Consider the following 72,089-nt stretch of genomic DNA (forward strand, 5'->3'; position numbering starts at 1 on the left):
GACCCCACATCTAATATTGGAAATTTATTTATTTTTCCCAATATTAAAATATTACATGAAATATTATCACAATGCTACAATACAACTCATCAAGTATATCCCATGGGAATATTTACATGTTGCACGTCCATCTAGGTGCAACATTACATAATAAAATCAAATAATACAATATAAAAATATTATGCAATGTGTGCAACACCAAATATCTCAACAATCTCCCACTTGTTGTATACGTTGCATAGGCTCAATCTATAGCCACATAAGTGAACAATCCCTCCCAGCACATCCACCATCATGGATCAAAGTACACCATGTGCTCCATCCTACTACTTGCAACAAAATAAGAGTATTCGGTATCTCAAACATGAATGATCTCACCTCCCACTATGCCACTGCAACCAAACATACATAGAAGTCATCCAAAGAGAAAGCCATCCAACCTGTCACATTATAAGATCATAAAATCCTATACCAACTAAAATGTCAAGCACAAAAAACCTAATCCAAAGGTAATCACATGTATCTGAAGTTGTCAAAATATCCATAGCTGAAATAGCACCCACAGCAAGTGCCAAACCCATCTAACTATCCATACCTCTAAAGTTATACCAAGTGAATCTCCAATCATCAATATATCTAATCAATAACCTGCAATCACAAGCCTTAAGAGAAATACCTTCCACATATCCCACTAAAAAAGATAATGTCAAATCTATAACCAATCCACTCACAACATCTCAAAGAAATGAATCCATGTAGTCTCTAAGACATCCACAATACATAAATTGATATCTTATAAGAACAACTCTCATAACAAGTCTCCAATAGTCTCCCAAGCTCTCCACAACCAACAGAGGAAAGAGATAAATAAATAACCATGTCATCTCTTACATAACATACATGAGCACAAACCAATGATCACAATCTCCAACCAATCTCAAATCCAAAGTAAGAAAATATTAAACATCTAGGAAGATAACAAGATCAAAGAGAAACCATGCAAATCATAACTTGTATCATGTCCTTCTATACACACCTCTAGATGTAGATTGTGCAAGTATGATCTCCACCATAAAACCTCAACCAAGAAGCTACAACAACACCCAAACCATAACATATAACTAATTATGGATGTAAGCCTCTCACATGAAGATCAAACTCATAAACCATTCCTAATCCAAGGAGTATGTCCAATATAAAACCATTTCCCAAACTCAACCAGCATAACAACATATGAAAATTAAGATAACCAATGCTAAACCATCTCTCAAATGAACCCTCTAGAACTAACTCATGTACCGTAGCTCAAGATACATATCCATGAAAGATAAGCATAAATAAAATGCACCTGAGAGAAACAATGGGCTATACCTCTCAAGTAGTAAACCGCCAAGTAGACCAAGAGTGGGGAATGAGAATGCTCATCAAGATATTCAAGTCTCCAACCAAGACTTATCTAAGAATAATCTCCTCTCAAGTCCATATCATGTGAATGCCCCTCAGACTTTCTATTGAAACTATCAACCGTCCTAATAAATACTTATCTAATCCAAGAGAAATTAGCATCACCACTATCTCTAAGTATCCATGAGCACTTGTAACCAATCAATCCATGCCAACTCCAAATGCAACATAGCAATATCATGAATTATCTAGCTTATGATCAATGTACTCAATATCAAGAAACTAAACTAAGATCAATGTCAAAGTTCCAACCATGGCCTTAGGAACATAAACATGACAACGTGATCTAACCATATCAACCAAAGAGATAGCATGCTCCATATGAACATACTCTAATATGTCAAAACTCTAAATGCATATCAAGAGTATACTATGACATAATAATGAAACCATCTTCACACCAATGATAACATGCCAAATGAAAGCATAAACCACACCTTTACCAAGAACCCCATTAGTCCTTAAGATGTAACCATCTCCACACACCATGAACAAAACCATCTCCACATACATGAAGAATCATCTCCACATGCCATGAAGATAACTAAGAACTCCATGAGTCCTCAAGATCTAACCATCTTCACGCACCATAAAGATAACCAAGTGCATCATGCAAATGTCAAAGACACTTCTACAGCAATAGGATTTAAGACAAATCTCCAACATCTACAAACACTCAATAAATATATCAATGTGAAGCACTCCCACTCAACCATGGTACCAAGTCACATATGGCATCATAAAATCTATCTCCTCCATGAAGATCCTCCAAGTCTACACTCACACAACCAAAGTGTCAATACCAAGAAAAACCAAGATCTTCAAACCAAGAAGATACAAACTAAACCAAGAACTAATCATGCACTATCACCTCATCACTATCATAAGCTCCCACTAAATCATGTATCCAAGATATCCATGACATCATGATGAAAAACAATCCTCTAACCATGAGAATCAACCAAGGCATCGAACCATCAAAGAACTCAAAGTGCACATCATGTGATCCTCAAAAGAAACTAAATATCCATGATCCTCAACCAAGAAGATATACCACAATAACCAAATCAGGAATCTAAACCAATGATTATCAAAGATGTACCTATGTATCCAATCATGTCATGCTAAAATATATGGCACCATGATCAGATCCCTAAACTGAGCATCTAACTCTCAATGTGTCCAACCTATCAACATAAAATAGTCAACCACAATCCTCTACCATAACTATACCTAGTAGAAACATCTCATCCTTTCTACATGAAAAAAAAATCAGAAAATCATGTGACTCAAGGCATAGACAACCCAAATACAAGCCACCAATCTGAATATGCATCAATAACAAAAGATCAATGGGCAAAGACAACCATATCCAAGCCATAAATGCAACCTATAAGTATAGACCACTTACAACACTACACAACTTGTAGATTCAACAAGACATCATACATATACAAACCAAAATACTAATAACCATATCATTATGACACCAATCTAAAATGTGAACTGAGTATACAATGAGATCAAATCTTAAATCTCCAAACATACAATGTCATAAACTCACAATGTTACCATAGTCAATATATATCATAAACTGTTTAGATCAATATATCACCAAACAAATCATGTCAAACTTGCACCAAATGTGAACAAATGTGTAGAGCTTGTTGTTGACTACTTGAAGTCTGAAATCTAACTCTGCATGCCCAAGTTATGCCCTAATTTATGCTCAAAAATAAATAACATCTTACTTTTGGGCTCTTAAAACTTGAAAATTGTCAAAATCATACAACCAAACCTACCCCAAGTTGTAGTGCTCTAAATTAGTTTTCCAACACCTATAAGAAGTCTAAAATCTAATATCCTAAGAGAAAGTTATGGTCATTTTACTAAGACAGTCTTTTTAACATTTTCCTTGCGATTTTTTTTTATTTTTTTTGTGATGAAAATTCTAATGGGATTAAATGGGTAAAAGTGCAAAGTTGTGTCACCTTTCAGGCTAACTTATCAGAATGACTGAATTTGTGTATTTCTATTCAAAAATCATTTTTTCTCAAACATATGATCTAGATAAATTAATTCTAGCTAAGTTATAAATGGTCTCACGCTTTTCCAATTGGAAATGTCTATTAAATGCATGGTTCATACTAGTTTGTATCCAATTAATAAAGAAAAGAAATTATTTTAGAAAATTGGTGTTTCAAAAACTCTTACTATTTTTAATGATGTTTTTTTAGTAAAATATAAAAACCATTTAATAAATCTCAAAGTCAAGAATATTTTCATATATAGTTTAGAGTGTTTTAATTAGATATAGTATATTGTAATTAAAAAATTCTACAAGCACATATTTTAATACTCGAAAAGATGTCAATTTTGAAAAAAAAAAAAAATTTAAGTTAAATCATATCAAAAATAAATAAAAAATTATATGACGTTCTAGAGGAGAGATTCCTCTTTTGTAAGTATAATTTTTCTTCATGTTAGAATAGATTTGTTTTGAAAAATGTGGTGGAAGATGAAAACTATCGATTTCAAGTGAGTTGAAATTTGAATCACTATAAAAGAGAAAATATAGGTCTAAAGTCAAAAAAAATTGATTGTTCTAGCTATATGTGTTATTTATAACATAGTCTGAGTTCAAATGAAAATAAGTTTATTTCCATATAGTTTTCTGGTGGGAACTAAACCCCTAATTTTTAGTGTTTTTCAACAACTAAAAAATTGTCTATACAAATTAGGAAAATATATCATTTCTTATTCTAAATAATTATTTAAAAAATTATAATCTTAAACTTTAACCATTTCTACACATTTCATTAGTTTACTTCATTTTTAAATTCTAAATAATATCACTAGTTTTATGTCATTAAAGATGAACAATTATACTTTTGTTAGCCTTTTTCTTTACACAAGGGTGACATGAGTTTATTCTTTTATCCTAAATTTGACGGCCATCACAGGCTAAAACTAAAAGACTTTTTCATTTCCTCTGAACATGGCCAAACTATGGCAAATTATGTATCAAAATCTATAGAAATATCGACTCAGATCCAATGGTGAGGTCTATTTTTACCCAGGAGGTCATTTATGCAAGCTTCCTCTAAAATCCTCATTTAAATGAAACATCTGAAAAGTTCATTTGTCCAACAATTTCACATACCCAAAATATAACAATATCTCATCATAACAGCAAACCCAAAACCCTCAGATCTACAATAAATTACTTATATATCTTGCCCTTTTCTTTTATCCTCTCATGCATTCCCATGGATTCAATCTAGGGTTACAACAACACAACCATAGCTCTGATGCCACTTGTAAGGAAACTTGCAACAAATAATATAATCGTTTCCACATAACCCACAATAGATCTAAAATAAATATGCAATTAAAATCTACATGCAAGAGAATAGACAACATACCCACAAAAATTGTGACACAAGATATACCCTGGGAAACCCTCATTGAAAGAAAAACCTAGCCTCCAAAAGCATCCATCACCATGTATTATTTAGCAAAAACATCATTGCAATGCAACTATGGAAGCCTTTAAAGCCATAGCCACAAATGAGCAATCCATGTGAACAAACATAAATCCACACATCCCATGTCATGCTTCCAACTTTTACAAATGCTCCCTTAGCTAACCTCTCAAGCCTTGTCCCGCTCGACTCTTATTTTTTCTTTTTGACCGTCTATCTTCTCACTCATACCAACAACTACCCTTGTGGCTGCTTATATAGTAGTAAGTCCCACAAAACCACTAAGTGGTATTACATAAATCATGTGCTACCTAACCCACTAACCCCACATTTAATATTGGAAATTTAATTCTTTTCCCCAGTATTAAATAATTACATGAAATATTATCATAATGTTACAATACAACTCATCAAGTATATCCCATGAGAGTCTTTACATGTTGCACGTCCATCTAAGTGCAACATTACATAATAAAATATAATAATACAATATAATAATATTATGCAATGTGTGCAACACTCATTATCTCAACAGTTAAATCTCCTTTATTTTTCAAAACAAGTATGGAGGATCTTAGCATCAAAATTGTAGAAACTTGTAAAAACATTGTAGAGAAATTAATAAAGGAGAGTGAGAATTTTGAACACATAGAAGAACATGAGTTGTTACTATTCTAGGATACAAAGGACATGTGTCACCTGACCACCACTGTAATGAATCTATTTTGTGTTAGCACTAAAAAGGTGTACTATCCAAAACTCTATATAGTAGATGAGCTAGGATATCTAAGAAGGTCATTCCTTGTCTACTTGAATGAAGTATGGAAACCATAATCATTGCATACTTGTTCCTCCAAGTGTTACTCCAAGTGTTAACTTTACTATATTATGAATGTGTCTATAGTTTTACTCCACATTGTATAGACATGATGTTAATCACACAATCTTATATACAAGTTTCCACTTGTGCTATGATATAAACTTTCTGAACTATACATAGTGTCCTTATGTTGAATTATTATTACAAAAGCTAATGTTAATCAGATGATCTTATATACAAGTTTCCACGTATGCTTTCTCAACTATATATAGTGTCCCTATGTTAAATTTTTATTATATTGGTCAAATTTTAAAATAGTCATGGTTTGATAATCTATTTACACACTATACAACTCTTTATCCAATCTTAGATTGACTAAAGCCTTAAAAAATATTGAAAACATTAATTACACACAAGTACTATACAGTTTGATCTATAATAATGTTTTTGATTAGATAAATAGGTTTTACAAGGGTCCTGAAACCCAATAGTTAATACATAAAAGGCTGATAATAAGCATGAAAGCCTAGCCAAAAAAGTTTAAGTTCATAGGCTGATAATAAGCATAAATCCTAGCCAAAAAGTAGAGTTCTGAGAAAAGACCAGGAAAAAAGACAAGCAAAACCATGGCCTAAAACCAAAACAAAAATCAAAAAGACAACGAGAAACAAAAGAATAGGTGAGAGTTATTCCTCGTTCTTTTTCTCTAGCTCTTGCATAACCTGAGCAGCCTCGAAGGCTAGTTGATTCTCCTCTACTTCCAGCTATTGCGCCCTTTGGTTCCCCTGGTCCTAATCAAGAATGGTGTTGTCCTTTGCAGAGTCATCCTCCATTCTGGCTTCATCCCTGTCTTTTCCTTCCTCATCATCCTGCATTTCTCTGTCTTTGATCCAACCCATAAGAGAGATGATGTTGTTGTTGATGGAGCTTAACAAAGAGAACATCTGATTCACTAGGTTGTGATTGTAGTTCTCCAGGTTATGTATCCTTTTTTTTGCCAGACTGAGCCTATCAGTTGAATCCATCCTCCTATTAGTATCCATCCCTTTCCTTGTTGCCTCAATATATTTCACCTGATCTTTGACCTCCTCCATCTCGTGGAAAATCCATTTGATTGATCTAAAATTGTCAATCATACTGTTTTGAGCATTATTCAGGAGGTTCATCCATGTCTCCCTAGCTCTGTCTGAAATAACCACAATCGTCGGGTCAATGAGTTCTTCCAGCCGCTGTTCTTCTTGATTTTCCACGAGGATTTAGGGATTCATGGCCTCCCTGAAGATGCCCATCTTCAAAGTTTTGACATTGAAGTTTATCCAAGCTTTCCTCCTATCATTGGTCTAGACTTCCCCTTCCACATACCCAGCTTTCTCCTCTCTTTTTTCCTCAGGTTGGAGATGGATAGGAGAAAGAGGTAGCACAGATGCTTCCTCAAACTGAGAGTGCACTTCCTCCAAACTCTCCTTCTTGTGTTTCTTCCTTCCACTTTCCTCCTTAATTTCCTCCTGCATCTGCTTAACCACCTCCTCAGACTTCGGCTCCTCCTCTTCATCACTGTCTCCCTCCTCAGCCTTCTCAAGAGGCTTCTGCCCGAGATCCCTAGGGCTTTTTATGCTAGGGGTTATGGGAGAGGGCAATTTTTTAGCTTGGTAAGTCGTTGTTTTCCCCGAAAAAGAGATCCCTCCTTTCTTAGAGCTGAGGCTCTGTATTTCATTCGAGTTAGAGGAGTAAGTAAAACTACCAGACTCCACATTCTCTACTCGAGGGAGAGTGATGCTTATATTCTGAGCCTTGAAGTGCTCGTGGATAAGCAGTAGCAACTCCTCGTGCAGAGCCAGGTTTGTGGTGGGCTTCTTTTTGAAGTTGTCCACCGCCTTGCTCATAGAGGTTAACAAATAATATGGAAAGGAAATTTTGGCATTATGCTAGAAATGATTCAATATAACAAAGTAGTGGGTACAAGCTCTATCAAACCTAGGGTCCAAAGTAATGTACTCAATAACAGCTTTCAGAACATACCTCCATTGCTTCTTCATGGAGTCGGGGACATAGTAGGTGTCAATCTTTTTCAGGGCCTTCAATTCCTTCTCACTCTCCACAAAGTCCTTAACTGCATTGGCTGAGAGCTTCTTATCCCTAAAGAATTTAAAACCCTCGATGGGGATTTTGGTGATAGTCACAATCACCTCCTCCGTTATCCGGAAGTGGACACCATTCACCTTCACCCTGCCATCCTTCCAGGACCCCACCATACTTTTGGTCACCTCTTGATCGAATCCATGCATCTTCATGATATAATTGGTAACCCCACCCTCTTCGAGCTTTTCCCACACTTTTGGCCTACTTCTCCATTTCTCAAAATGTCCCACTGGCTCCTTTCTACATCTCTTGCCTACCATTTCCGCACATTGCACACCCTCTTTACTCATGTGCTCTTCACTCTGTGACTGAAATGGACCTCCAAGAGTTAGCAATGAACAAAGAAAAATAACCCTACTATTGCCCCAGAAGCGATTGCGAAAAATATAATAATGTTATCAATATATGTCATTTATAGTAAATCACAACTATATACATTATCTGTAGAGTACCATTTGTCATGTGAAATATTGTTAGATCATATATAAAAAATTGTAGTAAGATGTATAATTGGAGAATAAATTGTTAACAATGTTCAATCTTTGGCTTCAAGATGACTTGCATTTCTAGAAAATACAATGTGTTTCTAGTGCTATCTTCCTAAAGTATAGTCCATGACATTCAATTTTTCAAATATATTAAAGTGCTCATCATAATGGAACCATTAACAGTAGATGTTGTGAAACTCTGTACAATGGTAATAGAGCTCTAGCACCAATAGTAAAAATACTCTCAATAGATAAAATTGGATATGATTGTGAAGATACCTTGAATTATAGGCTATACATATCTGATGACATTCACAAACATTGTGCAACACTACTAGAGAAACATTACAATTATGTATTATCTAAAGACATAAAAAATGGAACTATTGTATGCTTAACAAAATATTGTTGCTCCAAATCAAACAAAATATGGTAAAGTGCAAAATTGTAGCCATCTTTTAAAAACAACTTACTCTTGTGTTTACACCTCTACAACTTACAAAAGCTTTTATATTGAAATATGTAGGTGGATTATAATAATGCACCTTGAGATTATTCACAAAGAACATGCTATTATTGGAAGTCCAACTACTATGGATGCAAAATGTGACAACAAGAAAGATCCAAATGTATCAGATGCTTCAACCTCACAATCAAAGATGGGGATCCCTCCCACAACTAGTATTATACCTAAGCAAAGAATACTATATGGTATAGAGAGACCTAGGTTAAACAAAGAAATTGATACCATATTGATGACTATCAAGAATTTAAAACCATATCAAACAAGGTGGATATAAAGGCCCAAGTAATTACAAAAAAATAAATGCACCGATATATCAAAAACAACAAGTCTAGTTAGGTGTTTAGTTTTGATATTGTAGATGTTGAAAGAATAGAAACCCAAATCACTTGCTTCAATGACATAGCAAGAAACCATTATGGAAATATAGAAGTTGGGGTTGTCTACGCAATAGCTCATGGCATCGTGAACAGTGCTAATAAATTTTCCAATAAGCTCAATAGTGGGATAGAGATAACCTTGATAACTAATTCAAAGGTTATCTTATGTGAAGATGATCTAACCATTCCTAAGAACCAATTCAATTTCAGATCAATTAATGCAATTATCAAAATGCCAAATAATATAGATGTCGATCTTTTTGGAGTTTTGTTTTCATGTGCAAGAGACCTCAACAATTAAAAGAAAAGATGGTATCGAAGTTCCTAGACGTACCATTACTCTGTTAGACCTGTCTTGTGCTACAGTAGATGTCACATTATGGGGTTCAGCTGCTGAGCAAGAGGGTGCAAATCTTCAACAAAAATATTACCTTCAAGAAATAGTGGTTCTTGCTATCAAGAATGGAAGGACATCTTAATTTAATGGAAGGATCATAACTACTTTAAGCAATACATCTTTGTTGATAAACCTCACGATATAGGAAAGTGAATAATTAAAGAATTGGTATAAGAAAAATGTTACCAACCTCCACATGCCCTCAGGACAACTTATTCCTACATCTTTTCCAACCATGCAAATGACAATTAGTGCATAGCTCAGCTAAAGGTATAGGATCACGCAGGTGAAATATGGGTTACTACATTTGATGAGGTTGCACTAAAATTGATGGGAATGTTACCAGAGGTCTTATATAACCTTCAATTTGATGACAGCATTGAAAAGAGTATGGAAGAATACATTAGAGATGTTCAACATAAGAAATATGTGCTTGCAGTAACATGTACATGTGAAATATATAATGATGAAGAGCACACAAAGGAAATTATTACAAAGCTATCCCCAATAAATTTCACTTTACAGAGAAACACATTCATTGAAAATATTAAAGATATGTGTACCACTTAGCTAGCCAACCAAGAAATCCAATATATCATAGTAACTCGAAGAAGAAGAAAGAGAGGACAAAGTTTAGAATGGAAAAGTGTATACAATGTTTCCATATGTATATTAATCAAATGACATCAAATATAGGATGAAAACTATACATGTTATTTCTATGAGGTGAATATAAATAGAATATTTTCTATAGATACATATATTGTATTATGTATATAAAATGGGAAATGTATATAGTAATTTGGTTCGAAATTAATCTAAGCACAATGTTCTTAAAAGACATTAAAACTCAAGTACATTATTCATACAATAGCCAATGATATGCTCATGGTGTTCTGTACAGTGTATATTTTTAGATTTATGCACTAGTTTATCTTCTACTATGACTTAATAAACATTAAACACATAATGTTATGTATAATTATATGCTAACTAACAAGATGGAAAGGCTTCTAAAGATGGAAGATAATGTTGTTGAAGAGAATGAAGCAACATCAAATCAACCACCACTTAGTGTACAAAAAGGCTATAAAAGGAATCGAGCTTATTATGCTCAACACAAAGAAGAGATATCAACACATAGAAAACAGAAAAAAAATGCAATAACAACAAATCAATCTAGAACATGGAGATAAGTTGTCTTCTTCAAAAAATGATCAAAAATTCAAAAAATGGCAAAAGCTGTCAAGCAAGACAACACTCAAAGGTTATGACATTGTGAACATAGTCATAACTAAGTTACATTCATCATAGAGAGGAAGTGATTGCAAGAAAGCACACAAGGTACCAAGAGGACCAACCAATAGAACCTAAACATCAAACATTTGATGTTGTAGGTTCATCTATATTGTTCAGTAGTAAAACTACACTTACATTATCAATGAAAAAGTTTCGATGTCAATTAGATACACTTGCTCAACATCGGGCATGTATCATATTTAAGGAACAATACCTAGGCATGCATGTACAACTATCAAGTAGTATTATTACATGTAAAAGGTTTCATAATGAGAAGGGTCTCAATAGGTTTTCAGTTCTCAACATGGATCTAGGTGAACAACCCGTTGTACTCAGAAGATTAACCCAAGTAGAAGAAATGTTAATCACTAAGGTGACTCCAATATTGCAAGTCAAACATGCTATTGGTGGCCAATATAAGTATAGTGGACATACAATTAGCTTCCCACAAGACATACAAACTATTACAAAGATATTACCATGCAAGTTAGAAGAGATGGATATTTAATAATACCGAGAGAACATATAGAAGGACACACTTATGATTGTTATGTCAAATGAAGTCATGTTAGAGATGCACTACAATAAAAAATCAAGCATGATTCATATTGCCATGATGTCATTATAGATTCAAAAAAATTGGCCCAACTCCCTGAAGAGAATACATATATTTCAAGTATGTTACACATAGTTAACATAGAAAATGAAATGATGAAAGGAAGTGATGAGTTAGCTTCAAATGATGTTGAGGATGATCTAATTGCAATATAGACCTCTTCACTTATACCTAAGATATCAAGCAAGCAACAAGAACTTGATACAATTAAAAGAGGGGTAAAAGCATAAACTCATGCCACCCTTTTGTAAAGGAAAAGGCTAACAAAAGTATAATTGTTCACCTTCAATGACATAAAACTAGTATTATTATGTAAGAACCCCAAATAGGCTCTACGTTGATCACTGTTTTTTTCCCTGGGTGTAATGATTGTTTTTGGTTTGTTTTTGAATGTTTTAAGTTGTTTTTGGGTTTTGAGTTGATGAAAAGAAAATACAAATATTGAAAACTAATCTTACATAAAATTATAACTCAAATCTGGTTATAATGCTAATCAAATTCATTTATTCGGATGGCTCCTAATGTATGTACAATACTTATTGCTGGAAGAATCCATTAAAAACATCATCATTAATAGTTGAAAAAAAACCTGATTTTTGTCTCCAATATGCAACCACGCTGCTGGTTGCTTCCTCCTTGGGCAGTGCCTATCAAAATCCGCAATATTAAATTTCTGATTTTTAATTCACTGTAGCATTGTACTGTTCACAGCACTGTAGCTGCTGTTATAACCCCTTCCAACCTGAAAATAGATTCATCCACTTTTTCCCTACTGAAACACAATATTGACTCCATAATGAAGTCAACTCACAGGAAAAATTCAAGTGATATTTCACACCCTCAAATTTCATCAACTCTGAAGATACTACGTTCTCCACAGTCTGAATTCTTCTCAAACTTGTAGAAACCCTTGTTGCCACAACTTCAATAAATTTCACAAGGCAAAGTTTTTAAGCAACTCTCATAACTTGGTCTTGAAGGAAGACAAGGTTTGTTTATAAGGACTCCTCAACTCCAGAATGAGTCTCCACGCTCAATGTGGGATAAAAGATATAATAATAACATAAAAAATGTTATTACATTAAAACTTAGAAAATCCCTTTTAATTTTTCCATAAGCTTGGACCCACAATTAATTGAAACAATGGCCCCTTTTATGATATCATGACCCTCACTTAAGTTATATATTATAACTTAACAATATAGGCTCAAAACCAATAATGTTTATTTTTAACTAAATAAACATTAATATCTCCATACTCAACATTTTTGAATGTCGTTTGGACTGGGAGCTAACATGATAGAACTGCATATGACCATACCCCTTTTCTAAAAATAGCAGGGGTCTATCTTTATAACTCAAAACTGCTAAAAATAGCCTGACCAAGCCAAACTCAAAGGAAAAATCATCATAAACAAACTCTGGCAACCCAGAAGAGTACTCTGCTTTGGTCCTTGGAGGATCTCCACACCAAGGTGACCCTCTATCCAATCTTATTAGCCTACGAGGGTCTCTGATAGGCTAATCACCAGCTAAAGTGATGTCTCTAGCTAGAAGGGGACATCACAGTCCGCCCTCCCTAAAATTGCTTGTCCTCAAGAAATCTCAACTCTGGATCCTGTAAAATCTCCTCGCTCTCCCAAGTAGCATCCTCTACTGGCAAATCCTTCCACTTCACCAAATATTCTTGGACGGTACGTTTCCTCAAGTTCCTCTCTCTAAAATCAATGATAGCCTCCGGTATCAAAACAAGTTTTCCCTCATCATCCAGGGGTGGTAGTACTGTAGAAGGCACAATATGATGCCCTAGCACCTTTTTGAGGCTTGACACATGAAAAACATTGTGCACCTTGCTCTCCGCCGGCAAGTCTAACTCATAAGCCACCTCTCCCACTTTCCTGATAATCCTAAATGGACCATAGTATCATGGCTTGAGTTTCTCGGCACCACTCTTCTTGAGAGTGGATTGACGGTAAGGTTGCAACATAAGATACACCATGTCTCCAACCTCAAAAGTCCGCTCAGTCCTCTTCTGATTTGCATACTTCTTTTGCTGATTTTGTGCCTTAGTTAGATTATCCTTGAGAGTCTTAACAAGTTCTTGATTCTCCTGTACCAAATCACCTGCACTGGGCACTCTACTGTCACTCAAAAGTAGATCCATAAAATTGGGTGCCTCGTACCCATACAGGGCCATAAAGGGTGACATCTGAATAGACATGTGATAAGTGGTATTGTAGCAATACTCACAAAGATAAATCCACTTTACCCATGCCCTCTGTAGCCCTGCTATATAATTTCTGAGATATCCCTCCACCCATTTGTTTACTATCTCTGTTTGACCATCTGTCTGAGGGTGGTAGCTAGTACTCGGAGTGAGCTCTGTCGCACACAACCTGAATAGCTCCTGCCAAAAGTGACTCATAAACCTGTTGTCTCTATCACTTACAATGCTCCGAGGTAAACCATGTAATCTGAATATCTCTTTGAAGAACAACTCTGCCACCTGTGTAGCAGTGTATGTAGCAGTGATCGGAAAGAAGTGTGCAAACTTCGTAAGGCGATCCACAACCACATATATGCAGTCCCTGCCTTGGGCTCTAGGCAGTCCTGTGATGAAGTCCATAGACAAACACTCCCACTTCCTATCAGGAATCGGAAGTGGCTGCAGTAAACCGGCTGGATAGGAGTGTTCTTGCTTATTCTGCTAGCAAGTGGGACACTCCCTAACATACTGAAGTACCTTTGCTTTGAGCCCTTTCCATGTGAATCGCTCTCTAATCTGTCGGTATGTCTTGTAGAAACCAGGATGTCCTGCCATAGGTGAATCATGAAAAGATTTCAAAACCACCCTCCTCACTACTGATCCTAGGAACAAAAATATTCATCCTTTGTAAATGATGAGCTCAATGACAAGGGTGTATCTACTGTCCTGAATAGTCCCATCTATGAATCCAGCTGCCCAAGTGTCCTTTGCATACTCTGCAAGGATCAAGTGTCTCCAATCCTCCGATATGTCTATCAGTAAGCTCAAATATGTAATGTCAAAGTCATAGGACTGTAACTTGCTCACCCACTTTTGCTGCCTATCATTGAGATCTCGCTGCCCCAAACAGTGTCTTAGGCTATTATGGTCGGTTTTGATACAAAATTTGCTACCTACCAAATATTGCCTGAATTTTTCCAAAGCATGCATAATGGCTAACATCTCCTTATCATATATGCTGAAGCTCCACTCTGGCCCTCTCAATTTCTTGCTCTCATAAGCAATAGGGTGCTTCTCCTGCATAAGCACCGCTCCAATGCCCTCTCCAGAAGCATCACAATGTAGCTCAAAAGGTTTGCTGAAATCTGGTAATGCTAACACTGGACAAGAAGTCATCAACCCCGTAAATTTCTCAAAACACTCCTGTGCCTCAAGAGTCCACAAGAAAGCTCCCTTTCTCATCAAATCTGTCAAGGGTGCCGCATGCCTGGAATATCCATCTACAAACCTTCTGTAGAAACCACATAGTCCTAGAAAGCCCCTCAACTGTGTAAGGTTCACCGGTGAAGGCCACTCCACAATGGCACAAATCTTTTCAGGATCCATGTACACGCCCTCTGCACTGATGATGTGACCCAAGTACAACAACTCTGTCATGCCCAAATCACACTTCGACTCCTTTGCATACAAGGATTCTCTGTCCAATATACCCAACACCGTGTCCAGGTGAACCAAGTGCTCCTCCCAAGATCTACTATATACCAAGATATCATCGAAGAAGACAATTACAAATCTCCTCAACTGAGGATGGAAAACCCTATTCATTGTTGCATGAAAAGTAGCAGGTGCGTTAGTTAGCCCAAATGGCATAACTACAAACTCAAAATGGCCACAATGACATCTAAAGGCTGTCTTCTCGATGTCCTGCTCTCTAACTCTAATCTGGTGATAACCTGATCTCAAATCTATCTTTGAGAAGAAGCAAGCTCCATGAAGCTCATCTATCAACTCATCGATCCTGGGAATGGGGTATCTGTTTTTAATCGTCTTCCTATTAAGCGCTCTATAATCAATACACATCCTCAATGTCCCATCCTTCTTCTTTACTAACACCACTGAAGAAGCAAAAGGAGACTTACTTGGTCTAATGTGGCTCATAGCAAGTAACTCCTTTATGGTTTTCTCAATTTCATCCTTCAACCTCTTCGGATGCCTGTAAGGTGTAATCGTGATGGGCTTAGCCCCCTCCTCTAACTCAATGATGTGCTCAATACCTCTGTCTGGTGGTCTACCTAGTGGAATGTCACTGAACACCTTAGAGTGTTTAACTCTAAGCTCCTGAATATCAGGAGGATATTCAATCTTATGCTGTCCCTCCTGTGATGGCATCAACATGCACTCTGCTGCCCACTCTACCTAATCATGTCGAATCAATCTAGCCATTCTACGAAAAGAGACCATCCTGAGATCACTGTCCCTAATTGCCTTAAGAATATGTGCCTTCCCATTCACTTTAAACCTCATCTCCATCTCCTTGAGGTTAAGAGTGAACTCACCAATATCGTGCAACCAACTCATCCCAAGAACTACATCTGTATCTCCCATAGGTACAACATAAAAATCTGCCTTAAAGTCATAATTATTAACTTTCAATGGGAGTCCAGTGATCCTACGATCACATTTGAGGACATAGCCATCCACTACCCTCACTCTAATTCCCCCAAACTCCTCTGTTTGTATGCCATGCTTCTCCACCATCCTAGCATCAATGAAATTATGAGTGGCACCTCTATCAACCAAGGTTATGACTCGCTGTCCAGCAAGTACTCCTCTCATCCGGAATGACCCTTCTTGCTTAATACTAGTGAGACGAGCTTCCCTAAGTTGCCCATCTCCTTCCCCATCCTTGGACTCCATTTTAGACAAGTTTTCAGCCTTTTCTTCCTCTTTTTCACCATCTATTTCCTCTATATCAGACTGCTGATCTAAATTATCTGATTCTGATTCCTCATAGTATGCCCACATAACTCTGTTAGCTTTTCCCTTTGGCCTAAGAGGACAATCATGGTTTGCATCATAGGGTCCCTTACAGTAGAAACATAATTTTTTCTTCCTCAAATCATTTAATGTTTCCTTGTCAAAAGGTGCTAGAGTTTTATCTTTAGAATCATTTTTAAAATCAGTCCTCTCTGGTTTTTTATAAAATGGTTTGTTATCCTTACTAGAAGATGCTCCTTTGGACTGAAATTTTTTTGTTGGGACTGCATGTTCCATACTTCTTCCCTTTTTCATCGCTTCCTATAAAGAAATAGGATCAAATGCCTTTATCCAACCTCTCAGTGGTTCGGATAGGCCCTCAATGAAAAGAACTATCAATCTATGCTCTGAAATGTTTGGCACCATGACTGCCAACCGCTGAAATTCACCAATGAAATACTCCAAGTTGCCTGTTTGTTTCAGCTGTGCTAAGTCCCAGAAGTAAATCTCTGGATCTTTCTTGTCAAATCTTTCAACCAACCTATCCACGAAGTCCTGGTATTCTGTCACTTGGTTATGCTGAAGTGTTACCATACCATGGTACCACCAATCATGTGCTATTCCCTCCAAATGCAAGGTGGCATATTTGATAGCTTCAATCTCTGTCATTGGCCTCAGTGCCAAAAATGTGTCAAGCTTATGAATCCAAGCTTGAGTTGTCATCTTACCACTCCCATCAAATGTAGGCATAGTAAGCTTGCCTGTAGCCCTCTTCAGCTCACTATTTTGACCTCTAGGCCTCCTATCCTATCTGAGTGACCTGTAATGCTCTCTCCTCTGATTTACAAAGCGTTCAAAGGTCATCCTCTCCCGAACCTGCGGAGCTAATAATTCCCATTCATCATTTGCAGCCATCAGTGCATCTACGAATATGGGGTCTCCTATCGCCTCCTCTACCGGAGCTTCTTCTGGCTCCTCCAGAACAAATGTAGGGTGTGTAGGCCTATCAGCTGTTCTAGAATGGGTTCGTTGTGGTCTCTGATTACATGTAGCACTCCTGTTATCTCCCTGTTCTCCTGGCTCCCCATTTTGTCTAACAAGTGGGTTCATCCTTTCTACCATAGTAGTGAGTGCCTGTAATGCATGTGCCATCTGCTGCTGCCCTGTAACCATAGCACGGTAGAATTCTCTGGTATCCTGATCATCATTATTCCTCCTGTTTCTAGGTGGACTACCATCATGCCTTTCTTCCATATTTCCTGTTTCCTGTAACTATTCTCTTTCAATCAGAGCTCTCCTATGAGTATGGTACCTATGTGGTCCAATTTCCAGTGGCTGCATATGACTCCCCAAACCCTCAGGATGGCAGGAATGAGGCTCTGATACCAATGTAGGAACCCCAAATAGGCTCTACGCTGATCACTGTTTGTTTCCCTGGGTGTAATGATTGTTTTTGGTTTGTTTTTGAATGTTTTAAGCTATTTTTGGGTTTTGAGTTGATGAAAAGAAAATACAAATATTGAAAACTAATCTTACATAAAATTATAACTCAAATCTGGTTATAATGCTAATCAAATTCATTTATTCGGATGGCTCCTAATGTATGTACAATACTTATCGCTGGAAGAATACATTAAAAACATCATCATTAATAGTTGAAAAAAAACATGATTTTTGTCTCCAATATGCAACCATGCTGCTGGTTGCTTCCTCCTTGGGCAACGCCTATCAAAAACCGCAATATTAAATCTCTGATTTTTAATTCACTGTAGCGCTGTACTGTTCACAAAAGTGTAGCTGCTGTTATAACCCCTTCCAACCTGAAAATAGATTCATCCACTTTTTCCCTACTGAAACACAATATTGACTCCAGAATGAAGTCAACTCATAGGCAAAATTCAAGTGATATTTCACACCCTCAAATTGCATCAACTCTGAAGATACTATGTTCTCCACAGTCTGAATTCTTCTCAAACTTGTAGAAACCCTTGTTGCCACAACTTCAAGAAATTTCACAAGGCAAAGTTTTTAAGCAACTCTCATAACTTGGTCTTGAAGGAAGACAAGGTTTGTTTATAAGGACCCCTCAACTCCAGAATGAGTCTCCACGCTCAATGTGGGATAAAAGATATAATAATAACATAAAAAATGTTATTACATTAAAACTTAGAAAATCCCTTTTAATTTTTCCATAAGCTTGGACCCACAATTAATTGAAACAATGGCCCCTTTTATGATATCATGACCCTCACTTAAGCTATATATTATAACTTAACAATATAGGCTCAAAACCAATAATGTTTATTTTTAACTAAATAAACATTAATATCTCCATACTCAACATTTTTGAATGTCGTTTGGACTGGGAGCTAACATGATAGAACTGCATATGACCATACCCCTTTTCTAAAAATAGCAGGGGTCTATCTTTATAACTCAAAACTGCTAAAAATAGCCTGACCAAGCCAAACTCAAAGGAAAACTCATCATAAACAAACTCTGGCAACCCAGAAGAGTACTCTGCTTTGGTCCTTGGAGGATCTCCACACCAAGGTGACCCTCTATCCAATCTTATTAGCCTACGAGGGTCTCTAATAGGCTAATCACCAGCTAAAGTGATGTCTCTAGCTAGAAGGGGACATCACATATTATTTCAATTTTTAAAATAAATTAAACTAATGAAATGTGTAGAAAAGGATGAAGTTTAGGATTATAATTTTTAGTAATTATTTGGAATAAGAATTGATATACTTTCATAACTTTTATAGATATTTTTTAGATGTTGAAAAACACTGAAAATTAGGGGTCAAGTTCCCACCATAAAACTATATGGAAATAAAATTATTTCTCTTTGATCTCAAACTATGTTATATATAACATATATCTAGAACAATAAAAAACAAAAATTGGCTTTAGACCTATTTTTTCTCTTTTATAATGATTCAAATTTCAACATAGGTGAAATCAATAGTTTTCATCTCCCACCATATTTTTAGAAATAAATTTATTCCAACCAGAAGAAAAATTATACATTCTGGAAGAAGACTGTCTCCTCTAGAATGTCATTTTTTTAAAAAAATTTGCAGATATGATTTAATATTTCTTTCTTTCTCAAAATTGACATCTTTTCAAGTGTTAAAATATGTTCTTGTAGAAAAATTTAATTAAAATATACTATATCTAATTAAAACACTATAAAATCTATATGAGAATATTATTGATTTTGATCTCTATAAAATGGTGTTTATATGTTATTAAAAATATATCATAAAAAAAAAAAAGCAAGAGTTATTGAAACATCAGTTTTCTAAAATAATTTTATTTCTTTAGTACTTTGATACAAACTAGTATAGAACATGCATTTAATAGACATTTCTAATTGGAAAAGTGTAAGATCATATATAACTTAGCTAGAATAAATTTATTTAGATCAAATGTTTGAACAAAATTGATTCTTAGATAGAAATACTCAAATTTAGTCATTGTGATAAGTCAACCTGAAAGGTGACATAGCTCTATACTTATACCCAGAGAGATCGATCTACAACATATTTCAGAAAGTAGTATTACTTGGCCTAACATAAATCTATCCCCTATAAATGAATATAATACTGAAGGACTCCTAGATTTAGCATTTCCAATGCTATTCCCCAATGGAGTTACCTTGCCAATTCAGCCATGAATACGAAGAGTGTACATGCATGAATATGCACTCCATTTAATAAAATATCAAGATCAAAGATTTCGAGGACATCCAAGGTTTCAATATCTAATTTATAATATGATGATCCTTCATCGTAGCCAAAGCCTAACAATAGTGTTTTTTTTAAAGAATGTTGAAGAAAATATACCATCAACCCTAGAAGATCTATGAACACATTTTAAGCAACTCCCAGATACACAATTAGCTAAAGAACTAATGCATTTTGGATCTACACTACGAGGTACATGACCATATTGGAAAAACACATTGTGTTGATCTAGCAAATATGATCAACCAACTCGGAACCCCTACCCTATTTTTCACATTAAGTGTTGCAAATATGAAGTGGCCAGATTTACAACTACTATTAACAAACAATATGAGGATAGACATGCAAACACATAAACAATGATTAGACAATGTCATTAACAATCCACACATTGTTGCATTGTATCTCCATCAGTGGTTCACAATATTTCGGGAGGAAGTAATTGAAAAGCTCCTTGGTGCAATAGACTGGTGGTACTAGACTGAATGGAAACATCAAGGAACTGGTCATATACATGGACTCATTTGGCTACCAAATGGACCAAATATGGATACACTGGACTGGAAAAATAGTGTTGCAGTCGAGTGTGCTAGAAAATTCTTTGATATGTGTGTTACTGCATGGAATCACCGCAATAATGTTGTATATCGTTCTCCCTCAAATGATCCTTGCCTTCTCAATATACATAAGATATCTTTGCTACAGATCTTTCTTGTGATTATGAAGAGCTGGTTAACCAAGTTCAAAGACACACAAAATGTACTGAATGTACAAGTCTGTCTACGTAAGAAAGGAAACAATGTAACATGCAAATATAAAGCCCCTTGGAAAGAGCAAGGTGTATCTATGATATCATGTGACACTACAGGTAAAATACAATATGAACCTACAAGAAATGATGATAGGTTAAATATGCATAATCGAATGATGCTTTCAATTTGGAGGGCTAACATTGATGTCCAACTTGTTCTCTCATGAACACTTGTGTTAAAATACATTGCAAAATATGCAAAAAAAAAGCAAAAAAGAAATCAAAGACATGTACTGAAATGCTAAAAAGAATATCTGCCTCACAAAACTAGATAGTCCAGCTATGTTTGCATATCATAAATTTCTATCTAAAGTTATTATTGAACATGATATAGGAGCACAAGAAACATGTCACGTGTTGCTATAACTGCCACCTGTTGTTTGTGGTCAAGATTTTGTATCTTTAAATGTGGATGAAAAGTGCTACACAAAATAACAAGAAGGCTAGGAGATGCTCAAATCCAGTTATCTACATTCTTACATGCATCACCCTCTCGAACTTGAAATAGTGAATTTAATTGAAGCTACAAGATCTTACTCATATACTCCAAATAGGAAAGAATGTAAATGGAAAGAAAGAGAAAAGGCAACTATCATCAATGTTTATCAAAAATTTATAGAATTCCAAAGATCGAATTAGAACATTTTGAGACATTTTTTTGGAATGATTTACTCTTATATAAACATTTTTGTGATATAAAAACTGGCGTAGGACTCACAAAAGAACATATAATTAACAATTGGCATCAAATGAAAACTATGGGCTATCATGTGTGGCATGTTAATCACACCACAGACTAGGAAAACAATATAGAAGAAGATGATGATGAAAATGATGGAGAAAACACAATTAATCAAGATAACGATGACATACTAGGAGCATGTGAATGGGAAATCCTCTCAAAAATGGGGTCATTATGTACTCCAGTATTAGAGAAGCCAGATACGCTTGGAAGGCATGAATTTGATATGAGCAACAAGTGGAGCTATATTGATGTTCCACCATATTTGCATGTGAATGCTACACAATTCATATATGAAAACAAAGCTAGTGGGCATATCAACACCATGCCTAAGTATATCAATCCTCACTATGGCACATGATCTTCTAAGAAAAAGTTAGCACTCCAAATAATCATGGAGCATGACTAGTATCAATCAAATAAACCACTACACAAGATTGTATGAGGAACAGTGGCAACAGGAAAATCTTATTTAATTACATCCATAAAAGAAGTGTTCAATACTAAAGAGCATTAACAAAAGGGGAAATTATTACTACTAGCTCCTACAGGCATTGTTGCATTCAACATACATGCAACAACAATCCATTCAAAGCTTAGAATTCTCATCAAAGACATGCAACTATTACAGGGCCAAGCACTAATAGCACTCCAAGAAGAATTAAAATATATCAAGTACATTATTATTGATTAGATGAGTTTTGTAGGTCCAAAGCTCCTACTTAAAATTGATACAACATGTATACTTAGGTGGATTATCTATTATCTTGTTTGGTGATCTTGCACAACTGCCCCCTATTATGGATAAGCCAATTTATACATCACATTCAAGAGCTAAGTTACTTTGGCAGCAATTTACTATGGTCGTTACATTTTAAACTACTTTGTGACAACAAGGTGAAAGTAACACACAAGAAAAAATTTGTCAGCTACTGTACAATACATGAGATGCAAACCCTACACAACATGATTGGGAGATTCTAATGAGTCGTACAAAAAGTCACTTAAATACAAATGAAAACAAAAAATTTGATAGGTCTATACATCTATTTGCTACAAATGATGCGATAAAAGTACACAATAAAAAGATGTTGAAATCATTAAATCGCCCTATCACAATAAGCACATCAATAAATTGTGGAAGCAAAGATAGGAGCATGGTGTATGAAGAACAATTAGAGAAGCATGTACTACTCTATATAGGACAATGTGTCATGCTCACAACAAACATTTGGATAGAAGCGGGACTTGTTAATGGAGCGACTGGTGAAATTACTAGTATCGTCTACAAACTAGCAACTAAGCCACCAAATGCACCTATGTATGTTGTTATATTTTTTGAAGATTACAATGGACCATTATGGAACCAAGAGGACCCCAAATGTGTGCCAATAGTACTATTACATTAGGCAGCAGTCGACGACAACTACCACTCACTATGTCGTGGGCTATTATCACAATACACAAATCCCAAGGACTCATGCTACAAAAGGCAACAGTTGATATAGTCGTAGTTGAGAGACAAGGACTCACCTTTACAGCTATATCTAGAGTGAAATCAATAAATGGGCTTTGCATTCAACATGCTTTTACTTTCGAAAGATGCACCAAAATGAAAAATAATCCACATACACTTATATGAAAAAAGGAAGAGGATCGTCTAGATAAGATGACTCTTCAAATGAAGTGTATGTATCTTGAACATGAGAAGGAATATTAAAACTTTGATAAATAAATCAACTTCCCAAACAATAAAATTCAACATTTTCATGACTATAATATAAGACTATCGGCTAAACCCTTGCACCTCTTAAAGGTGCAAGTGCTAGTTTACTTATTTGTTTTATATTTATTATTGTTTATTATTAAATCATATTTAGACTTGGAAACATACTTTCTACAATATTCTCTATTGTAGTTAATTTGATTTATTTGTTCATTCTTATAATTTTCTTTCTTTTATTATTATTTATCTTATTTAATTGATAATAGACTATATCGTATTAGTGTTATTTTTTTAGTATAATTTATATTGATAAGTAGGAGACATTCTCCACACCAAGTCAAATTATGATATTGCTATCAGGATTTAACTGTAGAGTTTTTGATTCAAACCCATTGACTCATATTTCATGAGTAGTGGTTCACAAAACCCATCTCTCATGAGAATGACCAGAACACTTAACACTCATTGGATCTAGGTGATGCTCACAAAGGTGAAGCATCGGGACTTCTCAGAAGGTCACCCCATCCCAATACTACTCTAGCTCGAGCGCGCTTAACTACAAATTTCTATCATGAATATGCCTCAACCATTTTGGATTAGCTTCATTTACAACACATGTTGCAGTCTAAAAAAGTACAGGATGTAAAATTGAAGGGCGGTGTTGTTGTTTTAATGTTTCAATGTCCACATGCATCAATGATCTTTGCTTCAATTGGTTACCTAATTGTCGCAGACTAGTTTTGATGTAGAGTTTTGAAAAGAAAGCAATATGCTTCATGGGACATCATGTCCACTTTGTTCAAAGCTAGCAGGATTAGTTTTTAGTTTCCAAGGTTAAATCACACATATTTAGTGTAGTGGTTTATTTCATAGATAGTTTAGGGATGTAGTAGCCTTCAAAATTGAAGGAGATAAAAAATTCTATATAAATTGATTTAGAAATATATATTAAAATTCTACACAAAATGTTAAAAATCACTACTTTACTTCACCTTGAATTTTTAATGGTTTAATGACACCAGGTGTCCAAAAGTAAAGATTTTATTTTTCAAAATGTTCACTTCTATGTCAAAGCTAGCAAAAAAGTGGGACACGCTATTATAGGATTGCCCTCCTACATTCACCGCTAAATGCCAAATGTTGTAAAGTTTGGTCTCATCCATAAAACACCCTAAAGAGAAAGTGCCACAATACCCATCAATTCAATCCTATGTGATAAAATAAAGACACACACATGCACATAGTTAACATGGATGTAACTCCTTTTAGCAAAAGAACATTTTTAATTCAAAAAGGGGATAAGCCCAATACCATCTCCTCAAATGGACCAACTAGAACCAAACAATTGTTGCTCGAGATATATATGCATGACAAGGCAAAAACATAAATCACGATACACCTGAAACTAGTAATGAGTTATATCTTTCAAGTGATGAAACACATAGTAGACCAAGAGCGGAGAATCGAAATACTCAAAAAAATCCAAGTCATCATGACTCATCCAAGAAAACTTCCTCACAAGTCCATGTTGATCTCATGTCCAAATAATTTGTAGGCCCCTCAAACTTTCCTACTAAAAATCACTTTGGGTATTCATCTTAAAATGTCTTTAATCATAAGAAAACTTGTAACATCCCATGGGTACCTATAACTAATCAAACCATGTAAAAATCCAAAATAGAGCATATCATCATCATGAATTAATCAAGAAAATGATCATGTACTCAATACCAATACAATCAACCAAGATAAATATCAAAGCTCCAGACATGAATCGAGAACATAACAACATTATTGTGCATCTTAGTAAAAGAACACATAAACTCTAATTAACACAATAAGCAACTATGCCATGCCATAATCATAAGCGTACATGAAGAGCCCATCCACAACACCAATAATCACTAAAGAGGATCATCCACTAGATCAAATGTTGAATTTGTATCATTGTCAAAAACTCACAGTGAGTTATCAAACCATTATCTACATGACATCATGATAAACCATCCTTAAATTATTTGTCCCCCTGAAACAAGCAAAGAACTCAACACTACGAGCTCCCAAAGGGGAGAGTCAAACCATAATCTCCAACCAAGAAGATATAAAATTGTCAAGAATCACTCTCATTAGCTCCTACTATAAAATGTAATCAAGCTATCTATGGCATTGTGATAGCAATCTCTTGATTGAGAGTCAACCAAGGCCTCTAAACAATCAAAGAGCTCAAATTGCATACTATGGGCTCCTCAAAGGAAAATTATAACCATAATGTTAGTGTAAATAAGTATTTAGTTTTTGCATTTTACTTAAGTTAATGCATTTTCATATTAGTTGTCATGTAGACACCTAGGAGTTTGTATATTCACATAAGCTATCATGTAGACAACATAGTAGTTTACACTCCAATTGAGCACATGGTCTCTACTACATCTCTTTATGAGATACACCTTTGTATTCTTATCCTCTCATTGTTGCACGTACTTTCATGCACAGTGGAGGATAATCCACTCTTGGTGGACATGTGCTTGGTTGTTGCTTATCTCTTGGCATGACTCCTAGTTATCTTGATTGATTTTATATACAAGGCATTTCTATGATGTATACATCTGAAATCCATTATCATTTGATCATTATTGACATTCACATTTGATCATGTCTTATCTCTCTTGTGCTATCACTTGTCCTCTAGAGCTTGGTGTTGCATTCATTGCCTTAGGAAAATTCTTACACATAATCCTCAAACGAGATAATAAACTGCCATAACCATTCCAATTGAAAACCACCAACAAAGGAGCTCCAAATACAATTAGGTCGCACCAAAGTCTCTAAATAAAAGAAGTGTCCATGACACTAAGATCACCTCCAATAGAACTAGCATTTAATTTTCAAGTCACACCTCTAAGCATCTCTCTTCAACATGAGAACGAAACCAACAAACCAAGAGACTAAACCAAGCCACCAATGTGAATATGCATCCCATAATAAAATATTTATGGGTATATACAACCCACATACAAGCCATATGTGCAACCTACAATTATAGACCACCTACAACGATGCACTACTTAGAAAATCAACAATGTTATATACAAATCGAAATTAAATTATGATAACCATGTCAAAATGAGAGTAATGTAAGATGTATATATAGTTAAGTGTACCAAGGCACAACCTTCATACTCCAAATTTTAACCTTTCATGAACTTATAGGAATGCCATAGTCAAAATAACCCAAAAACATGCTTGATAAAGATTTGTGGTCAACATATAATTTTTTTTGAAATGGCAGATAAAATTTAATTAAAATATTTTGATTTTTAACACAAACACCCACTTTATAGGTGGATCCAACTCCCCATGTGTCACGAGCCTTGGACATGCCAATGGTATGGCATTGTGTATAATATGGGTGGTTTTAGTAGTATTACATTCAACCACATAACATATACCATGTGATTATAAGCCATTGACCCCACAATTAATATTGAGCAATAAATTTTCACTGTATTAAATTGCTTTCACAAATATCAAACAAATACAATTACATGTAACATACAACACATGAAGTGACCCCAAGAATGATAAATCCTAGTGATGCACACCCATCTACCACATGTTCAAGATGAATCAAAGAAGGGGCCCCATTTCTTGAAATCCCTTCTTAGTTTGAAGATGACTTGATCTAACACATTTTTACTTTCTTTGAGTGTAGCAAAAAATAATTGGATATCTACTACAAGTTCAAGGTAAGATCACAAAGAAAGGGGCCTCGCTCCTTCAGGTCCTTTATTTTCTCAAGGATGTTTTTATCTCTAACGTCATGTTTAGTCCACTCTCTTATTTAGTAACATATGACTTTATTTGATGCAATGAGTACAATGTTTCCTTTTGGACAAAATTTAGCGACGTTTTAGGAATGGTACACCAACAAGATATTGATTCAAATATTTGACACCACGCCCATTGCAAATCCATGCATAACACCAACATTTGAAATCAATTATGTGATTTTAACACTTCAAATGAGGACACTTTGGATCTCTATCATAGAATGTTGACACTAGTTACTATTGTAATGGCATAAATTTAAAGCAAAATGAAATTAAAAACAAAGAGTTCATCTTTAAAATATACTTTAAAAAACAACTCACCTCTTACGAAAATAAAACTTCATCTAATATCTTCTTGGACATTAATGGGCTCTAACACATAGGCAGGACTTCTTAATCAACCACTTTGAAACCTTTGATAAATCTACAACTCTAGTGTGGTGTTCAACAAAAATGAATTGTTTTTGTGTTTTGCATTCACAACGACGTAACCCAAATTTGATTTATTCTTTCAAAAAAAAATTTGTCACTTACGGTAAGGTTGGGGTCCCATCAAGTGGGGCTTCCTTAAAAATAGGATACCTGCTAAGAGTTTTTAGGAATATTTAAAAGGGAACGGTCCATTGAATTTTCTTAATTTATTTTAGCTTTAAAATTTTAGCTTCTTAATTTAAGGAAGCTAGTGGTCCCATGAATATCATTTGAAAATTTTAAATTTATGATGTCATTATTTTATTACTATCATTATTAAATTTTTAAAATAATTAATGAATTGTTGACATATGGTGAAAAACTCCTAAGTTGGTATGACTAAATCCTTCCCCACCCTATTTTCACCCCCTCAAATTGAGAGAAGTAAAAAGTTGGAGCTCCTATTTTATAGAAAAAAATTCCAATCAAACCTTTAGCCCCTCCCAAAAACTTTTCCATGGAATTAGAAAACAAAACAAATGAGATTGAAAATTGTGCCCGAATTGACACAAGTTTGCTCCTCGTTCATAAGGAAATTTGTGAGCTCATCTAGGGTGGACCCATAGATGAAAAGCTACCCTTTATAAGCCTTCCCGTCTAGACCAAACTGGGTGAAGATTGGAACCTCATTCAATGGTCTTGTGCACAAAACTAGTAACATTGCGTATCACCATGAATGATGCATCGTTCCTACAGATTTCTATTGTAAATGAAACAATGAATTTGCACTATTGGACAGAAGAAAAGTTCATTAACTGATGTAGACAAAGACATCAAGTAGTGTGACTGAATTTAAATAACTCGTAGCTCCTGCAAGAATTAAATCAAGAATCGTAGATATTTCTGAAATAGTCTACTATAATCGGGGGAGTAAAATGACCTCATGATGTTAACAAACACTGATAGCACGTTCAACTTTCCCTAGCAGTTACAATTGAGGAGGTAACATTTTACAGTAAAGTCCTGATCAGTCCAGTCGTAATTATGAATTAAGGATCTTTGTTTGCCAACAATAGCTGTCTACTTTCAATTGGATCATCATCAATTAGATCACCATCATTTGGATTGAATTGGCGATTTTCCGAGTCTATGCTTAACAGTTTTTCATTAGCATTAGCATCTCTTGATTGGGCCCAAATCACAGCATAGAAACCTGACACAATAAAAAATGCTCCCAAAACGCTGCAAATGCAAGAAATAACACAAAAAGTTAAATTTAACTCGACAGTCTTCTCATTACAGATCTTTCGTCATATTATACTACAGCACTGCTTGAAAAAATGTAAAGATTAGCTTAATTTGAAGAACGTAAAGGGTAGACCTTCCAATATGTAGTCTGTCACCAAGAAATATGGCTGATGCTATAGCCGCAATGACTATCCCAATCGGTTTAAACATTGCCACAAACAAAGGTCCTTTCTTGCGGTTGCACCAAGTTTGCATGGTGTAGGTAAGCCCCGTACCAATAATTGCCTACAAGGAAGGGATTATTTGATTGAGTCGGTATATATTGTTGATTCTAGTAAAAGCATGAGATGACTGTTGACAAGTTGAAATCCTTACTGAATAAAAAATGCTTATAACATCAATATCCCAATTTAGACTCCAAACAGCTAAGTTATGCTCAGCTACAGATGTCAGAATAGCTGATTGCATAGCCGCAAATGTTGTGGTGAAAAAAGTAATTGACAGTTCAGCTGGATATCTCTTCAAAGTTGCAACCTGGATAAAAAATGTTTATATGAGCCTATTGTTAGCAAAAATATAAATGAATGGAGTTTCATGGATCGACAAGTTAAATAATATTACCTGCATTATGTTCCAAGTTGACCAGGAGATTGACGCCCCTGCAAGAAAAAGGGATCCTATGATCCAATCTTTCACTGTTGTTGTCTTCTCTGAAGTACGGTAATTTTCTTCTGAATCGTGATTTAAAAACCAAAGGGTTTTTATGGCAGGACCCTTATAGAAAGTAATAACCATTGCTCCACCAACGGATATTAGAGTACCCAAAAATTTTGCCCGGCTACTTGAACTTCTTATATTCACTTTCTCCAGCCTGAACTCATATGATGATACAAATTATATAGAAAGAAGGCATGGTGCTAGGCAGAGATAAATACCCTGTAAGAGATTCTAATAAGAGAAGAAAATAATTAAGCTTCAATTAATTGAAGTTTCATCCCACTAGACTATGAAGTAAGGAAGATATTGGGATTCTGTGGGATAGACAATTCATTCATCTGTATGTATAGTGTTAGGATACAGTTAATATACAAGAACAAGAAGAAATGTTATTTGAAACGTTAAAAGCATCATATTCTTCACAAAGCATGTTGCACAAAAACATCTGACATTCTAAAGATATGGAAACGCAAAACCAGTTCCATTGCCGGGTAACAAGTAGAGGCACATAAATGAAGTATACACAATTATGAGAAATGAAACTGTTGAATTCACTTTTACCTGAAAATGATTGATAATACAAAGGTAAATGCAGGGATCAGGTTCGCCATTGCAGTAGCTAGTGTTGGGGAAGTATAACTTACACCTGTGAAGACACAATTCTGCATGATGGTAAAGCTGCAAATCCAGACACAATTCAGCAAATCAGAAATTAAAACTATTAGAAATATGTCTAGATAATAACAGACATTTTGAGCAAGCGGTAATTGGTGGTGACAAAAAGTATGCAATTTTTTGCCTCTTCAATTTGGAATAGGCTATTTTCTGCAGGCTGTAGTCATGCTGACTGGCTTTCACATGATGCCAGCAAGTCATAAGCATTCTTCTGTTTAGAGAACCTAGTACTCATATGTAGCTTCTCATTCAAATAATAATTATGTTCAATTTTGGAGCTTCTCTCAGTTGAGAACTCCTGATAATTCATTGATTACACAGCCTTAGATGTATTTTGTTCCAAACCAGATTTCCCCACATTTCCTACAGTATAAAACACTCCAAAATCCAACTTCCTGTTGATAACCAAACTTTTATTCCATGGATCCAAAGACAATTTTTCATTGAGATTTGATGATTTCATGATGAAAAGATAATTCTCTGCCTGGGAGAAAATACTTATATCTGTTATTATAGCTACAAACGAAGGGAATTAATAATTTATTATGATTTATTATTACTATTTGCATGAACGATGTCTACATATTTTGATGCATGAAGGAAGGATCCTAGATATATGCACCTTGCCACTTATTTATTGTTTTTTGTATATGGGTACACTGTAGAAGCCTCTCCAAAGAACACCATGATTTGTCCCCCTTCTAGTACAATATATATTTAGAGAGTCCCTGGTACATGCTGTTACGCTGTACAAATTCTTCTAAATCATGGCTTGTGTACATCCCTATTGTTAAATCAATAAGGTCTCCTACTTCTTTGGGAATTATACTAAACGCAATTTGGAAGGATGATTTTCCAGTCAACCCACTCACACTGGAACCAAAGACAAACTCAAGTGTCACAGGGCTAAATCATATTCCAACTATGCTCCTGAGAAGATCACTAAAACTTCTATTCACAACTTTGTACTCGCCAGCAGATTAAGGATGATGAACTGAAGTGAACAGCAATTCACTAACAAGTAACAAGCTTCTTCCTCGATATCTTATGAAAAAATGCATAAAAGTTTATAATCTCTGTTACTGGTGATGGCCTTTGGAATACCATGCAAATGAACAGCTTCCATAAAATCAGATGAACCACTCTACTAGCATTAAAAGACTCCTGACAAGGAAGTGACTTACCCATTTTTTAGGATTTATCAACTATAGATTACCTTATTGTGCTTACGGCTTAGTTAGTATTATCCCTAATGCTGTAACTATGCAAGATTCTTTCTGAATATGGTTAATCCCTGTAACTTGAAAACTTCCCTTGGTAACTTAGTTTGATATGCAGAGACAAAACTCTCAACAGTAGGGCACGTGCATGGCCGAATAGATCTTTCTTCTATCAAATTCCAAGTGTTATCACTTATCTCGAACAAAATGTCCTTCAATACCCCATGCATATATGAGTAATACAAACTTTTTTTTTATGAAAGGATAAACGATCATACAAAATAAGCTAAGTTACCAGGGGTCATCATTGGATCCCCCCGGACCTACAGAAGTTAGAACTGGTTCAAAGTTCGGGTAGGATTCTGCAGGGTTCCAATTTTTGCTTGCTGGTTCGATCTAGTTCAAACACGAGAGAACCAAACCCAAAAAAACCAAACCAAGTTCGAACCACGTGCTTTCTGGGCCCCACAGATGGCAACAAAATGTTTTTTTTGCAAAATTTAAATAGATTCTGGCATACAAAACCCTAAAGGATTGTTATGAAATCGTTTTGGTGGCCTCTCATTGTCATTTTTTGTGGCCTCTCATTCTCATTGTCATTTTTTGTGGCCTCTCATTGTCATTGTCATTTTTTGAAGAATTTGATGCCAATACCATTGTTGCTGCTGCTGATCCCATCGGCCTTAGCTCTATTGCTGAGTCAACTAATGCCAGAGAAGAAGAAGATGAAGACGAACATGAAGAAGATGATGAAGAAGAAGAAGATGAAGAAGAAGATGAAGATTGAAGAACTTAGAATATTAATAGATTTTTATTCCATTAGTTGAACAATGAACGTAAAACAATGATATTTGAACTTAATGCTATGACTTATTTTTAGTGTTTTGAATCTTTGATGTTGAACTATATGATGGTATGATCACTATGATTACAAGTTTATGGTGTTTTTGTTATTTAAATGTTTCTATGTTACTATGCAACATTCTAATTTTAAATCATGTTTTGCATATATATATAATTTTTACATTTTTGTGTACTAATGAATCCAAACCCCCTTCCAAAATTTTGACAAACTTGCGAACTGGTTCTCAAACTTCAAAATTGAAACTTGGAACCGAACTCGAACTGGTAACTTAGGAAATAAGTAATCATTATAGATTTTATCTTAGATGCACACATCAGTTTCTCTATGCTTAAAGGTTCAACAAAATAATTTGTAAGACATAACTATTTCAAGTTTCAAGAATTCAAAGGCCAAAAGAATAGCTTTTAAAGTTAAATTAAATGTCCACTTCATGCACCAACCACAAGATTTGATTTTCCAATCATATGTTCAATCACCATAATGAAACTTAACAAATAAGTGAAGATAAGAGACATAAAATCTCCATGGCCCATAATGTTACCTTCAATGTCTGGATTAAGGAAAAAGGCTCACGTAGCCTAATCCAGAAAATACTCAATCTCAGAGAAGATAGTTTTTCTTGAGATTCACATGCTTCAAAATCTCGTGAATTGTCAGCAATACAAATCTATACTAATAAAAATCTTGCAATTGTTGAAAGGAAACGATAAGAACATACAACTCTTTGATCCTATGAAGAATACCTACTTTTAACTTAATTTAGTTTGATGGTTTCAGGATTTGACTGGGCAAGCAAAAGTTTCATCAATGATTCGGATCATTAATACAACTCTCTGTGGTCTGCATGGGAGCTAAATTAGGAGCTGGTTCTGACTGTATTGGAACTGCTGTATATTGGACATTTTAGTCTCCGTAGGAGATAATTGAGGGGACAAGCCTCTGTCGACAAAGTAATTTAGGGGTTTGTTTTGAACAAAAAGGGAGCTGGAATCATAATTGTAAATTATGAGCCTCTTATCTGGGAGGTCTCGGGTTTGAGTTTACTTGAGCTTAACAAATAATAATTAACCTTGGCTTCAGCCTATTACCCATCAACAAAAGGGGGAGCTGGAATCGTAGGAAGTCAGCTTTTGAGGATGAAATTTTCTGTTACTGAATAATAAATTCAGCAAAGGAGTACAAGTCTATAACTTATCTCTGTTATATAGAGGATGTGATGCAGACAATTCCTTGGGTCCTACAAATTTGTAACCATGTCCTCTATATAACAAGGAAACAATAGCACAGAGACAAGTGAAAATTATAGGCTTACAATCCAGAAAATTTCCTTACTATATTAATTATTTCAGTGACAGAAAATTACAACTTCAAAAACCTCTGAATTCTAATATTACAGCTATCCCCTTTTATCATCAACAAACTCCTAAAATAACTCCTTAATAAATACCTAAACTCATTACTTAACTCCCCTTGTAAGAGACGCAGCAATCAAAAACAGAAACAATCAAATCCCAAAATTACTCCTATTAAGGCTGCCAAGCCACTGCTGTTAAGAAACAGTTTCATCAGTTTTCCTATCTTTTAAAATTGTGAACCTCCTATTTCAAAGCCTGTTTACATAAAAAACTCTTTAACAAGTAAAATACTAAGAATATTGACAACCTAATCATTACATTCTTTTTTCGCGATGCAGGACTGGCTTTTGTCTTGGAATGCTGCCGCATCAAACCTCTAGGAAAGAGGTTGGAATAGATGACTCAAAAACCACTACATGACATTCCCTTCTACCTGATTAAATATTTCTTCAAATCATTACATTTTTTCCTGTTTTGCTTCCAAACACTTGTTAGAATAGAAATCCTCTTTCTTTGCCGATTGGTTTTCTTCCCATTTTCCCAGTTTCTTGAAGGTAAATCCTCTTTCCTTGCCAATTGGTCTCCTTCCTGTTTTCCCAGTTTCTTTAAGTCTTAGGAATTATCCTCCATTAAAGTTAATCATTACTTTTTACACCACTTATATCACTTGCACATAAATCATTTAAGACATAAATAAGGTTTATGGAATAAATCCCTCAAAAGTGCTTTGCCCTCTTCCGCATTATACCATTTAGGCATGCTTTCCTTTCCATATTTTGTCATGTGGCCTTCATTTCTCTTAGCTCAATATGATAGTTTTCAGAAAAATCCTTTTTGAAATTGTCTTGTATACTATAGCTGTTTGTATCTTTCTCCATTATTATACTTGTTCTCTCCTTAGGGAAGTGATGATCTTATACTCCTTTGTCATCGCTAATGGGATACTCTAAACATTTTTCTAGCTGTTTGTTGACAAGTTTTGTACTTTAAAAAAATTAAATCTTCATCACATATGGGGCCCCCAAAGATTTCCATCTCTGCTGTAGCTTCCTCTCCAACATGGACTGCTTCCACTGCTACAGCGAATTGGGACTCCTCTTGTGATCGGCTGCATTCCTTCTCATTGCAGTATTTTATCTCTTCTCTTTTTGCATTGTAATCTTCTTCGGAGTAACACAACTCAACAGCTCCATTTAACTTTCAACTATGTCTTCATCCCATTCATATATTTCTGCTCTATGGAACTCTTGGAAGATCTCATTCAAAGGTCTTTTGTTCACTAATATTTCTGCCAATTCCCAATGGATTCTATCTTTCCCTACACACTAAAAGTTCTACTTCTTGTCTAATCCTTGAGTCAATGGCCTTCCTCTGTGAGGATGGCTCTTGCCCACAGAATGGATATTTATTTCACCATTCATTTTCACCTCACAACTCTTCAGTGACTTTGATGTAGATTGCCTTCTATTTGGCTCCTTAACATCCCATACCTCATAATCTTCCATCATGCACTGCAACTCCTCCAATTCAAGCTCTAATCGTTGCAGTTATATTTTCTACTTTGTGGTTTGATTTTGTCTCTGACTTTGTCTTAATCCTTCTTCCAACCTGACTATTCTCTCTTTTGCGTCATAATATAAATCCATATTTGCATGTACACTCAAAATACCAAATACATAGTTGCAAATCTAAACTACTGATTCTCTTTCATCATTCATCAACACATGATACTTTGGTAAGCTCCATGCCAATTATGATTCAAAAGCCTTTCAATTTCTTTGTTGTTGCGCTCCTTTCTTTTCGTCTTCCAACCAATTGGTCTCACTTTGCTTTATGTAAATGGAGAAGATGGCTTCTGCCTCCAGCCCCTACTATTCTCCTCTTCCCCGAACAAATTCTTCTTGTACTCATCCTTGCATCATATTTACTACACTAACTACCACAGAATGACTGTAAACAGAAGTTAGGGATTATTCATTTCTCCTGAGATCTTCTTCTTTACTCTGATACCAAACTGATGCAGATGACTCCTGAGGTTCTACAAATTTATAGCCAAATTCTCTGCATCACAGAGGGACAATAGCACAGAGACCAGCAAAAATTATGAACTTATTACTCCAGAAAACGTCCTCAGCCTATTCGCTATTTCAGTAACAGAGAATTACAACTTCAAACACCTCTGAACTCTATGTTTACAACTATCACTCCTAGTTTAGCTCCTTGATAGAATACTTAAACTCCTAAATTAACTCCTACAGAGATTGCTAAATTTACTCGTAAGAAGACTGCCAGACAACCACACTAAGGAACCACTGCATCAGGATGTGTCTACTAATTTGCAGGATCTGAACAATGTCTGCATCAATCATGCTCCATGATCCATCATCAGGATGAGTTGGCTAGAATAGAGAAAAATAACTTTACCTCCCTCAGTTCACTAGTTCAATAAGAACTGTTCCCATAGTGACACACTACACAGAAAAGGACAATCATATGTTCTACCAGCATTTATTCCTTGGCAACTAGCAGTCTTAACACATAATAGTTTTGTTCTATTGATATTCAATCTCTGTTTCTTCATACTCGAATGTGAACCAGAGTTAGCTTCAATCTCATGCTTCTCTTCCTCTCTTTTTGGCTTATGGTTGACATCATTCTTATGAAATGTTCAAGCATGTATCTCATGTATTCCTTCCCTTTCATTCCACCAGTTTTCTGAAAGGTAGTTGAAAAGAATCTTGACTATTTAAATCAAGACCACTTCAAGAAAAGGAAATCTTATATGGTTTAGGATTTGGAAAACATGCCAAAGTCAGTTTTTAACCATTTCTAAACTCACAAAAATATCAACAGTTCATCTGGTTACCTTTCTCTGGCATTTACATTTTGCCCCGAAGATGCTTCTAAAATCCTATCATTCATGAATTGAATTCTTTACAAATATTGTGAGAAGTTAAGAACTTTATGGTTGTCATTGCCTCTATAACACTTTAAAAGTTGTTCCCAGTAGCCAAACTTTGGATGACTACACTGCCCCTTTTTGTTCTACTAACTGTATCTTCAGTCTTTTACTGCTACCATCTTTCATTGTGTGTATTTCTAGAAACCTTTCCATCTCCATTTCGATTGGAAGTTCCATGATATCTATTACTTAAACTTCCTGGAACTCTTTGATTAAATCTGGCCTTCTGTTCAGTCTTTAAAGCACAAAGCTTTGTCTACAGAATGCAGGATTGTTGTTACTATTTCATCTTAGGTTCATAGAATTCATAGAATCTGCAAACCATGTCCTCATCTTAGCTTCATCTTTGTTAAAATATGTCTTTATTCTTAACCTTATGAAGCTCTCTGCATATTAACATATTCTTGCCGAGACAATTCCATTTGTCACTGATTCTGCAGAGCAGTAACTCCTGTTGATAATCTGCAGGAAGAGACTTGACTTTTAGATGCCTAAACTCTTTTGGTTTTCTATTGATCTTTTCTTTTGGTATCTTCATGTTGCATTTTACAAACTACTCCACCACAGGTACTGGATTTCATCTTGGCAACAGAAAATTTAACTCATTGTAAACCTATTATGTTGAACCATCTTTACTTTTGCACCCAGTCCAAGAAGATTTTGAGGATCACACGCCCTTTAAAATCTGAATCCACTGTTTTCACTAAGATCCTTGGTTGGAGCTTACTTGAATGAATCTATCCATTAGTATTCCATAACTCGCGGAAAGTCATGTGAGTTTAGGCAGGTCACGGGCTGTGCAGTCATTGGTGAGTTTTCATGACCTGTCACCATGAACCACATGACTCGGCCAAGTCATGCAAGTCATGCCATGACTTTCTGGGTCCGATAATCATGACCTGCACATATTGCAGAAAGAGGTTTCTTTACCTTAAAGCTACAATAGACTATAGTATAAGACTTACTCTGATATGCCAGAGGAAGAAGCTGCAATGCTCGTCTGTGAGCCCCCAACTTCAACAATATATGTGATTAACACAGAAAATTTGTATCAATCACTAAGCTATGGCTAGTGCAAGATGCAAGGCATAGCCCAGGAAGCAATGCATTACAAGTTCAATCAACTACGATACGATAGAGGTTGTCTTAGTGTTATTTTGTATACTAAGTTCAATCATATTTTTACATGATTTTCTATTCCTGAGCAGGAATCTTGTATTTGCTGAAGACATATGTACAGGCAAGGAAAATATATATAGTCATGTAATAGTTAGTAACTATTACATGCCATATTACTAACTACTACATGCCATATATATTTTTTCATTGCCTGTACTTATGTGATGGATATATGTGATCAAATTAGCTTCTTTTTTATGATGTTTAGTGTCTTTAAGCTTTTTTAAATAATGGGTGCATGAGACAAGTTTTAAATCATTAAAAATCTCTAAACTTCAAGGGTTTTTTTCATTTTGTCGAGTCATAGCAGAGTAACAAGTCAAGACGACTTTGCCAAGTCATCGCCAACTCCGAGTCATGGATCTATGCTACCTATAGAATCTGCTCTGAGTTTATGCTCCCTTTTTCTGTTGTTCATACAGCTGAACCTGCTTGCTGCTTTTTAGTTTTTAGGATTATTTTGAATGAGGTGGTCCCATGAACTGTACGGTTTAGTTGAGTTTAAAATTTTTTACTCCAACTCAAGACCTAACATTTTCACACTCAAAAATGCAAGCCTCAAATGTAGGAGCTCCTTTTCGGAAAAAGATGCCAACTAATCCCATAGCAAATTTCTTTTTTCTTCTTGAGACCTCCTCTTTCTGAAAGATAGAAGCTTAAGCCCCCACCCCCTAGAGTGTCCCATGAATTGTGTTGTACAGTTTAAACTAATTGATTAAGCTCCAAAGTTTATGGAATGTGGTGGTCTCATAAATTTTATTACTTCACGTATTCAATTCAACAGATATGCGAAATAATTAATGCTCTAAATTATTTAATTTTCATACTCTTTTTTCAGGAATCCCCATGGGACAGTTGCCTTGAGGTCACCATAAATCTAAATCAAACTTTAAGGCATACACCACACAAAAATCTTAGAAATTTTGAAACTTCAAGCAATACTTATGTTCAGTTCTCTATGCTTGGCTTGGAGACGTTATCTAGTAAGGAACCTCTATTTGCTATAAGCAGGCAATCCAGTGACCTGAGGACTACTGTCACTAATCCGGGTCACTTTCATTAAAAGTCTTCTTAAACGTCCCATGAATTTAACTCTAATCAGTTTTTCCAGGTTTTGGTTTTACCAAGAATAGCATTTTGCTCAACTGCTTTTTCTGGCTGGGGAATAAGAGAACGACATGTAACTATTGTATATTTTAAGTCAGTTTTTAGAGTTGTAAGGAGTGTTATGGAATAGAAGTTGATCGCACTGTTATGTATTGTCTTTGCTTGGCTACTCTGGCAGCAGTAAGATCTTTTTTATAGCTTACTTGTAGGTGCATTTGAGTGTGATCATGTTCTTGGCCTCTAAATTATTCTGAGACTTCAAATTTTGAGGCTCAATTGCAGATACAGGGTATTTCTAGATTTCTACTCAGCGGGTTTAAAAGAACTAATCTGCACCAGTTGAACTTTTCTGCATCATGCCCACAATAGGTTCTCCCTCACCATTAACCCGTAAGGTGATTTCTCTTGAACAATTGGGTGTTACCTTTAAATGAAAATGTGTCCTTAGCAATTGCCATGCTTTGCTCCGCAAATAAAGCTTTAGGGCCATTGTCAAATCAGACAAATATTAATATAGTCCACAGCCTCTCTAAAAGTGTTTGCTCGCTTTATATAAGAAAATTAAAGACAGTTTCATTTCACATTTTCCGAATCAAAGCTTACCCACACAAGGCAAGAACGAAAAATCTACCCAGAATAGGCCATGTGAGAGGTGGCCGTTTACCCCTGCAATCCAACCCACCATCTGAAATCAGTACATAGGTTACTTTTGCAGTCTTAAACATATAAAAATCAATTCATATTACAGAAAAGTTCGTGGGTATTACAGAACAGTGTCATTTCGCTTGAAAGTGTTGCCATTGTAATTAAGTTAACAATTGATTGTTATATCAAGGGCAAGCCGAATCACAATGTCATACACATCATTGTATGTTTAACCTAGAACAATTTAATGCAAGGATTAAAGGAGAACTTCACACTGGAGAAGAATAAGAGGGCATGTCAAAAAAAACGGAAGTACCCAATGCCCAAATAAATGTATCTCACAAAATTAGAATAATTTCATTGTTTCAAGATTCTAATTGAGGTTATTTGGTCTCTTAACCCGTGTAGGTAGTTGTAAACCCTCCACCGGAAAAGCTTGAATTTGTCCATTCCGAGGGTTCCTAAGAAGTGCTACAGCTCAAAATTTACACACTAGCAGTTTTGTTTATGCGATATTTTTCAGCGTACAGAAGCACTGCAATAAGTTTTCTGTAAAGTTAATATATTATAAATATACAAAAGCCACCCTCGAAATAGTGCATTTTGCAATAGTTAAAGCAAATGGGTACAGGTTAGTTCTATTGAAAAATACAAATGGGTAGAGATTAACTCTAATATGTACCTGTCTACAAAAAACGCAACTGGGCATAATAGTAATGAAGCCAAAGCATTGCTGTAGACTACAAACGCAAAATTGTTCAACCCTTTGGAGAAAGCGGCTTTGCTCAATGTTGTCAATCCCACATCAAAACATTCCAATGAAATCATCACTGCAAAAGGCAGAAATTTATAAAATGAAGCCATTTTGCTTTCCTGCAAAAGATTTCCCATCATGATAATGCTTTATATTAAGCGAACAAGGTCATTTTCTAGGCTAAAATGCGGAGTCACATCAAGATGCAGATCTGTTCTTCCTATTTGACAGTTGAGATCTCACATTAATCAGGTGGACCTTGTTTGCCCGTAAACATTTGAAAATGTGCTAAATTTCGTCATGTTGCACACACTACGGAATTGAGAGGGATGCATATTTCAGAATATACAAGGAAATGTCTCGATCTTTGGTCTAAATGATCAGTCTCATTCTGGTCATGTTGCCGGTATACCATATATTTGATTAAAAAATGGCTAGTACAGAGAGGGGAGCATCTTTCTAGTTTAACGGGGTTTTGTGACACAAATCTTCTTGTTGGGACACATACAAAGAAAAGTCCATCGTTCTACAGCATATGAGATGGAGAAGGCCAATCAAATTTGCAAAAAGTGCAGAGTTGAAATGCGCGTTAATGAATGGAGTACCTTGGGCATGGTAATAAAAAGAGGCATAGGCTAATCTCCTTCAAAAGTTTCAAAACATCAAAGTCAAAAAAACAAAAAAAAAAATCTAGATTCATGGAACACAGTGATTATTTTTTCAAATTTTTTGTTGTTTTCGACTATAAATTATGCCGATCATGAAGATCAAACATTGAAATTTTCAAAAAAATCTATGATGTTTTCGATCTTTTGAAAATTGGTCAACTGTACATTTTTGTGGGAGGATAGCCACGTCCATAAAAAGATACCTCTAAAGAAGAATTTGTGGTGACTACTTGACATGATATTTTTTAAATGTAATGTTAATTTAACTTAATTAACTAGCAATGGCACCTTAGTGTGCAATAGGTACGCACTAGAGGTATGAATGATCATTTAAGTATTTATGTCTTTGCATCTTCCTCTCATCCTTTTGGTATTACATTATCTCTTTATCTATGTATCTTACCGTCTATATCTCTTCCTCTTTATCTCTCCCTCTCTATTTCACCCTCTATATCTCCCTAAATCTCGTTATACCTTTACATCTTAATCTACCTCTATATCTCTATATGAACATCTATATTACTCTATATTCATCTCTCTCTCTCTCTCTCTCTCTCTCTCTCTCTCACTCACACACACACACACACATAATCTATCCATCTTTCTATGTCCCTATAACCCCCCCTCTCTCTATCTCTTTATATATCACTTCCTATATCTATCTTCATCTTTCTCTCTCTACCACATCTAGATGTAACCCTTGCCCTCTCTTTCTCACCATTTTCTTCTCTCTATCCCTCTTTTTTATATCCATTCATATTCTTACCTACCTAACATATGCATTTGTTATATATGTCACTGCTACACCATAATATACGAAACCAATAGTAGAAATAAGCACATATCAAATCACATGCAACTCTCATGTCTATCATTTCTTGGTACCCTTCTCTCTTTATCTATCTAACTTTTTTTATGCATATCCCTCTCCTTTGTCTCTATCTCCATTTCTATTGATAAATAATTTAAATAACATGTCATAAAATTATATAAATTAAAATTTTGTATATGTAAAATTGAATCATTCGTTCTTTATTTAAATAGTACCCATCCTCAAGGTCCATGGTGGCACACTACGTTGACAAGGGGTGGGACGAGGCAATTCTCCGCCATATCATGGACTATATTCACCATGAATTGATAGAAAGATGATGCATTAAAGTGCAAGCTAATGATTTTCCTCTACATGTGCCAAGAAATTGAAAGTCATGGTGTTAAGGATAATTGGAGAAATTGGGGAAATTCATCTTAAGGGTGTATTTGATCTTAAGGGTGTGAAAGTCATGTCATTTGGGATAATTGAGGAAATTGATCTTGAGGGCATATCACATATTCTTAGGGTCACATGTCATCACACTTTGCATCGTGCTAAAGCACAGTTCCCTAAATATGCAAGTCCCTATGTTGGCCTTTAGAGTTTATTTCCCAGTCATACACTCTGTCCAAATTCATGACAAGTGACAACAATAGTGGATCAACTTCAACATCTTTTCTATTCCTTTGCAACCAAAATTGGATTAGTTGCTAATCTATAGTTGAATTGCTTATGTTTCTTCATTTACACTTTTGCTTCAGAGTGGATATTTGATCAGGTTATTTTGATAGCTGCCAATCCACGTTTCCCTTTAAAAAAATGTCATGAATAGTAATAACTTCAATGAGCTAGATGATCTCAATGGTCGTCCACTACTATCAAGCATTCTCAATTGTTTGTCATCCAAATTAGGTCGAGCATCTCATATAAGAAAATGCCTATGGTGTTAATTAAATATAATTGAATGATTATTATTAAGTAGTTTGGCGTAACTAATCAATCATTGAAATAGGTAAATTATATGTTATTTAATTGTATTATTTTGAGTAAATGTCAAATAAATAAGGTATTTAATTTTAAATTTGATGACAGATATTTACGAGTTTTGTTTGTCTTGATAAAAATAAAAAGTAATAATATGAAAATAAATAAGGTCATCTTGGAATCTAGATGGTACTTTCTGTAGAATTTTTTTTTTAAAAATAATAATACTAAGCTAATAGTCATCTTCTACATGTGGTGCAAAAGCGATCAAACCCTTGCATTGTTGTGTTGGTGTTTGGAATTCCAGTCCCAAATAGGGAGAAACTTAGAAGGTTTGGTGACAACATGATATTTTGTTGTCATATTTTTACAATCCTTTTGTAAAACAATTACATGCAAGTAAATGTCCAAAGAGAAATATCTCAAAGGAAGTTAAAGTCAATGGAATATTCTTAATTCAAACTCCAACAACCTCACTATCCAAACCTATATATTTGTTATTGAAACCATGTGAATTTGATAAATGTTAAGGGCAAGGAGTCAAAATCAAGGTTATATTACATTAGATAAAGCAAGGTAATAAAGGCACTAAATACTTCTTGAATTGCTTTAATTACACGCATAAGAAAATGTAAGTTGGTGCAATAAGGGATAAGAATGATATGTCTCTATAGGCAAGAGCCTACAAAAATATGGTAAGTTGTGAGCCTCTTATCTGGGAGGTCTAGCGTTCGACCCTACTCAAGCTTAATAAATAATAATAATGATTAATCACAACACATAGTAATCATTAATCTTGGCTTTGGCCTCTTACTGGTCAAAAAAAGGACATGTCTTTACTAACCAAAAAGATATTTAAACGCTATTTCATAAATTTTATGGAAACTTTTCAAGAAGGATCCCATTTGGCTTGATGTCCAATTAATATTGGAAGACATTATAAAAAGAATATCATTCTAAGGAAGATTGACCTTGAGTATAGTAAATATCTTGATATATTGTCTCGGTTTTTAATAAGGGTCGTCTTTGGGAAAGGTTACTATTTTTGGAAAGTTTTAGTTTATTAATAAGGTGTCTATTTGAGCACACATTATTCCAACTTATTCTCTAGAGGTTCATTTGTAAATTCTTGTGGCAAGATGAAGCTTGGTTTTTAAGATATTGAATTTTGGTTTTGGCAAGGTGGTACAAAAATCATGAACTCATTTTTGTATACTTTGGAATCGTTTTAGTTGGCAATTTGCAAGCCTATAGACATAGACAAGTTTGAGAGGTTTTTGAAAAGTGGTTACAATAGCCAGTTGGTTCCATAGTACATAAGAGATGGCCTCTAGAAGTTACACTACTTTAGGAGAAAAAATAAAATATCTTTAGTGAGTATCAAATATCATTTGGGGCATATTCTTACCATGTTCAAATGTAAGGAAAAATAATATAATGGTTGTTGGCCTCTAGAACCTTATAGGGAAGTTAAACTTGACAATAATAATAAGACAAATAAGATTATCAAGGGGTTATTTTTTATGGGGCATATCATGGCTCTAACTTACAAATTATTGTATTAAAAATGCACATGTGGTTGTAGTGTGTTATTTTTTAGCATTATAATGTTGAAGATAATAGAAATAATGTTTTGTTGTTCTACAATTTTTTGTTTGTTGCAATTCCATATTTATGTCTCTATTGTTTGTTTTTGTTTTATTAAGGGGAGTACCCTTCCTCAAGTGGTAGTAGAGAAAAAGTTACTAGGTGTGTAAAAAAATAGTGAACATGAGGATTTTTTTACCAAGAATTTGGTTGTGATTCTGAAAAATAAGCTTAAAAAATACATCCACGAAGGAAATGTGGTGGAAGAGTTGTGGGTATTACATAAGAGGGTTTTAGAGCCCTATTGAGATAAGTGCAAACATTGTAAGAGGATTTGTAAAGAGGAAATTATTTAGGGAAATAAATGAAAGTGCATATGAATTTGAAGAACAACTAGAAGAAGAGAAAGAAGTGGCTAGAGACCCTGAGGAAGCTAGGTTTTTTATGGTCATTTCTAAGATTGGAAATAGACCAAAAAATTGAAGTTTTTATATTTTTTGGAAATCTTAGTCCAAAAGAGTTGATTGATTGGATCAATGATATGGAAGAGTACTTTGACTATTAAAAAGTAGAAGTTCCTAAGAGGAGGCAATTTTTGCAAAGGCCAAGCTAAAAGGTCATGCTAAAATTTTGTGGAAAGAGGTTTAGTTAGAGAGAAATAGAGCAGGGAAGGGGAAGATAACAAGGTAGGATCAAATGATGGAAAAATTAAAGAGATAATAAACTTATGTTGATAATGAGCTTGATTACTAAAGAAGAGAAAGGGCTTAAATAATAAGAAATATCCATCTAGCAATATACAATAGACTTCTATTGAGTCCTCATCATAACGAGCCAATTTGAAGCCAACAAGGAGAAGGTTTGCCATTAAATAAATGGATTGAGGTCAAGTATTAAAGAGGATTTTATAATTGTGAGAATGTCTACCATTGAAGATGCATATAATTTTTTTTTAAAGATAGAAGAAAATTTAAACAAGAAGTTTGCAAGAAAACAAAATGGAAGAGTTCATGGTGGATGACCTAGTGGATAATCTTATGGAGGTGGGAATCAAGATAAGAAGAAGAAAAGTGACTCTGGAAATAGCTAGGTTAGAGTGGATATAATTTCTATCATACTCATGATTAAATCAAAGAGGAAGAGGAAGAGGAAGAGGACCAAGAGAAAGAGGTTTTGTGGGATATGTCTCCAATTCAGGGAAGAAGGACATACAGATTACGAGTGCCCCTAACCATCAAGGGAGAACATATGGAATGTCAAATTAAAATAAATGATTTTTACATGTAGATGAAGACATTGAGTAATCACATTCTAAAGATGTTGAAAGAGGAGAGGTATTTGTTACCAAAAGAGCCTTGCTAATTGATGAAAATGAACTTGAGAAAAGGACAAATTTGTTTTGCACAAGATGTAAATATCATGGTAAAGTATGTAATGTCATTATAAATGGTAATAGTATGGATAAACTTATTTCAACAGAAATAGTTAATAAATTGAAGTTGGAGAGAAGAAAGTATTTGAATCCCTATGGCCAGATTGCTTGTTTTTAGAATGATCATGTGACTTTGGTCAATGAATAATATTTAATATAGTTCAAAATTGGGAACTATCATGATGAGGTGTTGTGTGATATTATGCATATGGATATTTGTCATTTATTTGTAAGGGAACCATAAAAAAATTCTCATCTTACAACACATGATGGGTATACAAATACGCATTCTTTTCCAAAGGATGAAGTTTGACATAAGATGAAATTATTGAAGGAAATAGAAGAAAATTTAAATATAACAATACAAGAATGTGTTTAGTTATTTGAAGAAGTTTCTACAAGGCATGAAAAATGCATATGCATTTTTCTTTTTCTTTAATTCCAAAAGTTTACAAAGAGGAAGTAAGAGACGTGCCTATGGAGGTTGTAGATTTTTTGGATGAGTTCCAAAGTTTTGTATTTGGTAATATGTTAGATGGATTTCCATCTATAAGAAATATTAGTCATAAAATGGACTTGATTACTAGATCTAGCTTTCCAAATAAGGAAACTCATAGAATGACTCTAATAGAAGGTGAAGAGTTGAATAGACACTTTTGCAAGAGTTATTGTAGAAGGGGTTGATCTAAGAGAGTTTACATCCTTATGTAGTATCAAAATTGAATAAAAATGGAGAAATAGAGTATGTCTATTGACTCTTGGGATATCAATAAGATTACTTTCAAGTATAGGTTTCCCTTGACAAGAATGGATGACATTAAGAACTATTTGAGTGGACTAGAGTACTACACCAAAATAGATTTAAAGAGTGGATATCACCAAATCTATGGGTGAATGCACCAAGTTGTGGTGCCAAAAAGCTGACACACAACTCAAATATCTAAATTTCTAAAAGCATGCATGCGCTATAGCATGCACACACTTTGGCTTGGGCTCCACAAGCCCTAGGCTTGTGGAGCCCAAGCCAAAGTGCATGCATGCTATAACATGTGTGCACTTTTCAAAAACTCTATAAATGGGTTGCAAACTTGCAACCCATTCCATTTTCCCTTATTTCTTTGTGTTGGTTTCTTCTTTCCCCTCAACAACATGCACGTGGTTTGTGGAATTTAAAGAATTTTCTCATTCTCCTCAAAATGGCTCCTCGTCGTCAGAGATCAAGATCAGGATCGTCAAGTATGTTTTCTACTCTTCTTTTTGTATTATTTTGTATGTTCTTGCATTGTTTTGTATGTTTTTTAGTTTTGCTTCAAATTTTTTTATTTATCTAAAATGCAATTGGTTTCTTATCAGGAAATGTGAATAATCAACCGCCAAATCCCCATCCTGATCAAAAAAATCAAAATGAAAACCCTCCATAAGATCAAAATGAAAACCCTCCACAAGAAGAGTAAGAAATTTCACAACCTCCACTGATTGAAAGACCTCCTCTTGGCACCCAAGATAATATAATGAATGAAATAGAAAGAGGGAAAAATGAATTAGAAGCAATCATTGGTAGGTCAAAAGCTTGTGGGAGAACTAATCCTATAAGAGCACTATTGGCATCCTCCCTTGAGTCCATTATGAGCCATGTGGCTTCTGTTAGTGGTCAGTTGGATATTTGGTGTGTTAAGAGAAAAGAACAAAGAAGATGTTATGCAAACAAATTATCCTATAAAGATGTAAGAAAAAAGGGTATAGAAAAAGGTAGCATACGCACATTGTTTAAAAAGCCTAGAGAACAAAACATTATTAAACATACAACTAAAAGGTTCCCCATCCATTGGTGCATACATGATGATATTAGAAATAAATTTTGGGATATATGGTGGATGATCTTTGATGCCTCTCCCTACAATAATCATGAGGTTCCAATATATTTCTTTAAAAAGGTTGTATTATGAATTTTTCCTTGGGGAGATCCCCAATTATTTTGATATGTTAGATTCTCATGGTAGAGGTGGGGGGTCATCATTTAAGAGGTTAGGGGCACATTGTGACCCTAATGTAGTTAGGGTGCTTGTTGTCAAGTGACAAGGTGAGCATGTGATTATTCCTTCACGTGTGAAAGAACATGTAGAGACTAGTACTCTAGGGACTATCAATACTTTGACACAGACCCTAATTCATTGTGCTAGTCTGTTAGTTGAGGAGGAGCCTTTTTTGCATCACAATCACATGTGCACATCATGTGGATCCTTATGCATGTTTGGTAGTCATGTTGGAGACATTATGGATGATGGGCTAGTCACTGATGAGTTCCTAAGTGACACATTTAGCATTGACACATAGGTAAATTACAATTATAATAAACTAATTTGATCACATTCTGTATGTATAGCGAATGATTAATTAATTAGCATGTCTTGACATTATTCAAAATTCAGGGTAAGAGTGTTGATGGCCCTAGTATAGATTCTTTGACCACATTTTACATCTCATCGATGAGTCGAGAGGTATGTATCGATTTAATCATTTACATTTATAAATATATTTATTAAGTAATCATATAAAGGATTGACAAAAAAAAAATATTTATGTACATTAGTTCTCTACTAGACCATCAACATTCACCAGGGACTCTGAGCCTAGGCATGATACGAGCTTCATAGAGGTACATTTGTTTCATGTTCATTTAATTCATTTGATTATATTTGTTTCATGTTTCATGTTACATGTAAATTGTATTATATGATTTGCAGTTATTGACATCTAAGACTCCTCCTCATCTTTGCGAGTCCATCAATCATGGAGTTGCTGTCATGATGGCTAGTTCAAAGCCATTGACTGAGGTATGAAAGAGTTTTCATAGTTTTAGTTGTTATTTATAATAGTTAGTATTGAAATTTCAAATGGTATTTATAAGTATGATCAAGTGATTATATTGATTGAATTATTGTAGGGCCTTGTTGCTCCTAATTGTTCAAGAGCCTTTGAGGTGGATGTACAAAGTGACTATTTGATGGCAGAAAGAAAATAATTAATCTTGTGTGTACATATGTTTGATTTTAATGTATAATAATTATTGATTCATTTCTACTTTGTTTGCATCAGCTCTAGTTAGAGAGGAGCCTAAACAAGAGGACAAGTATGCATGTGAGGAATACCCCATCATCTCCCTCCATGCAATGACCAAAGACCTCTAGGAATTTGTTTCCTTCCCCTCATAGGAAGGAGAAGATATAGGGATAGACACACATGTATAGGCATTAGTGGACATATCTTGGATTTTATGTTAGTGGACATATTCAACATACATTTGATGTATATATGACATTTTATATTTGATGTATGACATAAATTTTATGTATGGCATTATTAGACTTATGACATTATTGGTTATCATAATTTATGATATGTTTATTCATGTATGACATTATTCGTTATCATAATATATTATATGTTTGTTAATGTATGACATGATTGGTTATCATAATATATTATATTTTTGTTCATGTATGACATTATTGGTTATCATAATATATATCTTGTTTTTCTTGTTTACGTTTTAAGTAATTTTCATGCAAAAACTAGTGGATTCCCAACAAGAACAATTTTAAGGCAAGCTACATTTCCCACCAAAAGCTAGTGGATTCCCAACAAGAACAATTTTAAGGCAAGCTACATTTCCCACCTTCCTAAGTGTCTTCAAAGACTCTTTCCAACTTGGTTACAACACTGAACAAACTTCTACCCAACTTCACAAAACTACTTGATCACTTTCCCTATTCAAGACTTGGGAAGCAATAAGGGAAAAATGAGCAAATTTGAGAAATGAATCCTACTCAACTTCTTGCTTCAAATGAAAACCTTAGACACTTCAAGGAACACCTAATGATGAGGTTTCCACAACTGGTTTACTCTCCTAACATGTATTTTACAAAATTGCTCTCAATAGGCCTAATTGCCCTTGTACCCCTTTTTGTGGTTTTTGGACAACAAATTTGTTTTTCTCCATTGAACCTAGCAAAAAAAATAGGTATTTGGATACCCTTTTTGAAGTTACACAAAACCCCAAAGCTTCAACTCCCCAACCTACTCTAGCACTCCTGAACCTACAAAAACCTCACAAGCCTAATTGGCCAAATCAAGCTTGGAACACTTGGAATGTGCAAGAATAGGTTCTTAGGATTGGTTTGTTGTTAAAGAGGGTTTTATTACACCTTTACCAACATGGAATGACTATTTGCCAAGTTTCATAACCCAACTAGTGCAGGAGCACCCTAACCATCTCCTTTGAATTTGGAGTCATAATTAGTATGTTTTTGTGTCATGATAGGTTAGGAAGTTATTTATTTCAATTCACGTATTTAGGTGTTCAATTAAGGTCATGTTGACCAAGTTCATGCTTTAATCAATATGGGTCTAAGTCAGTCAAAGTCCCTCAAAATTTGGAAAATGCCATGTAAGGCCATAGATGGAGTGTTAAAAGGTCATAATAAGCTTTTAGACCTATTTAGGGTACCAAGAAAGCATGTGAAAGTATAAAATGCAAAATGTGCAAAAAAATATGTCAAAAAAAAAGTTGATGTCAACATTTTTTTGCAAAAATGACAAATTATGGAAGATGGAAGGTCATTCATCTTGGATGAGCTCTTAGAGAAGGTGAAAGGTCATGTTATGGTATAAACAATGTAATGTCATGTAGAAGATAAGGGGGAAGAGGTGTAAAGAAGAAAAGTGCAGAGTATGGTGTGAATTTGTATAATAAATCATTCATTTTTGGTGAGATTCTACTAATGTACTGTCATTTGATTACAATCCTTATTCTTTTTAATATCTCATGGTTATGGTGACTCTTAAGCTTCCTTATACATGTTAATGAAGTTAGGATCAATACTAAGTGTTGCATGTATGTCTAAAATCACTAGTTATGGTATAGTTCTCTGTATTCATAGATTAAGTAGTAAATTGCATGCTTCTTCAGGTTAAATGATCACAATACCTATATGTTATCTTTATATAAAGTGGAGGAAGATTTAAAGGTTCACTTAGTTGTTCTATATCACCATATTATAAGTTGATACCATAGCTTTATTTCTTATTATGGATATGGCCGAGAATTAGTAAATACCTGCTAATTGCATGGAAAATACAAAGGATCAATAATTGAAAACATGATAGTGGCTTGGTTAGAGTTTGCATGTGTGTTAGAAGGATTGTATGAATTCATGGGATGCTAAGGAACCTCTTGGAAGAGGGGAATAGATGAGATAATGGAGTTTGGGAGACAGTTACCATTATCAAAAATGAAACCCTCATGGAGACAAGGGTTTGAAGAATCTGCATTTTACTCAATGATTAGGAGCCCAAAAGTTAGTAGTTGGAAAGGTTTTGATAAGGTAATGGAGTATTAAAGTTTGTTTTTTTGAGTTCTTTAATAGTTTTTAGATTTTATAATTTTTAGAGTTTATAGTTTATAGTTTAGTATTGATAGGTGATTGGAAGATTTTGATTTCTCACCTAAATTCCAAGTTAGGGCTACAAGGAAGCACCCTCATTAGGTTAGTTTACTTGTAATGGTGTTCGAAGCCTACTAAGGTGTATAGAACCTTATGAATGTTTGAAAATAACTTTATTGGTAGTGAGTTAAGCTTTTGGAAGTAATTTGGAGTATGGTTTTGTGAAAGATCTTGGAGGGTGTAAGGTAGTGGAGGTGTTGTGTGTTGTGTGAGACAACTGGTTGAGTTTGTTGAAGGTTTAGGTAGAGATATTTGGAATAGGTGAGTGTGGCATGAATAATAGGCCAATCACCTGGTCTCTATCCTTGGAAGAGTCCCGAGGGACTGCATGCATTATGTTTGGAAGGCTTGGAAGAAGCCTAGTTATGGAGTTTGGTAAGAAGAATAAGATTAACACCTCCCACTTGCATTACCAACTCTAAGCCCTGTCCAAAAAATCAACATTTTAAGGACTAAAAACACCATATTTTCACACCAAGGCATGCTCATTAACCCTTTAGATCATCTAATAAAATTATGAAACTTAAGAATCTTAATCTACCTACCCCTAACCTTAGGAATTTCTTAGAAAAATCATATATTTGGTATCAAAAATTTGTTGAATGTACACCTTATTCCTCCTCTAACTTCATAGAGAATATTTTCATCATTTTACATCCATTTAAATTTATTACCAATTGATTTGATTGGTTACAAGGCTAATTTCAACATTTTCCAAAAAATTGTTAAAATTGCCAAAAAGTTGTCAACAACTTTTATTGCAAAATGCAATTTTTGCACTAACTCTTCCTAGAACTTAACCAAGTGGTTTTTTGTAACACATAGGACCTATATAAAGTTTAATGACTCTCAAAACACTTATTGAGTCAACTTGTTAACAAAATCAACAAAAAAGAAAAAATCCTTAGGACTAAGGCAACTTGGGTTTATACGTGACCTCAAGTTCTCAAAAACAAGGATTTCCTTATTACCATAACAAAATAACATGTTCAAAATGCGGTGTATAATAACCCCTTTACCTTCTATCATGAGTCTCCATCATTGGATGAGATTACATGTATCAAATTTCCACCTAAGTGCCCTATGCCACAAGTTTTAGCATCACCCGAGATGGGGCCGCAAAATCAAAACAAAATCCAATCTCCAAAAAGAGAGAGAGTTTATTTTAGGTGTTGGAAACATTATCCTATAGCATTTAGAATTGCATCCATACCTCACACAAGCTCTGAGATATGCCCGATCAAAGATTGTTTCCTTATGGCATTTAGTGACTCTTAGAGACAATTTGGTTCATCGTGCTCAAGAACGTTTGAGTGGTCAACAGGATGAGATGAGCTTGGGACTAGGGTTTACCCATCCACCTAGAGATAATGGAATAGATAATTCAATCCCATGATGAATGGTTAGAGAGATTCAGTAGTTGGCAACTTTGTACTGGTCAACACTACAAGTTTCAACATCACTCGAGATGGGGTCGCAAAATCAAAATGCAATCCAATCTCCAAAAGAAAAGAGAGGTTATTGTAGGTGTCAATAACATGATCTTGTAGCACCTAAAATTGCATCCATACCTTTTACAAGCTTCGAGATATGCCCTGTCAAATATTGCTACCCTATGGTATTTAATGATTCTTAGGGTCAATTTGGTTCAGTGTGCCCAAGAATGTTTGAGCGGTCAAAGGGGCATAATAAGCTTGGGAGTAGGGTCTACCTAGCCACCTAGAGCTAATGGAATAGATTGTTTGATCCATGGTTAGAGAGATTCAACAGTTGGCAACTTTGTACTAGCCAACACTACAAGTTTTAGCATCACCTGAGATGGGGCCACAAAATCAAAATGGAATCCAATATCCAAAAAGAGAGATTTTATTATAGGTGTCAACAACACAGTCCTGTAGCACTTGGAATTGCATCCATACCTTGCACGAGCTCTGATATATGCCCCATCAAAGATTGTTGCCCTATGGCATTTAATGACTCTTAGGGTCAATTTAGTTTGGTGTGCTCGAGAATGTTTGAGTGGTCAATGGCATGGGAAGAGCTTGGAACTAAGGTTTAGCTTGCCATCTAGAGCTAATGAAATAGATAGTTTGATCCCATGATGAAGGGTTAGAGAGATTCAGTAGTTGGTGATTTTGTACTGGCCAACACTACAAGTTTTAGCATCACCCGAGATGGGGCTGCAAAATAAAAATGAAATCCAACCTCCAAAAAGAGAGAGAGTTTATTTTAGGTGTTGGCAACACAATCCTCTAGCACCTAGAATTTCATCCATAACTCACACGAGCTCTAAGATATGCCCCATCAAAGATCGTTGTCCTATGGCATTTAATGACTCTTAGGATCAATTCGGTTTGGCATGCTCAAGAATGTTCAAGTAGTCAATGAGATGAGATGAGCTTGGGAATATGGTTTATCAACCACCTGGAGCTAACAAAATAAACTACTCAATCCCACAATGAATAGTTAGACAGATTCAACAATTGGTGACTTTGTGTCAGCTAACACTACAAGTTTCAACATCACTTGAGATGGGGCCACAAAATAAAAAAGGAATCCAATCTCCAAAAGGAGAGAGAGGTTATTATAAGTGTTGGTAACACATTCTTGTAGTACCCAAAATTGCATCTATACCTCTCATGAGCTTTGAGATATGCCCCATCAAAAATTATTGCCCTATGGGATTTAGTGAATCTTAGGATCAATTCAGTTTGACATTCCCAAGAATGTTCAAGCCATCAATGAGACAAGATGAGCTTCGGACCAGGGTTTACCCAGCCACCTAGAGCTAATAGAGTAGATATGAGCAATATATGTACGCTTGAGCCACTTTATGCAAGACACGAGAAAAAGTTGCTAATTAGGCAAAATTGGGTCTTTTAGAGTTTCTGGTGAAGATAGCCTAGGATTAGATTTTTTTATTTGTTTTTTAATAATTTGGAACCTTTTCTAAGTCATAGAAGTGAAATCTAGTGAACTTTGCAAAAGTTGCACTTTTTGTGCACAATTGCAAAAGTTGCTCAAAAATGCAACTTGGTTGGAAAGGAGTGTAAAATTTGATTAGAAACCATCTAACCTTCCAAAATATGTATGCCATGCTCATATACCTAAGCATGGGTAGTTACAACTTCCCAAACCTCCATTTGCAACTTTTTGTGAAAATTGCAAAAGTTGCACAAGCAAATTTTTGAGTAACTTTGCATTTTTTGCTCTTTACATCTATTGGTCAAATGGGTCCATCTAGGACTATTCTAGGACCGTAGTTAAGATTTCTAGGACCTACAAGGTAACCAAATACCTTAGTTTTCCATCCCTAATAACTTTTAACCTATTGAATAAATTTTGGCTCATTGAGCAACTTTTGACCAACCTAAGAATTTGAGGGCTTCCCCATACTAAAAACCTTCTAACCTTCCAAAATATCCTTCCCCATGCTCAAATACCTGACCATGGTAGTTACAACTTCCCAAACTATCATTTGCAACTTTTTACAAAAATTGCAAAAGTTGCTCAAGCAACTTTGCAAATTTTGAACAATTTTTCCTCTTTACATCTCTTGATCAAATAGGTCCATCTCAGACCATTTTAGGACCCTAGTTAGGATTCCTAGGACCTATTAGGTAACCAAATACCTTAGTTTCCCAAACCTAACAACATTTTACCTTAGGATTCAATGTTTTTGTAATTATATTCAATCTAATGAACCAACTAGATCTGCTCTACATTTTAATGTCTCAAGTATTGCCTCATGGTCTGACTCGCGAACCTTCCAAAGAGTCTTATTATGTTGTTTTCCACCATATTTTATCAAGTGGACATTTGACATGACAGAAAGGATTGAATAATGAAGAATCTTCCTCTTTATTTGCCAATCCTCAAATAACCACAAGTTAGGGTTCTTCATAGAATATCATTTAAGCCATGTGTTGGTTACAACCACCGCACCTATATGGTACTCTAAAACTTCACCATCTATAATCGAGTAATCTAATCTTTTTTTGGCCTGGACAAAAATGACACAAATAATAATTTGTCCCTTCTTCATTGTCTTTAAGTGCAATAACATCAAAAACATGACTTGCAGTGATAAGTGTACAAAATGTGATCATTAATTCAACAAATACTTAGGTAAAAGTTATAAAGTTACATAAATTGAAATTACAATATATATATATATATATATATTTATTTATTTATTACTAGGTTGCACTAGATTAGAAAACAAATCAAAGTCAATGGATGAATCCATCTCTACCATTTCCAGTGCTTATGGGGGATGATAAGTGTCAATTGGGTCAAAAACTTGTATATCTCATTTGTCCACCCATTTAGTTGACTCACACTCTTCACAATTTTCCTCTACACATGATGGAAAATAGCATACCATTTTTCATGTATGGATGCTCTATGAACCTATATCAAAGTTTTTAAAAGAGTGAAATTCACTTTATCCTATTAGTGTGCAATAATCCTCATACAGTGCAATGTTAGTATTATCTATCAACAAAAAAAAATCTATGAACCATAGACTCACCTTCCTTACCTAGACTCATTGGAGTGTTACACCACTAGACGATGGATTTTGCATCTGTCAATGTTGTTCCATCTTGGTACTTTAGTTCTTCACAAGCTAAGGCTCTTTTGATGCATGCGTTTGCACCATCATGCTCTCCATTTCCATGACCAACCTCTGTGAAATTCCACATATATTGAATTCTAGACAACCTCTGCATCCTACTCAACCAATATAACATTAGTGCATTCTTCAATTAAGATGGGCAATTTTCTAACCATGTAATGTGTTGGTGATATGGTATGCCTATGTTAGCCAAATCTCCATAAAATAGTTGAAAACAACCATGTACAAACTCTGTAGAATCTGATCGATCATCGCTGATGTAAAAATGGTACTCCCTCAATATCTTCCTATCATCCTCTGTACTTGTAGGTGAATGCATGAATGTTATGTGAAAAAAATATGGAAACCTATTGAGAAGTATAATACGTTACTTGCACTTCATTTTGTGGTTGTAGTGTGAAGTTCTCTATGAAGTCTACGATCGAAACAATGGTATCTAGTGGAAATGTATCCTTGCACAACTTGAATTGCAAATCTAGCCATTAAGCTCTATGTGTATGTCTTGCATACTCATAAATAATATTTTCACAAAAAATCTTCATGAACTCATATACTGGAATCTTTTCAATGACTAAATCACATCTTTTACCTTCTTTACCATCTTTTAGAGCATGCTATTGCCTTATATTTTCCGTAATCTACTATTTTATTTCCAATTGCATGTGTACTATCCATATGTTCACAAGTTGATAAAAGTTGGAAAGAACCAAAAAATAAGCATGTACCATCCAAGCATGATGTCTTCTAAAAATGTTGTCCCCTATTTCATATAAAATGTTGGATATGAGTTCCCTTGGAGATCTAGGTGGTTCATTCATGTCACAATCCTGCAAAACAAACTTATGATGCAAACACACACATATATGCCTTAAAACATCAAAATGGTTAGAAAATTCAATATGTATCCTACAACAACAAGTTGTGCGTGTGTGATTTATCTTCACATAATAAGGTTTACCCATCTTAAAAAATCTTTGACTTATTCTAATTTGAGGATCCATAACAATCAATTATGCAAAAAACTATGTCTGAGTTGAGTCCAAAAAATGTTTCACATGTGGGTTGCAATTTTGGCTACTAATCCTCCTTCTTACAACATCTCTTTGATTAGGGGAAACACGTGTGTTACTTGTCCAAAAATCTTCAATCAACAATTTCAAAGCTTCACTAATTTCTTTATCCTTTCGAGGTAGCCTATTACTAAATGTGCAAACTCATTTTTTGTTGGATCTTCCAATCTCTCATGCCTTACCATGGCTCTCCTTAGAGTAGCTCTACCAATTTTTAATTTTTCACTTCTCTCTCTCATGAGTCTAGCTTTTTTCATTTAGGTACTTACTATTGTCGATGTAAGTATGCGTCTTGTGATATTACTATCTTTGGTGTGTGATTTAGAACCCACTTTGTCATATGCACTCATTAGATTCTTTATAAAAAAATATATATTCATTTGAATCATCCATAGTTCTTAACCCAAGACTCTTCATGATGGGCCTAAATTTCAAATTCTTCATCATTTCAACAAATAATCTCCAAAGATTATTAATTCTTCAATGAATAATCTCCACATATGATTAACTTTTCTTTGACAAGTACACTGGCTGATCTTGTCGGGCATTCATTTCAAAATGTTAGTATCAATATCAATCAAATATTTTGGTCTTCTAAAATGAATTATAGAAGGTGTTATAATCTCTTCCATTCCCTCAACATTTTGAACATCAACATAAGGTTGAGTGTTTTGTGTAATTTGAACCGAAGATGATGTGCCTTGACAATAAGATGCAAAAGATGGAATATCACCTACTTTATATGTTGATGTTGTGCCTTCAACATGACATGATGGAGTGTGTACATTGTCGGATGTAGAAATTAGCATCTCTTCAACATGAGATGATGATATGACTCCAACATTCAAAGATGGTGTAGCTACACAATTCAGTTGTCTTCTTGAGCATAAGAGTCTCATTCATTCTCTTTGTCTTTCCCATTCTTCCTCTTTGTTTCTTTGTATCAGTGGTTTGTATTTCTCTTTGAAAGACAATTCTTCATTATTGCATAACAATTTTCTTTGTTCATGTAGTAGTTTCATTTTATCTCTTTTAATTTCCAAATCTCTTTCCCTCTCTTCTGTTGTTTGAGTTTTTGGTATCTTCCTTGGCATGATGATGATTTCTATATGTCAAATTATTTAAATATATATACAAATTACAATTATCTCACTGAATACACAATATATACTAAACAACTTGTCAAATTTCTAACCATTTCCAAGTAACAATTCATTCAAACATACAAATTTCAATGATTCCACTATATATTAAACAACTTGTCAAATTATAATAAAATTTGTCTCTATAGTAACAAAGAATATTTAAATAGGACTACACTAACGTTTTCTATAGAAAGAATGTTCAAAAGTCCTTCAAATAGTGTATCCAATGATTTAATTTGGTGCTTCTTAGCTTCCAATAACATGAAAGAATGTTCAAAAAGCCTTCAAACAGTGTATCCAATGATTGAATTTGGTGTTTTCTAGCTACTAATAGAATGAAAGAATGTTCAAAAAACCTTCAAATAGTGTATCTAATGATTGAATTTGGTGTTTGCTAACTTCCAACAGCATGAAACCCTTGTTTTTGTCAGAACTACATAACATATAATAGACAAAAAATAGAATATGGGTCAGTAGGGACCCAAACTTTCATTAAACTATTTTTGGTGTTTTCATATAGTGCATACACACTATGTAGTGCACACACGCTATGTGAAAAATCTATCTCTCCCTATCCCACCCTCTCCCATCCCCTTTTCTCTCTCTATCTCTCTCTCCTATCCTACCCTCTCCAATCCCCTACTCTCTCTCTCTCTCTCTCTCTCTCTCTCTCTCTCTCTCTCTCTCTCCCATCCCCTACTCTCCCTCCCTCTCCCATCCCCCCTCTCTCTCTATCCCACCCTCTCCCATCCACCCCTCTCTCTCCCTCTCCCACCCTCTCCCATGCCCTAGTCTCTCTCTCTCTCCCCCCCCTCTCTCTCTCTCTCTATATATATATATATATATATTCATGTATCTATCTTGATCTTGATCTCTATATTTCTCTAGCTAAATCTCTCTCCCACTCCCCTCTCTCTCTCTCTCTCTCTCATCCCCTCTCTCTCTCCCACCCTCTCCCACCACCCTCTTTCCCCCTCCCATCCCACCCTCTCCCATGCCCTAGTCTCTTAGTCTCTCACTCTCACATCCCCTACTCTCCCTCTCTCTCCCTCACTCTCTCTCTCCCTTCCCCCTCTCACATCCCTTGCTCTCTCTCTCTCTCTCTCTATATATATATATATATATATATATATATATATATATAGATATATATATATATATATATATATATATATATATATATATATATATATATATATATATATATATATATATATATATATATATATATATATGTATCTATCTTGATCTTGATCTCCATATTTCTCTAGCTAAATCTCTCTCCCACTCCTCTCTTTTACTATATATTTCTCACACACACATCTCTCTCTCTCTCTCTCTCTCTCTCTCCTACTCTCTCTATCCCACCCTCTCTCTCTATATATCACACCCTCTCCCATCCCCTAGTGTCTCTCTCCCCTATCTCACCCTCTCTCATCCCCTTCTCTCTCTCTCTCTATATATATATATATAATTTCATATATCTATCTTGATCTTGATCTCCATATTTCTCTAGCTAAATCTCTCACCGACTCCTCTCTTTGTCTCCCCCTATCACACCCTCTCCCATCCCCTAATCTCTCTCTCTCTCTCTCTCCCCCCCCCCCCCCCTCTCTCTCTCTATATATATATATATTCATGTATCTATCTGGATCTTCATCTCCATATCTCTAGCTAAATCTATCTCCCAGTCCTCTCTTTTACTATATATTTCTCACACACCTCTCTTTCTCTCCCATACCCTACTCTCCCTCTTTGTCACTCTCTCCCATCTCCTACTCTCCCTCTCTATCATGCTCTCCCTCTCCCATCCCCTACTCTCTCTCTCTCTCTCTCTCTCTCTCTCTCTCTCTCTATTCCACCCTTCCCATATCCTACTCTCTCCCCATCCTCTACTCTCTTTCATTCTCTACCCTCTCTCCTTCCCTCTCTATTGAAATTTAGGCTTATAGAGTGTGTGTGCACTATAACACACACACACTATGTAAGCTTGAATTTAAAAATGCTTCAAATAGCACATGCACGCTATGGTGTGTACACACTATTTAAATCTTTGGATTCTACCAAGCCTAAGGCTTGGTTTTGCCTTGGGGATCCAACCCAAAGGTTTGGAGTCTCTAAATTGATCTAAGATGTGTTTTACAACAAACATACAAAAAATGATTGATTTTTCTTATGTGCTCTTCTTCAAGTTTTCTCGTGGTTGAGCATCAATAAAATTAGGATACATGACATTGTAGATCTCTATGTTAGCTATATAACCATATAATTTATTTTAAATTTGAACTATTTCAAGCCTTTCAACTTTAATTTCTTTTGAATGTATAATATCTTTTGAATGTATGTCCATTTTCTATCAAAAATCAATGTGTACTAATTGGGCTATAGATTTTAACTCATTCATCAAAATTCACAAAAAAATAGTTTTTTAGAAACTAGACTCCATTCTACACACTTTGTAAAAAATAAGTTTTGATTTTAGATTAGTTTTCAATCATTTCTAGGGGGAGCACATAGATATTTCACATTTTTAAGATTTGTCCAATTAAAAAATTCATTAAAAAAATACACATTATAAAATTATATGAAAAATCAGGGATAAACTACATGGTGTTAAGTAACTTTTGACTAGATTGATTAAAGAATTTCAAAAAAAAAGTTAAAATTTTAGGGGGACCACACTTTGCACTATGTTATGTTTTTCTGAAAAAATAGTACCACTTTTTGTGGCCCCATTTTTTGAGGACCTAAAACTAAACCATTTCGAAAAAAATATTTGTAGTTTAGAAACTAGATTCAAAGGATTACTACTTTTTTTTTGTCATATCTTAAAATTTTGAGTGTTACTATCTTCAAATTCTTGTTGAAGTTGAGAAATTGTTGATTTTAGAAAAAAGTGGCCACTTATACCCATCTTTTGGCACCACAACTTGGTGCATTTACCCCTATATTAGAAAGGAGGTTGAACAAAAGATAGCCTTAAAAATAAAGGGGAGTTATATGAATGGTTAGTCGTACCCTATGGGCTAACCAATGAATCAAGCACATTCGTGAGGCTCATGAACGAGACATTAAAATAATTTTTGAGTAAGTTTTTAAAAAAAAATTTACTTGGATGATATATTAATCTTTAGTACTTAACATTATAAAATCATATAATGCATATTCATAGGGCTTTTGAGAAGCCAAATGAAGAAAATTATTGATTAACTTAAAGAAGTGTAGTTTTGTAAAGAAAGCATTAGTTTACTTGGGATTTGTTGTCTCAAAAAAAGTTATTGAAATAAACCCTTAGCCCATGAAGGCTATCATTGAATGATATAATACAAGGAATAATATTAACATGTTTTGGCTATCTTTTATAGAAATATTATTGAAAAAAAATAAGTAGTGTTTGTGAAGCCTAGCCTAAAATAATGAGAGGGGATGGAAAAGAGTTTAAGAGGAATGTAAGAGAAGTAAAAAATTTTGATTCACAAAAAATAAAATTGATACATTGTCTTGTTTTGATATTTCCATATTTTAGTAATATTTTTAAAGTAGAATGCGATGCTAGCTATTGAAAAGAGATTGTTTTAAATGTAGAACCTATCATGGAACAATCATTATTTTGTCAATAATGTCAAACCTGCTACTTGCTGGTGAGGCAATTGCTTTTTGGTCTAGATGTTATCATTTTTTTGATTGATGAAGAGGATTTAAAAAGATAAGATAATAAGAGAACCTAGAGAAAGGTTGAGTTATTTGGTGTATAAAAGGAGAACTAAGACCAAATAAGATATTGATGATATCATGTATTGTTGATCTACTTAAGGCTAAAGTAAATAGTTACTTAAGCTAAGTCTAGAAGAAGAATTTTCATAAAAAGTGTCTGCCAAGCCTGGCTAAGAAAGTAGTGTAAGCCAAACAAACCTAGTTTAGGCTGACCATAATTTAGTACATGTGCCGAGCATTAGTTAAATTTAGTTAGTTCCTAGCATTAGGGAAATAAAAATGGTGACTGAGTTGAGAAGATGTAGTTGATGCTGAGCAACCTAGTGTTGGCCGAGCATCATAAGACTATTATTATCGAGTGAACAATATAGATGCTGAGTGACAAAAAAAAGTGTTAAATCAAATATTTGACTAGTCTAAGCTAAATAATTTGATTTCTTGAATTTTATGAAGCATGTGGAAGATAAGTATAATGAGTTGGTGGAACATAATTCAAGATAAATTATTTTGAGGTGAGTTCAAATATCATTGTAGAAGAAGTTTCTAAAAGGAACTACAATGGAAAGGTGGGTAGATTCATTGAATCTTACCTAACCCTAAAGTAGATGATTATGGTTAAATGAAAAAAGACCTAAATTCTCTATTTATAGAGATAGCAAGCCAGAAGCAAAGGTCGTCATGTGTGAGAACCTAAGGAAGACAAGAACTCTAGGGCATTTCTTCATATGGTGGCCAAATAGAAGAGTCTATAACTAGCATGCAAAGTAAGAAGGCTTAAGAGGATGAATACTTGAAATGTGAACAAGCTATCAGAGATGAAGAGGATGAATGCCAAGTACAATGGAGGACTGAACCAAAGATCTATAATCTGCAAGTGAGTTGTGTTTATTATTAGATAAAGTCATGTCATTATTTTCTAACAATTGTATCAGTCTAGATAAATCTGTTAGGATTAAACCATAGACAGAAATAACAATTACATGCAAACATAAACAATATCAAAAAATAATAGATCACATAGAAAAGGACACAAGACACCAAGATTTAGCATGGTTTAGCCAATCCCTGGGCTATGTCCACCAATCAAAAAGTCTGATATTATTACGATCCAATGATTACAATCTGTAATCCCTTATAGCTCAATACCACCACAAGAACCAATTTTTTCATCACAACACTGAAATAATCCCTAACCTTAAGCCATTTTATACAAGTATTTTTATCGCTTTAGGGTTATATTTAATAATTACATGTTAGCCCAAAATCCTGATAAAATAAGGCCCAAATTTTTTTTTCTTTCGGAGTGATGCCCAGAGCCCCAAAGAATTTATGAAGTATGTATAGTACTTTCTTGATCAGTCACCACAAACTAACAATCTCCCACTTGGGGACTGATCAAACTCCACACTAGACAACAAAATCCTTTGGATTAAGGTTGGCCTAACAATCATTTGTAAATCCTTTAACTAGGTGACATTCTAATGGAATGTTTTAAAATCCTCTAACAAGGTTCACTCCTAATAGGGTGATTGCAATCCTTTAACTAGGTCACATTTATCAATGTGCGTTGTAACCTTTAACAGAGCATCACTTTGGAAGAGTTAAATTGGGTAGCATGTTACTGGTGTTTTTTCCCAAATTGGGTTTCCACATAAATCCTTGTGTCAAATTGTGTGAATGAGTTTGTGGTATTTCATGTTTACATTTCTGCAAAGTTATTTTGACCTATGGCAGTGACCTACTAAGTTAAGGTATTGGTTGTTCTAATGCATGCATGCATGATATGGTTTTATGGATATGAATCTGTTAACAGTGAAAAGTTTTATTAGTACCTTGGGACTTGGATAACTGATTCAACCCCCCTCTTAGTTATTCTAAATAATTCTAACAATTGGTATCAGAGTATTGGTGCTTGTAAGGAAATAGTTTGAAGGTGTTGAAAGCTAAAGATCAAGATGTATATAAAGGAGGTGCCCAAACTGAACAAGGAAAAATTTCCTACATGAAATTTTTTGATGAAGCTACATCTAGGAGGACTTAGAGATTATGCATAATCTACCATTAACATTGAGCATGTTGATCCTACTAGAGCCCCTACTACTAATGATTTGAAAAAGAAGAAAGAACACAATCAAGTAATGTTAGAACTTGCATCAACCCTAAGCTACTCAGAGTTTGATGGCATCAAAGGATGTAATTCTTCTAAGAAGATTTGGGATGCTATAGAGATGATCTATGGAGGAGATAAGAAAGTTCTTAGAGCCAAAGTTAAAAGTCTAAGAGGAAAGCTTGATGACATGGAAATGGAAGAAGGTGAGACTATAGTCTAGTATTGTATAACAATCAAAGATGTTGTGAATGCTATTAGAGGAGAAAATGGTGTTATTGAAGATGAGACTGTGATCAACAAAGTATTGAGAACCCTGCTACCTATCTATGCTATTAAAGTATCTGCCATACAGCAACCAAGGTGTGTTCCTGGTAGTAATCTAACCCTTGAAGGATTGATGGGTAGACTTATTGCTTTTGAATTTTCTAATTTTGATAATTTCAAAATTGAAAATGTTGAATCTACTTTTAAAGCTAAACTGACACTAAAAAACCTAAAGATAAGAAGAAAAAGGTCAAGCATGTTTCTAGTGATAGTGATATAGATGATGATGATGTAGAAGAGCTTGAAACATTGTTGGTTAGGAGCTTTCATAGAGGCAAAGGGAAAGACAAAGGTAAGTTACCTATCATGTGTTTCAATTGTAATGGGATTGGTCATATTGCTACAAGGTGTCTAGAGAAGAAGAACAATAGAAGTGGAGATAAATACAGAGGTAAAAGAGATGAGTACAAAAAATACTATAAATGCAAAGGAAAGAAGTCTTGCTACATTAATAAAGAGGAAACAAGAGATGGATTTGATGACCATGATGATGAGGATGTGTATGTTGCTATGAAAGATGATTCTGATGAAGATGAGGCAACTACATAATATCTTATGTGAACAAAAGTGATAGATGGATAATTGACAGTGGATGTTCACATCACATTACTAGAGACAATAGTAAGTTCTTTACCCTTGAGTATTACAATTAAAGTAGTGTTAGATTTGGTAATGATGTACCCTGCCTAATAAAGGGTAAAGGATCAATAAAACTGATAGAAAAGATCATGTGTGACAATGCTTGCTATGTGGAAGGACTTAATGATAACTTATTTAGCATGTCACAATTGAATAGTTTAGGTTACAAAGTTGATTTTGATAACAAGAAGGATAAGATCTATGACATTGATGGAAAACTAATTGGAAATGGAGACCAAACTAGAGGTAATCTATTTTATCTTGACATGAATGGTGCTACTTGTCTTGTTGTAGAATTTGATGATGTGTGGCTATGGAACAAGAGGTTATGCCATGTTAACTTTGATAACTTAGTCTATATCAACAACATCAAAAGAGTCAAAGGTTTACCAAAACTGAAGAAACTTGATAACGTGATTTGCAAATAATGTTAGTTAGGCAAAATGACAAAATCTAGTTTTAAAAGTAAGAATCACTCCTCAAAAGAAATTGTTGAATTAGTTCATATATATTTATGTGGACTAATTGATATGAAAAGATACAAAGGTGACAAGTATATTATCCTATTTGTTGATGATTATTGTAGGATGATGACAGTTATGTTCTTGAAACAAAAATCTGATGCCTTTAAAATGTTTAAGTGGTACCTAGTATGAGTTGAAAAGGAGACTGATAAAAGCTTGAAATGTCTGAGATTTGACAAAGGTGGAGAATTCTATAATGAAAGTAGAATTAAAAGACAAACTTCTACACCTAGGACCCCTCCACAAAATGGGATTGCTAAAAGGAGGAACAGATCTGTAATGGACTATGCTAGAATACCAATGATGGAGAAGAATGTTGCTTTCAAATACTAGAGAGAAGTTGTAAGTACAAATGTCTATACCCTGAGCCAAGCACAAGTTAAGAAATGTATAAACTCTACACCTTTTGAACTATGGTATGGATGCTCACTTGATGCAAAATATTTTAAGGTATTTGGAAGCAAGTGTTACATTCCTAAGGACAACAAGAATGGTAAACTTGATGCTAAAACTGAAGAAGGTATATTCCTAGGCTATTCCAAAAGAAGTAAATCTTATAAGTATTTAAATACTAACACTAACAAAGTTGTGGAGAGTGAAAATGTGAAATTTGATGAATATATAGAAGTACATGAAGTTGAACCTAAGAAGGAACTTGAAGAGTATAAAACCTTCATATACTACTATGAAGACATGAATTTTGATGAAGTTGTGAACCAAGTCGTAAATAAATAGAAACAAGTATCAGTGACTATTGAGTCACATACAATGGATGTCGAGTTGCATTTAGGAACCAAGTTGCATTTAGGAATCAAGTTGCATTCAGGAGCCGAGTTGCAGACAAAAGTCGAGGTACATTTTGATACTAAGATCAATGTACATGAAAGGAATGTTGACTTGCCTAATAGAGAAGTGCACAATGACTCTGAAGTTGACAAACCCACTGAAGAAAGAAGAGAAAAACTAAGATTGTCAAAGTATGTCAGAAGACATCACCCTGCTGGACAAATTATTGGAGATAAAGAAGCTAGACCAGTGACAAGGAATAGGTTGAGAAGTGATACATGTTTTTTAAGCATGCATGAGCCTAAGTCATTGAAGGATGCATTAGAGAATGAAGACTAGAGTAAATCCATGAAAGAAGAGATTGATCAAATTGAGAAGAACAAAACATGGACTCTAGTACCCAGACCAGAGAACAAGAATGTGATTGCAACCAAGTAGGTGTACAGAAAAAAATTGGATGAGAATGGTGAAGTCACAAGGAATAAGGAAAGATTAGTTTGCAAGGGATATGAAAAGAAGAGGGAATTGACTATGGAGATACATTTATCCTAGTTGTAAGACTAGAAGGAGTAAGAACTTTGCTTGCTCACTCTGCATACGAAGGATTCAAAGTTTATCAAATGGGTGTGAAGTCAACATTTCTAAATGATATACTAGAAGAGGAGGTTTACATTGAAAATCCAGAAGGATTTGTTGAACCAAACAAAAAGAGCATGGTATGTAGATTACAAAAAAAAATTAGATGGTTTAAAGCAAGATCCAAGAGCATGGTATAAAAGGCTTCACAACTATCTTGCGAAGATTGGTTTTGAGAAGACTAATGATAACAACAATATGTACTTGAAGAAAAAAGGAGGTAAAGGGATTTTACTACATAAAATATTTATTGATGATATAATATTTGGAGGATAAGATGCATTGTGTAAGACATTTGCAAATGAAATGAAGAAAGAGTTTGAGATGTCTATGTTTGGAGAGATAAAGTTATTTGTTGGTTTACAAGTATATCAGATGAAATATGGTATTTGCATCACTTAGTCCAAGTATGTGAAAGAAATATTGAATTTTTTTGGTATGGAGGATTCCAAACTTGGTAGTACTCCTATGATGATAAGAAACAAACTTTCCAAGATTGATGGTTTTGCTGAAGTAAATCAAACATTGTATAGGTCTATGATTGGAAAATTGCAATCTGTAGTACATAGAAGACCTGACATTGCATTAGCTATTGGGATTGTTGCAAGGTTTTATGCAAATCCCATGGAGAATAATTTGGTGGCTATTAAAAGAATCTTGAGATATTTGAAAGGAACATAAGACTATGGCCTATAATAGAAGAAAAATGATAATTTTTAGTTGAGAGCCTATACAGATGCTAATTGGGCTAGAAGCATTGATGACCAAATAGTGTATGTGGTGTAGCATTTTTCTTAGGAAAGAAATTGGTCACCTGGATCAATAAGAAACACAATTGTATATCACAATGTACTACTGAAGCTGAATATGTGGTTGCTGTAGTGAATTGTACACATGTGGTATGGATGAAACAACTACTCAAAGGAATGGAGGAAGAAATTAATGAATCTATGGTACTTTATTGTGATAATACAAGTGCTATAAACATATCAAAGAACCCTATGATGCACACAAAGATAAAGCACATTGCAATCAAGGATCATTACTTGAGAGAGTTGGTTCAAGACAAATTAGTGAGAATGAAAATGTGAATACAAAGGAACATATAGTTGATATATTCACAAAAGATTTAACTAAGGATGCAAATGAATATCTTAGAGGTAAACTAGGGGTGATATCCCTATCCAAAGCTACTTAAGAAGCAAGAGTAGTGCCCTTCATCAACTAAGTAGAATGCCATATTTTAAAATTTGATGTAGTGGATCTTACTTTAGGAGTTGCCTAAAGTAATGAAGGAGCTAAGTCAAAAGATTTACAGTCACATGCAAGATGATAGAGGGAGAACTTAAATAGATAATATCTGCATGTCTAGATGATAGGTCTTTGGCATTACTATAAAAGAGGGAGATATAAGAAAGAGGGAGATAGTAGAGAGAGTTCAAAGAAGGAGATATAAGGTTAAGGGAGATATCAAAGTGATCAGATCAGAGAAGGAAAAAGAAAAAGGAACCTATAATGATAGTGGGAGAGATTTCAAAGATATTAATTTTCTTTTCGGTATTGTTGTTGGTATTAGTTTCCCATCAATGCCAAAGAGAGAGATTGTTTGAAGTGTAGAACCTATCATGGACCAATCATTATTTTGTCAATGATGTCAAACCTGCTACTTGTTGGTGAGACAACTGCTTTTTGGTCTGAATGCTTGATGAAGAGGATTTGAAAAGATAAGATAGCAAGAGAACTTAGAGAAAGGTTGTGTTATTTGGTGTATAAAAGGAGCACTAAGACCAAGTAAGACATTGATGATATCATGTATTGTTGATTTACTTAAGGCTAAGGTAAATGGTTACTTAAGCTAAGTCTAGAAGATGGTTTTTCATAACAAGTATCTGCTAAGCCTGACCGAGAAAACAATGTAAGCCGAACAAACCTAGTTCAGGCTGGGTAGAATTCAATATGTGCCAAACATTAGTTAAGTTTAGTTAGTGTCTAGCATCATGAAAATAACAGTGGTGATTGAGCTGAGAAGACATAGTTGATGCCAAGCAATCTAGTGTTGGTCGAGCATTAGAAGATTGTTATTACTAAGTGAATAGTGTAGATGTCGAGTGACATCAAAAAGTGTTAAATTGAAGATTTGACAAATTTGAGGTAACCAATTTGATTTCTTGAATTGTGTGAAGCATGTGGAAGATAAGTATGATGAGATGGTGGCATAGAACTCAAGATAAACCATTTTAAGGTGAATTCAAAGAGGATTGTAGAAGTTTTTAGAAGGGACTGCAATGGAAAAGTGGGCAGATTCATTGAATCTTACCTAACCCTAAAATGGACAATTATGGTTAAACAAAAAAATACCTAAATTCTCTATTTATTGAGATAACAGGCCAAAAGAAAAGGTTGTCATGTGCGATAACCTAAGGAAGACAAGAAGTCTAGTGTGTTTCTTCATATGGTGGTTGAATAGAAGAGTCTGTAATTGGCATGCAAAGCAAGAAGGCTTAAGAGGACGAATGCTTGAATGGCGAACAATCTATTAGAGATGAAGAGTATGAATGCCAAGCAGAATGGAGGACTAAACCAAAGATCTCTACTATGCAAGTGAGTTGTGTTTATTATCAGATCAAGTCCCACTATTACTTTCTAACAATTGTATCAGTCTAGATAAATCCGTTGGATTAAGGTTGACCTAATAGTCATTTGTAAATCCTTTAATTGAGTCACATTCTAGTGGAATGTTTTAAAGTCCTCTAACAAGGCTCACTCTTAATAGGGTGATTGAAATCCTTTCACCAGGTTACATTTAATAGTGTGTATTGTAGCCTTTAATAGGGCATCACTTCAGAAGAGTGAAATTGTGTAGCATGTTACTGGTGGTTTTTCCCAAATTGGTTTTCCAAGTAAAACCCTTGTGTCAAATTGTGTGAATGAGTTTGTGGTATTTCATTTTTACATTTCTACAAAGTTATTTTGACTTAGGACAGTGACCTAGTAAGTTAAGGTATTGGATGTTCTAATGGATGCATGCATAATATGGTTTTATGGATATGAATTTGTTAAGAAGTGAAAAGTTTTATTAGTACATTTGGACCTTGGATAACTGATTCATCCCCCCTCTTAGTTATTCTAAAGAATTCCAATAGCTAGTGACAATGCCATTAGAGTTATTGTGAGTCAAGAAGGTAAACTCATTTCTTATTTTTGTGAGAATTCTTGACTAATGTTAAATAAAGATATTATGTTTTGTGATGATGAGTTTTATGCTATACTAGGCATTGAGGAAGCAAAGACATTATATTTTTCATTAAGAATTCTTTTTTTTTTTTACTGATGATCAAGCTTTAAAGTATCTAAATAGCCAAGGAAATTTTAATCAAAGGTATTTAAATTGTGTTGATTTTTTGCAAAGTCATACTTTTTCTTTAAAGCACATGATTGCAAATCCTAATATGTTGTAGATTCCCTAAAAATAAGCAAAATTCATTGATATATATGAAGATCACATTTTTTCAGTTTAAGGAACTCAAGAGTTTATATCTTAAGGATACTAATTTTGGTGAGGCTTGAAGAGCTTGCACAAAACCTATTACTCTACATAAGATCAAATAGTTGGATTATGTAATCCAAATCAAAATGTTATTCAAAGGGACCTAATAATACATTCTAAAGACTTCCCTGATGGAGAACCTAATTAGAGAAAATCATAGTTGAGGATTAGCTAGACACTTTGGTCAAGATAAAACTATTGCTCTGGTTAGTGAGCATTAATATTGACCATAATTACAACAATATTTTAAGAAGTTTGTACAAAGTTGTAGAATATGTTCGATGGAAAATAGAATTTTTTTCAATAAATTAAATTTATAAGGGAACAAACTAAGTTAAAAAATTCAAAATGTGCATTTAAAGAATGTTTGAGATGAGACAAATAAGACATTAAATAAAGGAAATACAAACCATAGAATCTAAACTTGAAAAATCCCTTGATGGTGGATGTGTCCAATGATGTTTAGATGTATTCTCAAGTTTGATGTATTTTATGATGATTTTTACATTATGATGATATGTTTGATATGATTTTTTCTTCAAAATGATATTATAAAAATGCTTTGAAGGTGGATGAAAATGATGGAAACTATTCTTCAATATTACAGGCAAGAGAAGGGTTGAATGGGCAGTTGATATGCATGCAAAAGTGAAGAAGGGTCAAGATACATCTTGATGAAAGCACATGGATTATGCTTCTAAAATCTATAACATTGTGAAAAGTGTCACAATGAGAGAGGAGTTGAGAAGACTTTAGGGGTTGGAATAGGAATGGGATTGTGGGCATTTTGGAGAGCGTGAAAATATTTTTAAGAATGTGAATGAGTTTGGGGGGATGTGGAAAATGAATTACATGTTCCTTTAGAGTGGAAAATAGTGCAAGAGAATGTAAGAGGGTGTAATATTGACAAGTGACTTGAGGCCAGAGAATTGAATATGACTAGACTTGGTTGACTTGGGTTTGCTAATCCACTTGATTAGGATTATACAAATATTAAGGAAGGGGAGTATGATTAATTAGTGGCCATGTGGAATAGGAAGGATTATAAGGATGTGTTAGGTTAGAGAAGTAAGGTTAGGCAAGGGTTAAAGTTGAGAGCCAAAAGGTGGGCCCAAAGAAAGATGGAAGAGGTGAAATGACTAAGATATGATATTTATGACATGAAGGAAGATATATATAGGACATGAGAAAAGAAATTTCTCTCAAGTATAGAGTAAAATTGGATAGAGGGATTACACATGATGCCTCTTTGCATGGTATTCATCATACTTGTCCAAGGAACTTGTTTGACAAGTTTTCACCACTAAGTGAATACTTATCTTTACATTTTTGCTTTTTGCTTTTTATTTTTTGACCTTTTTGAATTCATAGAAGGAGTTTATGGATGGAATTA

General features: G+C 34.6%; 1 protein-coding gene across 3 annotated transcripts; it reads right to left on the minus strand.

Moving 5' to 3' along the window:
- Positions 1–28,714: 28,714 nt before the first annotated feature.
- On the minus strand, positions 28,715–40,961 carry LOC149560415 (WAT1-related protein At5g40240-like). 3 transcript variants are annotated; one of them, XM_089824676.1, is made up of 7 exons: positions 40,502–40,942; positions 39,778–39,840; positions 30,373–30,489; positions 29,716–29,965; positions 29,470–29,628; positions 29,228–29,379; positions 28,715–29,088 (listed from the first exon to the last, which is right to left on the minus strand). In XM_089824676.1, the coding sequence occupies exons 1-7, from the start codon at positions 40,711–40,713 to the stop codon at positions 28,896–28,898; spliced, it is 1,146 nt and encodes a 381-aa protein (XP_089680802.1). In that variant the 5' UTR covers positions 40,714–40,942; the 3' UTR covers positions 28,715–28,895. The 3 variants fall into 3 exon arrangements, with proteins under 3 accessions (XP_089680802.1, XP_089680804.1, XP_089680803.1); XM_089824678.1 differs by lacking the exon at positions 40,502–40,942 and adding an exon at positions 40,220–40,316; XM_089824677.1 differs by lacking the exon at positions 39,778–39,840 and having other exon boundaries at positions 40,502–40,961.
- Between the last annotated feature and the right edge of the window lie 31,128 nt (positions 40,962–72,089).

This window comes from Cupressus sempervirens, chromosome 4, assembly GCF_028749045.1.
Source record: "Cupressus sempervirens isolate cs-2001-9-10 chromosome 4, ASM2874904v1, whole genome shotgun sequence".
Classification (NCBI taxonomy): Eukaryota; Viridiplantae; Streptophyta; class Pinopsida; order Cupressales; family Cupressaceae; genus Cupressus; species Cupressus sempervirens.

Coding starts and splice junctions, on each gene's coding strand:
- LOC149560415 (XM_089824676.1), bottom strand. CDS start 40,713: ATGATGGGAAATCTTTTGCAGGAAAGCAAAATGGCTTCATTTTATAAA. Junction 39,841..40,501: donor GTTGCGTTTTTTGTAGACAG/GTACATATTAGA, acceptor GTTGGATTGCAG/GGGTAAACGGCCACCTCTCA. Junction 29,629..29,715: donor CAACTTGGAACATAATGCAG/GTAATATTATTT, acceptor TTTTTTATCCAG/GTTGCAACTTTGAAGAGATA.